The sequence below is a fragment of the Scyliorhinus torazame genome, unplaced genomic scaffold (genome assembly GCF_047496885.1).
Source record: "Scyliorhinus torazame isolate Kashiwa2021f unplaced genomic scaffold, sScyTor2.1 scaffold_1176, whole genome shotgun sequence".
Lineage (NCBI taxonomy): Eukaryota > Metazoa > Chordata > Chondrichthyes > Carcharhiniformes > Scyliorhinidae > Scyliorhinus > Scyliorhinus torazame.
In genome coordinates this window covers 296-62,568 of record NW_027308903.1, presented here as the reverse complement: position 1 = coordinate 62,568, position 62,273 = coordinate 296, and the positions used below count along the sequence as shown (strand labels likewise).

The following is a 62,273-nucleotide window of genomic DNA, read 5'->3' as shown; positions in this document are numbered from 1 at the left end:
GCCTATCAATTGGGTACTCGATTGAGACTGTTCAACTCATTCAACGCAGGATTCCTGGTGGTTAACAGACAAAAAATAATTAATTAGTTAGTACTTAATGTTGCTATATAATGTTGAATCATAGAAACATGCAGCACAGAAGAAGGTCATTCAGTCTATTGTGTCTGTTCCAGTCAAAATGTTAGCTCTTTTCTCTCCCTACAGATGCTGCCAGACCTGCTGAGATTTTGCAGCATTTTCTCTTTGGTTTCAGATTCCAGCATCCACAGTAATTTGATTTTATTTATGGTGTCTGTGCTGACACTTTGAAAGAACAATCGCACTCTTGCTTACTGCTTTTTTGATGATGGGTTCCTCATCATCAAACTGCCTGTCCACTTCCCTCTTGATGTTATCGAAGCAGCTTCCACTATCTTTGCAGTTAGAACATTCCTGATGCTGACAAATCTCTGCTTGCCTATTTTATGAGGGCTTGGGGGGAATTTTATGTCTGTTGAAGTCAGACCCATGCCTACCAAAGCATGCTTTATCTCAGGTTGTCACTTGTTGCGAGCCTCAGGTTATTGCTGCAGCACAGTTAGACCCAGGTAACGGTCCACTACACCTTGTTTAAACCCTGCACCAACTGCGGTTAACAATGTATCCCCTCTCGTGCAGACAATCCTGTTGGTCCCGTGAGATGGTTGACTTGAGCCAAATAAAACACAGCTTGTACTTCATCACAACATGATTGGACCAAAGTCAATTGGAACGAAAATCAGGACTAGCAGCGGAATCACTATTGCCCTTTTCACGCTGTCACCCAAATCAGTCATGTTCATTTTTTTCTGAATATGAAATCATTCTGCAAAGAATGTCATCAATTTTTTAGGGGAGATAGAGATCCGTATTTGAGGGTGGGTAAGGTGTTACAGTCCTTTGCATTTCATTTGTATTTCATGTTATTTATAATTTCGTGGTGTGCGGATCTGATTTCATAAAAACTCAGATTCCCCCCTCCCACATTTCCTCTCTGCCTCATAGGCTCTGGCGGCCCTGTGAACATTGGTGGGCAGTTTGACCAAGTTTAGTCCTGTCCTCTTGCACCCCATGTGGACTCTCTCGAGCAGTCCTGTGCTAAAATCATTATTTTTTTTTACCGCTCATGTACCTCCCTCACAGCCCAGAGGCTGTGGAAGAGCTTGTAGTAGCCCCAAACAGGCAGCACGGTGGCGCAGTGGTTAGTACTGCTGCCTCACGGCGCTGAGGTCCCAGGTTCGATCCCGGCCCTGGGGTCGGTGTAGAGTTTGCACATTCTCCCCGTGTTTGCGTGGGTTTCGCCCCCACGACCCAAAGATGCGCAGGGTATATGGAAATGCCACGCTAAATTGCCCCTTAATTGGAAAAATGAATTGGGTACTCTAAATTTAAAATTAAAAAAAAAAAAGTAGTAGCCCCAAACTGCTGTGATATCGGAGATTTAGTAATATCGCAGTGCCATTCGGGAGTGTGCACGTGTTTCAATCGTCAGCGCTTCACAATCTGAGAAGTTTACAGTGAAAGCCTTCAGTTGTGCGGAGACACCGGAGAAGTGACAATTGTTCATCTTAGCGCCGAGAAAGTCATGGCGAGATTTAAAAGCGATGTTGAAAATTTAGCGGATTGAGTAGCAGCAGAGTCAGTAACCAGAGGCCACAGATGTAAAGTAATAGGCAGACGCTCCAGAGGGGGATGTGAAGATTTTTGTTTTATGCAGGGATCTGCAGTGCAAAATCTGAACTGCCTTAAGTTTCATTAGAGAATTGGTTAAGTAATTGAATGGGGAGTCATTTTCAGGGCCATGCACAAAGAGCAAGGACATTAGGCGAATAACCCTTTCAAAGGCACAATGTATTGAATGGCCTCCTGCAGTGCTGTAGGATTCTATAGCTGTTAAATGTCTCCCTGGTTAAATGGCACTGAGCTTGTGTGAGAAAAAACTCATTCACACAGCGAGTGGTTGGGGTCTGGAATGCACTGCCTGGAGGTGTGGTGGACGCAGGTTCAATCGAAGCATACAAGAGGGCACTCGATGATTATCTGAATAGAAACAATGTGCAGGGGTACGGGGAAAGGCAGGGGTACGAGGAAAGGCAGGGGTACGGGGAAAGGCAGGGGTACGGGGAAAGGCAGGGGTACGGCACTAATTCATAATGCTTATTTGGGAACTGGTGCAGATATGATGCACCGTAACAGTTCTGTGTTTTTAAACAATTTGCACAGGTTTCATGTGATAGTTTAAGGCCTTTAAAGTAATGTTTTACAAGCAATAAAATATAATATATTCTTAATAAACCTGCATGCTGTCAACTGAAGTTTAGTTGAGTGTGTGTTCAAATGATTTATTTCAGCTTAGCTTTTCTGGACGATTCATAAAAATGGATATGTGAACTTCCCAAAAATGCCTCACTCTTCAATTGCTAAATAGCTTGCATTCTGAATTCTTTTCTAGGCCTATGAAGAGTACACAAGCAAGCTGGATGCACTGCAACAGCGCGAACAGCAATTGCTTGAGTCCATGGGGAATGGTACGGAGTTCCCAAACACTAATCCCACCCTGACGGAACTGATGGAGCCCTGCACACACCTTTCTGTCACTCAGAGCTCTCCAAGCCTGTTACAGAACCCAAGTGACAGTTCGAGAGCCAACCCCAAATCTCCTCAGAAACCCATTGTTCGAGTCTTCCTACCCAACAAACAGAGGACTGTGGTGAGTAAAAACAGTGAAGAGAGTGACATGAGATTCTGAGGAACAGCTGCAGGCCATCAAGTGGTCCTAAGTTCATGAAGACTGGAAATCCATAAGGTAATTTGTATTGTGGACCTTTATGGACATAATACAAATATATTTCCTCAACATCACCTACCTGCACCTGCTGGAATGTCTAACCACAGGGAGCTCTTTCTTCGAGGTTGTTTATTTTATTAATTTTCCTAAGTTGGCTTTATTAATAGAAACATAGAGTACATGAGCAAAGATGTTGAACTTGTTCAGCCTCAGCTGGGGTATTGCGTTGCATTCCTAGCATTACACTTTAGGAATGATGTGAAGGCATTGGAGAGACTACGGAAAAGATTCACGGGAATGGTTCCAGAAATAAGGATTTATGTTTTGAAGATAGATTTGAGAAGTTGGAACGGCTTTCCTTCGAGTGAAGAAGGCTGAGAGGAGATTCGATCGAGCGATTCAAAATCAGGAGGTATCTGGACGGGTTAGATAGGGAGAAACTGTTCCTACTCGTGAAAAGATCGGGAATAACAGGGAACAGATTCGAATCACTTGGTAAAAGAAGCAAAAGCATTATGAGAATTGTTTTTTCACAGAGCCGGTGGTTAGCGTCTGGAATGCGCTGGCTGAGAGTGTGGTGGAGGCAGATTCAATTAAAGCATTTGAAAGGGAATTAGACTGAAAAGGCTTACGGGGAGAAGGCAGGAGAATGGTACGAAGTGAATTGCTCCTTTGGAGAGCTGGTGCAGGCACAATGGGCCGACTAGTCGCCTCCTGTGCTTTAACAGTCCTGTGATTTTGTGTGGTTCATTTCATATGATCGTGACCCTGCTGTGTACTGTCAAATGTACTCAATTAAATGTTACACATTTAATGGGGAACACCCGGCATATGAGATGGGGACACTACTCGTGTACTCCATTAAATGTGCCCCCTACTCATGTACCTGGTGTATCCCATTAAATATGCCCCCTACTCATATTCCTGGTGTATCCCATTAAATGTGTCCCCATCTCATATGCCTGGTGTTCCCCATTAAATGTGTCCCCATCTCATATGTCTGGTGTTCCCCATTAAATGTGTCCCCATCTCATATGCTTGGTGTTCCCCATTAAATGTGTCCCCATCTCCTATGCCTGGTATCCCCCATTAAATGTGTCCCCATTTCATATGCCTGATGTTCCCCATTAAATGTGTCCCCATCTCATATGCCGGGTGTTCCCCATTAAATGTATCCCCATCTTATATGCCTGGTGTTCCCCATTAAATGTGTCCCATACTCATGTACCTGCTGCATCTGAGGAAGGGGCAGCGCTCCGAAAGCTAGTGACATCGAAACAAACCTGTTGGATTTTAACCTGGTGTTGTAAGACTGTGCTGTACTAAATTAAGGTATTTCCTTTAGTGGAGAGGTCAATAACTAAAGGGTGCATATGTAAAGTAAATTGGACAATGGATTAGATAATTGAAGATAATTTGTTTCACCCAGGGGGTTGTGTGGGTCTAGAACTCACTGCCTGAAAGAGTGGGAGAGGCAGAAACCATCATTGCACTGAAACAAAATACTCGCATATGCTTTAAATGAGTTGTAACCTACGTGGTCATGGACGAAGCCATAAACTACACTGGATAACTGATTTTCAACCCCCACAGATATGATGGGCTGAATGTCCTCACTGTGTGAAACAAATCTTCAGTGTTTCTGTGCAGCCTGCTGAGGATCACAGTTATATAGCAAGGATAGCACGGTAGCATAGTGATTAGCAAAATTGCTTTACTGCTCCAGGGTCCCATGTTCGATTCCTGGTTTGGATCACTGTCTGTGTGGAGTCTGCACGTTTTCCCCATGTGTGCGTGGGTTTCCTCCGGGTGCTCCAGTTTCCTCCCACAGTCCAAAGATGTGCAGGTTAGATGATTGGCCATGCTAAATTCCCCCTTAGTGTCCTTAGTTGGGTGGGGTTACTGGGTTATGGGGATAGGGTGGTGGTGTGCGGTTGGGTAGTGTGCTCTTTCCAAGAGCCGGTGCAGACTTGATGGGCCGAATGGCCTCCTTCTGCACTGTAAATTCTATGAAATTCTATGATACAATTAATAAAAAGCAAAGTTTAAAGTGTTGGGTAAATAAGGTCTGATGCAGTTATGGTTGGAATCGGCACATTCAAGATCACAAGCATTTCTTCCCTCTTCCAGACAACAGATGGTCAAAAACAACAATGTGTATTTATACAGCACTTTTAAGGTGGCAAAGAGTTCCAATCCACTTCACAGGAACAGAAACAATATGTGTAGCTGAGCCACATTAAAATGTATGAGGAAAGATGGCCAAAAGTTGATTTGAATAGGTGGGATTTAAGGAGCCTCTCAAAGAGGGGAGAAGATTAGAAAGGCTGAAGGTTTAGACCAAAGAATAAAGAAAATTACAGCACAGGAACAGGCCCTTAGACCCTCCCAGCCTGCGCCGATCCAGAGCCTTTATCTAAACCTGTCTTCTATTTTCCAAGGATCAACTTCCCTCTGTTCCCCGCCCGTTCATATATCTGTCTAGATGCATCTTAAATGATGCTATCGTGCCCGCCTCTACCACCTCCGCAGGCACCCACCACCCTCTGCGTAAAATTTTTTCCACGCACATCTCTCTTAAACTTTCCCTCTCATCTTAAAATCGTGACCCCTTGTAATTGACACCCCCACTCTTGGAAAAAGCTTGTTGCTATCCACCCTGTCCATACCTCTCATAATTTTGTAGACCTCAATCAGGACCCCCTCCGTCTTTCCAACGAAAACAATCCTAATCTACTCAACCTTTCTTCATAGCTAGCACCTCCATACCAGGCAACATCCTGGTGAACCTCCTCTGCACCCTCTCTAAAGCATCCACATCCTTCTGGTAATGTGGCCGACCAGAATAGCACGCAGTATTCCAAATGTGGCCTAACCAAAGTCCTATACAACTGTAAATGACCTGCCGACTCTTGTACTCAATACCCCATCCGATGAAGGCAAGCATGCTGTATGCCTTCTTGACCACTCTATCGACCTGCGTTGCCACCTTCAGGGTACAATGGACCTGAACTCCCAGATCTTTCTGTACATCAATTTTCCCAAGGACGCTTCCATTGACCGTATAATCTGCTCTTGAATTAGATCTTCCAAAATGCATCACCTCGCATTTGCCTGGATTTAACTCCATCTGCCATTTCTCTGCCCAACTCTCCAATCTATCTATATTTTGCTGTATTCTCTGACAGTCCTCCTCGCTATCTGCAACTCCACCAATCTTAGTATCATCTGCAAACTTGCTAATCAGACCACCTATGCCTTCGTCCAGATCATTTATGTATATTACAAACAACAGTGGTCCGAGCACGGATCCCTGTGGAACACCACGAGTCACCTTTCTCCATTTTGAGACACTCCCTTCCACCACTACTCTGTCTCCTGTTGCCCAGCCAGTTCTTTATACATCTATCTAGTACACCCTGAACCCCATACAACTTCACTTTTTCCATCAACCTGCCATGGGAAACTTTATCAAACGCCTTACTGAAGTCCATGTATATGACATCTACAGCCCTTCCCTCATCAATTAATTTTGTCACTTCCTCAAAGAATTCTGCTGAGCAGAAACTTATAGCCAAGTTCATAAGAACATAAGAACTAGGAACAGGAGTAGGCCATCTGGCCCCTCGAGTCTGCTCCGCCATTTAATGAGATCATGGCTGATCTTTGTGGACTCAGCTCCACTCTCCGGCCCGTACACCATATCCCCAAATCCCTTTATTCTTTAGAAAGGTATCTATCTTTTTTTAAAAAACGTTTAAAGAAGGAGCCTCAACTGCTTCACTGGGCAAGGAATTCCAGAGATTCACAACCCTTTGGATGAAGAAGTTCCTCCTACACTCCGTCCTAAATCTACTTCCCCTTATTTTGAGGCTTTCCCCGACCAGTGGAAACAACCTGCCAGCATCTATCCTCTCTATTCCCTTCATAATTTTATATGTTTCAATAAGATCCCCCCCGCATCCTTCTAAACTCCAATGAATACAGTCCCAGTCTACTCAACCTCTCGTCATAATCTAATCCCCTCAACTCTGGGATTAACCGAGTGAATCTCCTCTGCACTCCCTCCAGTGCCAATATGTCCTTTCTCAGTTAAGGAGACCAAGACTGAACACACTACTCCAGATGCGGCCTCACCAACACCCTATACAATTGCAGCATAACCTCCCTAGTCTTGAACTACATCCCTCTAGCAATGAAAGACAAAACTCGATTAGCCTTCTTAATCACCTGTTGCACCTACACACCAACCTTTTGCGACTCGTGCACCAGCACACCCAGGTCCCTCTGCACAGCAGCATGTTTTAACATCTTACCGTTTAAATAATAATCCATTCTGCTGTTATTCCTCCCAAAATGGATAGCCTCACACTTGGCAACATTGAATTCTATCTGCCAGACCCAAGCCCATTCACCTAACCTATCCAAATCCTTCTGCAGACTTCCGGTATCCTCTGCCCTTTTTGCTTTACCACTCATCTTAGTGTCATCTGCAAACTTTGACACATTGCACTTGGTCCCCAACTCCAAATCGTCTATGTAAATTGTGAACAACTGCGGGCCCAACACTGATCCTTGAGGGACCCCACTAGTTACAGGTTGCCAACCAGGGAAACACCCATTTATCCCCACTCTCTGCTTTCTGTTAGTTAACCAATCCTCTACCCATGCTACCACTTTACCCTCAATGCCATGCATCTTTAGTTTATGCAGCAACCTTTTGTGTGGCACCTTGTCAAAAGCTTTCTGGAAATCCAGATATACCACATCCATTGGCTCCCCGTTATCTACTGCACTGGTAACGTCCTCAAAAAATTCTACCAAATTAGTCAGACACGACCTACCCTTTGTGAACCCATGCTGCGTCTGCCCAATGGGACAATTTCCCTCCAGGTGCCCCGCTATTACAATCATCTCAAGGTCCTCACCTATCATATCTTTATTTCCATCAGTCACTGGCATGTTATTTGTGTCCTCCACTGTGAAGACTGACCCAAAAAACCTGTTCAGCTCCTCAGCCATTTCCCCGTCTCCTATTATTAAATCTCCCTTCTCATCTTCCAAAGGACCAATATTTACCTTAGCCACTCTTTTTTGTCTTATATATTTGTAGAAGCTTTTACTATCTGCTTTTATGTTCTGAGCCAGTTTACTTTCATAGTCTACCTTACTCTTCTTTATGGCTTTTTTAGTAGCTTTCTGTTGTCCCCTAAAGACTTCCCAGTCCTCTAGTCTCCCACTAATTTTTGCCAGTTTGTATGTTTTTTCCTTCAATTTGATATTCTCCCTCACCTCCTTAGATATCCACGGTCGATTTTTCCCCTTTCTACCGTCTTTTTTGTCGGTATGAACCTTTTCTGAACACTGTGAAAGATCGCTCGGAAGGTTCTCCACTGTTCCTCAACTGCTTCACCATGAAGTCTTTGCTTCCAGTCTACCTTAGCTAGTTCTTCTCTCATCCCATTGTAATCGCCTTTGTTTAAGCACAAAACACTAGTGTTTGATTTTACCTTGTCATCCTCCAACTGTATTTTAAATTCCACCATATTGTGGTCGCTCCTTCCAAGAGGATCCCGAACTATGAGACCATTAATCAATCCTGCCTCATTACACAGGACCAGATATAGGACTGCTTGTTCCCTTGTAGGTTCCATTACATACTGTTCCAGGAAATTATCCCGGGCACATTCTATAAACTCCTGCTCAAGGCTGCCTTTACCAACCTGGTTAAACCAATCGATATGCAGATTAAAATCTCCCATGCTAACCGCTGTACCATTTCTACATGCATCCGTTATTTCTTTGCTTATTGCCTGCCCTACCATCCTGTTACTATTTGGTGGCCTATAGACTACTCCTATCAGTGACCTTTTTCACCTTACTATTCCTGATTTCCACCCAAATTGATTCAACCTTGTCCTCCATAGCACCAATATCATCCCTTACTATTGCCCGGATGCCATCCTTAAACAACAAAGCTACACCACCGCCCTGACCGTCCATTCTATCCTTTCGTATAGTCTGATACCCTTGGATATTTAACTCCCAGTCGTGACCATCTTTTAACCATGTTTCAGTAATGGCCACTAAATCATAGTCATTCACGATGATTTGCGCCATCAACTCATTTACCTTATTTCGTATACTACGAGCATTGGTAAAGTACACTTCTGCTGTTTTTTATGTCTTTGTTATGAATCCTAACACCTTGATCAGTAACTTTTCGCAATTTATTTTTCCTCTTACCCTTTCTCCTAATTTTCCTTGTCTTTGAACCCATATCTCTACATAATGACCTGTCACGTAACCTGCTGCCTTGATCTCCATTAACCATTATACTGTCCATAGCTTTACACTTCCCTTCCCCCCAACTTGCTAGTTTAAAGTCCTTGTGACCAACCTATTTATCCTATTCACTAGAACACTGGTCCCAGAATGGTTCAGGTGAAGACCGTCCCAACGGTACAGGTCCCTCCTGCCCCAGTACTGATGCCAATGCCCCATGAAATGGAATCCCTCTTTGCCCTTAAATTGCCCTTAGTGTCCAAAATTGACCTTCGTGTTGGGTGGGGTTACTGGGTTATGGGGATAGGGTGGAGGTGTTGACCTTGGGTAGGGTGCTCTTTCCAAGAGCTGGTGCAGACTCGATGGGCCGAATGGCCTTCTTCTGCACTGTAAATTCTATGATTTCCCGCACCACTCCTTTAGCCACGTGTTAACTTTCCTAATTTTCTCAACCCTATGCCAATTGGCACGTGGCTCGGGTAGTAATCCAGAGATTATAACCCTGGAGGACCTGTTCTTTAATTTTGTCGCTAGTGTTCGATAATCCCCAAACAGGTCCTCTTTCCTAGTCTTACCTATGTTGTTAGTCCCAACGTGGACCACAACAACTGGATCCTCCCCCTCCCTCTCCAAAACCCTTTCAAGCCGATCAGAGATGTCCCTCACCCTGGCACTGGGCAGGCAACATACCATGCGGGACTCTCGATCTGGCTTACAAAGGATGCCATCAATCCCCCTAATTATAGAATCCCCTACAACTACCACTTGTCTTTTTGCTCCCCCCTCTTGAATGGCTTCCTGTACCACGGTGCAGTGGTCAGTCAACGCATCCTCCCTACAGCCCTCTTCCTCATCCACACAGGGAGCAAGTACCTCATACCTGTTGGACAAGGTCAAGGGCTGAGGCTCCTCAACTCCTAAACTCAAGATCCCCTTACCTGCCTCCCTTGCAGTCACACCACTCTGTCCCTGACCACTGTCCGAATTAACAGTACTTATTCTACCGGGTGTGACTGCCTCCTGAAACAAAGTGTCCAGGTAATTTTCCCCCTCCCTGATGTGCCGCAGTGTGTGCAGCTCGGTCTCCAGCTCATCAATTCTGAGCCGAAGTTCCTCGAGCAGCCAACACTTGCTGCAGATGTGGTCACTGACGGTCTCAATGGGATCCACCAGTTCCATCATCATACAGCAACAGCACATCACCTGTCCAGCCATATTCAACTAGTTAATTAATTAAAAATTTTTTTTATAGAACCTCAAGGATAAACCCGAACACCAACAAAAACACAGCCACTCACCCGAACTCAGTCATTCACCTAAACTCAGATGCACTCTGTTCCAATCAGCACTCCGTGTCTAAAGGCACTCCTGCCACACCTTTTGTGCACTCACCTCTCCCAGCACTGTCCCAGCTCTCTCCTCCCACGCTTTTAAAATCTCCCGGCTCTCTCCTCCCGCGCTGTTTTCGCTGTCCGGGCTCTCTCCTCCCGCGCTTTTTAAATCTCCCGCCTCTCTCCTCCCGCACTGTTTTCGCGCTGTTCCGCACACATGAGTGCGGCCTCAACTGGGACCTGGGATTCATGTCGCATTACATTCACCCCCCACCATCTGACCTGGGCTTACAAAATCTTACCAACTGTCCTGGCTTGAGACAATTCAGACCTCTTTAACCTGGGGTTACCCCATCTCTGGATATGTAAACACTTAATTAACTGCAAATGCTCGCATTCTAAGCATTGTCTTGCATATTTGAATTTGTTTATATATATATATGTTTCTGGAACATACCTCTTCATTTACCTGAGGAAGGAGCAGTGCTCCGATAGCTAGTGTTTGAAACAAACCTGTTGGACTTTAACCTGGTGTTGTAAGACATCTTACTGTGCTCACCCCAGTCCAACGCCGGCATTGCCACATCTATTAGGTTTGTAAGACATGACCTTCCCTGCACAAAACCATGTTGCCTATCACTGATGAGTCTATTTTCTTCCAAATATGTATAGATCCTATCCCTCAGTATCTTCTCCAACAGTTTGCCCACCACTGACGTCAAGCTCACAGGTCTATAATTCCCTGGATTATCCCTGCTACCCTTCTTAAACAAAGGGACAACATTAGCAATTCTCCAGTCCTCCAGGGCCTCACCCGTGCTCAAGGATGCTGCAAAGTTATCTGTTAAGGCCCCAGCTATTTCGTCCCTCGCTTCCCTCAGTAACCTGGGATAGATCCCATCTGGACCTGGGGACTTGTCCACCTTAATGTCTTTTAAAGTACCCAAGTTCCCGTAACAGCCTCCCCGAACAGGCGGCGGAATGTGGCGACTAGGGGCTTTTCACAGTAACTTCATTGAAGCCTACTTGTGACAATAAGCGATTTTCATTTTTCATTTTCATTTCAAAACTTCCCCATTCCTTATGCCGACTTGACTTAGAGTATTTAAACATCCATCCCTAGCCTCAACATCCGTCATGTCCCTCTCCTTGGTGAATACCGATGCAAAGTACTCATTAAGAATCTCACCCATTTCCTCTGACTCCACGCATAAATTCCCTCTTTTGTCTTTGAGTGGGCCAATCCTTATCTCTAGTTACCCTCTTATCATAGAATTTACCATGCAGAATCTTGCTCCTTATATACGAATAAAAGGCTTTGGGATTTTCCTTAACCCTGTTAGCCAAAGATATTTCATGACCCCTTTTAGCCCTCTTTATTGCGGTTTGAGATTTGTCCTACTTTCCTGATATTCCTCCAAAGCTTCATCAGTTTTAAATTGCCTCGATCTTATGTATGCTTCCTTTTTCATCTTAGCTAGTCTCACAATTCCACCCGTCATCCATGGTTCCCTAATCTTGCCATTTCTATCCCTCATTTTCACAGGGACATGTCTGTCCTGCACTCGAATCAACCTTTCCTTAAAAGACTCCCACATTTCAAATGTGGATTTACCCTTAAACAGCTGCTCCCAATCCACGTTCCCTAGCTCCTGCCGAATTTTGTTATACTTGGCCTTTCCCCAATTTAGCACTCTTACTTTTGGACCACTCTCCTCTTTCTCCATGAGTATTCTAAAACTTATGGAATTCTGATCGCTATTCCCAAAGTAATCACCGACTGATTACTGGGCAGGATTGGCAGCTAAACGTTCCAGGATTTAGATGTTTCAGGCGGGATAGAGGGGGATGTAAAAGGGGAGGCGGAGTTGCGCTACTTGTTCGGGAGAATATCACAGCTATACTGCGAGAGGACACCTCAGAGGGCAGTGAGGCTATATGGGTAGAGATCAGGAATAAGAAGGGTGCAGTCACAATGTTGGGGGTATACTACAGACCTCCCAACAGCCAGCGGGAGATAGAGGAGCAGATAGGTAGACAGATTTTGGAAAAGAGTAAAAACAACAGGGTTGTGGTGATGGGAGACTTCAACTTCCCCAATATTGACTGGGACTCACTTAGTGCCAGGGGCTTAGACGGGGCGGAGATTGTAAGGAGCATCCAGGAGGGCTTCTTAAAACAATATGTAAACAGTCCAACTAGGGAAGGGGCGGTACTGGACCTGGTATTGGGGAATGAGCCCGGCCAGATGGTAGATGTTTCAGTAGGGGAGCATTTCGGTAACAGTGACCACAATTCAGTAAGTTTTAAAGTACTGGTGGACAAGGATAAGAGTGGTCCTAGGATGAATGTGCTAAATTGGGGGAAGGCTAATTATAACAATATTAGGCGGGAACTGAAGAACATAGATTGGGGGCGGATGTTTGAGGGCAAATCAACATCTGACATGTGGGAGGCTTTCAAGTGTCAGTTGAAAGGAATACAGGACAGGCATGTTCCTGTGAGGAAGAAAGATAAATACGGCAATTTTCGGGAACCTTGGATGACGAGTGATATTGTAGGCCTCGTCAAAAAGAAAAAGGAGGCATTTGTCAGGGCTAAAAGGCTGGGAACAGACGAAGCCTGTGTGGCATATAAGGAAAGTAGGAAGGAACTTAAGCAAGGAGTCAGGAGGGCTAGAAGGGGTCATGAAAAGTCATTGGCAAATAGGGTTAAGGAAAATCCCAAGGCTTTTTACACGTACATAAAAAGCAAGAGGGTAGCCAGGGAAAGGGTTGGCCCACTGAAGGATAGGCAAGGGAATCTATGTGTGGAGCCAGAGGAAATGGGCGAGGTACTAAATGAATACTTTGCATCAGTATTCACCAAAGAGAAGGAATTGGTAGATGTTGAGTCTGGAGAAGGGGGTGTAGATAGCCTGGGTCACATTGTGATCCAAAAAGACGAGGTGTTGGGTGTCTTAAAAAATATTAAGGTAGATAAGTCCCCAGGGCCTGATGGGATCTACCCCAGAATACTGAAGGAGGCTGGAGAGGAAATTGCTGAGGCCTTGACAGAAATCTTTGGATCCTCGCTGTCTTCAGGGGATGTCCCGGAGGACTGGAGAATAGCCAATGTTGTTCCTCTGTTTAAGAAGGGTAGCAAGGATAATCCCGGGAACTACAGGCCGGTGAGCCTTACTTCAGTGGTAGGGAAATTACTGGAGAGAATTCTTCGAGACAGGATCTACTCCCATTTGGAAGCAAATGGACGTATTAGTGAGAGGCAGCACGGTTTTGTGAAGGGGAGGTCGTGTCTCACTAACTTGATAGAGTTTTTCGAGGAGGTCACTAAGATGATTGATGCAGGTAGGGCAGTAGATGTTGTCTATATGGACTTCAGTAAGGCCTTTGACAAGGTCCCTCATGGTAGACTAGTACAAAAGGTGAAGTCACACGGGATCAGGGGTGAACTGGCAAGGTGGATACAGAACTGGCTAGGCCATAGAAGGCAGAGGGTAGCAATGGAGGGATGCTTTTCTAATTGGAGGGCTGTGACCAGTGGTGTTCCACAGGGATCAGTGCTGGGACCTTTGCTCTTTGTAGTATATATAAATGATTTGGAGGAAAATGTAACTGGTCTGATTAGTAAGTTTGCAGACGACACAAAGGTTGGTGGAATTGCGGATAGCGATGAGGACTGTCTGAGGATACAGCAGGATTTAGATTGTCTGGAGACTTGGGTGGAGAGATGGCAGATGGCGTTTAATCCGGACAAATGTGAGGTAATGCATTTTGGAAGGGCTAATGCAGGTAGGGAATATACAGTGAATGGTAGAACCCTCAAGAGTATTGAAAGTCAAAGAGATCTAGGAGTACAGGTCCACAGGTCATTGAAAGCGGCAACACAGGTGGAGAAGGTAGTCAAGAAGGCATACGGCATGCTTGCCTTCATTGGCCGGGGCATTGAGTATAAGAATTGGCAAGTCATGTTGCAGCTGTATAGAACCTTAGTTAGGCCACACTTGGAGTATAGTGTTCAATTCTGGTCGCCACACTACCAGAAGGATGTGGAGGCTTTAGAGAGGGTGCAGAAGAGATTTACCAGAATGTTGCCTGGTATGGAGGGCATAAGCTATGAGGAGCGATTGAATAAACTCGGTTTGCTCTCACTGGAACGAAGGAGGTTGAGGGGCGACCTGATAGAGGTCTACAAAATTATGAGGGGCATAGACAGAGTGGATAGTCAGAGGCTTTTCCCCAGGGTAGAGGGGTCAATTACTAGGGGGCATAGGTTTAAGGTGAGAGGGGCAAGGTTTAGAGTAGATGTACGAGGCAAGTTTTTTACGCAGAGGGTAGTGGGTGCCTGGAACTCGCTACCGGAGGAGGTAGTGGAAGCAGGGACGATAGGGACATTTAAGGGGCATCTTGACAAATATATGAATAGGATGGGAATAGAAGGATACGGACCCAGGAAGTGTAGAAGATTGTAGTTTAGTCGGGCAGTATGGTCGGCACGGGCTTGGCGGGCCGAAGGGCCTGTTCCTGTGCTGTACATTTCTTTGTTCTTTGTTCTTTGAAACTTCAACCACCTGGCCGGGATCATTCCCCAATACCAGGTCCAGTATGGCCCCTACCCGAGTTGGACTATTTACATACTGCTCTAAAAAACTCTCCTGGATGCTCCTTACAAATTCTGCTCCATCTACGCCTCCAACACTACATGAGTCCCATTCAATGTTGGGGAAGTTAAAATCTCCCATCACGACCACCCTATTGCTCCTACATTTTTCTATAATCTGTCTACATATTTGTACCTCTACTTCACGCTCGCTTTTGGGAGGCCTGTAGTAAAGTCCCAACAATGTTACTGCACCCTTCCTATTTCTTAGCTTTACCCATATTGCCTCAGTGCTCGACTCCTCCATCGTGCCAAAGACAAAGAACAAAGACATGTACAGAACAGGAACAAACCCTTCGGCCCTGCAAACCCGTGCCGACCATGCTGCCCGACTAAACTACAATCTTCTACACTTCCTGGGTCCGTATCCCTCTATTCCCATCCTATTCATGTATTTGTCAAGATGCCCCTTAAATATCACTATCGTCCCTGCTTCCACCACCTCCTCCGGTAGCGAGTTCCAGGCACCCACTACCCTCTGTGTAAAAAAAACCTGCCTCGTACATCTACTCTAAACCTTGCCCCTCTCACCTTAAACCTATGCCCCCGTGTAATTGACCCCTCTACCCTGGGGAAAAGCCTCTGATTATCCCCTCTGTCTATGCCCCTCATAATTTTGTAGACCTCCATCAGGTTGCCCCTCAACCTCCGTCGTTCCAGTGAGAACAAACCGAGTTTATTCAACCGCTCCTCATAGCTAATGCCCTCCATACCAGGCAACATTCTGGTAAATCTCTTCTGCACCGTCTCTAAAGCCTCCACATTCTTCTGGTAGTGTGGCGACCAGAATTGAACACTATACTCCAAGTGTGGCCTAACTAAGGTTCTATGCAGCTGCAACATGATTTGCCAATTCTTATACTCAATGCCCCGGCCAATGAAGGCAAGCATGCCGTATGCCTTCTTGACTACCTTCTCCACCGGTGTTGCCCCTTTCAGTGACCTGTGGACCTGTACTCCTGGATCTCTCTGACTTTCAATACACTTGAGAGTTCTACTCCTTAATCAGAGCTGTGATAAAATCTCTGACCAGTAATCCAACTCCTCCACCCCTTTTACCTCCCTCCGTGTCCCTCCTGAATCATCTATATCCTCAGATATTTAGTTGCCAGTCTTGCCCTTCCCTCAACCATGTCTCAGTAATACCAATAACATCATATTCCCAGGTACTAATCCAAGCCCTAAGTTCATCTGCCTTACCTGCTACACTTCTCGCATTGAAACAAATGCACCTCAGACCACCTGTCCCTTTGCGTTCATCATCACTTCCCTGTCTACTCTTCCCCTTAGTCACATTGAGTTTATTATCTAATACCTTACTGGCTTTAGTTGCTGCCTCTTTACTGACCTCTAACTTCCTAATCTGGTTCCCATCCCCCTACCACATTAGTTCAAAACATCCCCAACAGTGTTAGCAAAAGCGCCTCCTAGGACATTGGTTCCAGTCCTGCCCAGGTGTAGACCATCCGATTTGTAATGGTCCCACCGCCTCCAGAACCGGTTCCAATGTCCCAAAAATCTGAGTAGCCACGTATTAATTCTGACTATTCTTGAATTTCTACTCTGACTGTCTCGTGGCACTGGTAGCAATCCTGAGATTACTACCTTTGATTACTACTTTTTAACTTATCTCCTAACTCCCTAAATTCTGATTGTAGGACCTCATCCCGTTTTTTACCTATATCGTTGGTGCCTATATGCACCATGACAACTGGCTGTTCACCCTCCCCCTTCAGTATGTCCTGCAGCCGATCCGAGACATCCCTGACCCGTGCACCCGGGAGGCAACATACCATTCGGGAGTATCGTTTTCGACCACAGAAACGCCTGTCTACTCCCTTTACGATTGAATCCCCAACGACTATAGCCCTGCCAGTCTTTTTCCCGCCCTTCTGCGCAGCAGAGCCAGCCACGGTGCCATGAGCCTGGCTACTACTGCCTTCCCCTGGTGAGTCATCTCCCCCAACAGTATCCAAAATGGAATACCTGTTTTGGAGGGAGATGACCGCAGGGGGCACCTGCACTTCCTTCCTGCTCTTTCTCTGCCTTTTGGTCACCCATTCCCTGTCTCCCTTTCCAATCCTAATCTGCTGTGTGACCAACTCACTGAACGTGCTATCCACGACCTCCTCAGCATCGCGGATGCTCCAAAGTGAGTCCATCCACAGCTCCAGAGCCATCATGCGGTCTAACAGGAGCTGCAGCTGGACACACTTCCCGCACATGAAGGAGTCAGGGGCATCGGCCGCGTCCCTGAACTCCCACATTGAGCACGAGGAGCAAAACACGGGTTTAGGGAGTAAGATAACCCAAGAGGATTAAAAGACAAATGCCCGGAGATAGTTAGGGAAATGACGAAAGGCGAATCGATCTGATAAAGGAGGCAGGTTTCAAATTGCAGGTTGATATTCACGGGTAGCATTGTGGTGTGAGGAAAAGAATAATTAACTGGGGAAGAGCGGACTTCAATGGCAAGAACAGAGCTCGGCCAGTTAAACTGGAACAAAAGATTAGCGGGAAAAACTGTCGTTGATCAATCGGCTACCTTTAAACATGAAATAGTTCGGACACAGTTACGGTACAATCCCTCGAAAGGCAAATAGGGCAAACAACTCCAGAGGTCCCTGGATAGAAAACGAGATAGAAATCAAGATAAGTAGAGGAAGTGTGAAAATGACAGGTGTTAAGTGGAAAATACATTCGAGAACCAAGAGAAGGTTCGGAGAGGAGGTGAAAAAGCATATTAAATCGGCAAAGAGGTATGATGGAAGAAGACTGGCAACCAACATAATGGGGAATTGCAGTCTTCTGTAGGCATATAAATAGTATAAAGGTGTTAAAAGGAGTAGGGCCGAGTAGGGACCAAAAATGGAATTTACACATGGAGACAGAGAGCATGGCTCAGATATAAAATAAATACTTTGCATCCATCTTTTACGAGACAATGCTAACCAGACGAGGAAACTCAAAATTGATAAGGAGGAAGTGTTGAACAGACTTCAGTATTTAAAGTTGACAAGGCAGCAGGGCCGGATGACTTGCATCCAAGGATATTGAAGGAAATGAGAGTGTAAATTGCAGGGACACTGGCCATAATCTTCCAGTCTTCTCTAATAATAATAATCTTTATCATTGTCACAAGTAGGGTTACATTAACACTGCAATGAAGTTACTGTGAAAATCCTCTAGTCGACATACTCCGGTGCCTGTTCGGGTACACTGATGGAGAATTCAGAATGTCCAATTCACCTAACAGCATGTCTTGTGAGAGGAAACTGGAGAACCCGGAGGAAACCCACACAGACACGGGGAGAACGTGCAGACTCCGCACAGACAGTGACCCAAGCCGGGAATCGAACCTGGGATCTTGGCGTTGTGAAGCAACAGTTCTATCCACTATGCTACCATGCCGCCATAGATTCAGGAGAGGTGCCAGAGGACTGGCAAATTGCAAATATTATGCCTTTGTTCAAAAAAGATTGTAAGGAGAAGCCCAGTCAATTTAACTGTGTCCAAAAAGGTTTGGTGGGGTTACTGGGTTACAGGGATAGGGTGGAGTTGTGGGCTTTAGTGGGTACACTTTACAGGTGCCAGTGCAGGCGTGATGTGCCAAAAGGCCTCTGAAGCAATTATTCAGGGTACAATTGGTAGTCACATGGAAAAATGCGGGTTGATTAGGAAGAGCCAGCATGAATTTCTACAGGGGAAACCGTGTTTAACTAACTCGCTGGAATTTTTTGAAGAGGTAACAGAAAGGGTCGATGGGGGTAATGCTGTTAATGTGGTGTCCATGGACTTTCAGAAGGCATTCAATACAGTACCACTTGACAGACTTGTGAGAAAAGTTGTAGCTCATGGAATAAAAGGGACAGTAGCAACATGGATATAAAATTGACTGAATAGGAGAAAACAGAGATTAATGGTCAATCGACATTCCTGAAGTACATTGATGATCTAGATCTTGATGTACAGGGAACAATTTCAAAGTTTGCGGATGGCATGAAACTTGGAAGCATTATAAACTGAGAAGACAGACAAGCTGATGGAGTGAGCAATTCAGTGGCAGATGAAATTCAATGCAGAGAGGTGAGTGGTGATGCATTTTGGTAGGATGAAAATCGACATTCAATACAAAATAAGGGTCCAATTCTTAAGGGGCTGGAGGAACAGAGGGACCTGGGTGTAGATGTGCATAGATCATTGAAGGTAGCAGGACAGGTGGAGAGAGCATACAGTATCCTGGGATTTATTAATAGGGGCATAGAGGACAAGAACAAGGAGGCTATAAAGGACAAGTTAGACATCAGCTGGTCTATTGTTTACACTTCTGGGTGCCACATCATAAGAAGGATGTGAACCATTTGAGAGAGTGCAGAAGAGGTTTACAGGAATGATTCCAGGGATGAGAAACATCAATTATGAGGATAGATTGGAGAGGTTGGGAGTGTTCTTGGAGAAAAGAAGACTGAGCGGAGGTTTGATAGAGATGCTGAAAATCATGGCGGGGCTGGACAGAGTAGATAGGGAAACGCTGTTACCGCTCGTAAAATGTTCAAGTGCGAGGGGGGACAGATTTAACATGATTTGCAAAAGAAGCAAATGCGTTGTGAGGAAAATCTTTTTCACACAATGAGTGGTTGGGGTCTGGAATGCACTGCCTGGAAGCGTGGTGAAGGCAGGTTCAGTCGAGGCATTCAAGAGGACATTGGATGATTATCTGAATAGAAACAATACGCAGGGTTATTTGGGAAAAGGCAGAGGAATGTAGTCAGTCACAATGCTCATTTGGAGAGCCGGTGCAGACATGAAGGGCCAAATGGCCTCCAATTGCGCCTTAACAATTGTGATTCTGGGAAGATGCCACTCAAAAGGTTGTTGCATAAGATAAAGATGCATGGCATTAAGGGGAAAGTAGTAGCATGGATAGAGGATTGGTTAATTAATAGAAAGCAAAGAGTGGGGATTAATGGGTGTTTCTCTGGTTGGCAATCAGTAGCTAGTGGTGTCCCTCAGGGATCAGTGTTGGGCCCACAACTGTTCACAATTTACATCGATGATTTGGAGTTGGGGACCAAGGGCAATGTGTCCAAGTTTGCAGACGACAATAAGATAAGTGGTAAAGCAAAAAGTACAGAGGATACTGGAAGTCTGCAGAGGGATTTGGATAGGCTAAGTGAGTGGGCTAGAGTCTGGCAGATGGAATACAATGTTGACAAATGCGAGGTTATCCATTTTGGTAGGAATAACAGCAAAAGGGATTATTATTTAAATGATAAAATATTAAAACATGCTGCTGTGCAGAGAGACCTGGGTGTGCTAGTGCATGAGTCGCAAAAAGTTGGTTTTCAGGTGCAACAGGTGATTAAGAAGGCAAATGGAATTTTGTCCTTCATTGCTAGATGGATGGAGTTTAAGACTCGGGAGGTTCTGCTGCAATTGTATAAGGTGTTAGTGAGGCCACACCTGGAGTATTGTGTTCAGTTTTGGTCTCCTTACTTGAGAAAGGACGTATTGGCACTGGAGGGTGTGCAGAGGAGATTCACTAGGTTAATCCCAGAGCTGAAGGGGTTGGATTACGAGGAGAGGTTGAGTAGACTGGGACTGTACTCGTTGGAATTTAGAAGGATGAGGTGGGATCTTATAGAAACATATAAGATTATGAAGGGAATAGATAGGATAGATGCGGGCAGGTTGTTTCCACTGGCGGGTGAAAGCAGAACTAGCGGGCATAGCCTCAAAATAAGGGGAAGTAGATTTAGGACTGAGTTTAGGAGGAACTTCTTCACCCAAAGGGTTGTGAATCTATGGAATTCCTTGCCCAGTGAGGCAGTAGAGGTTCCTTCATTAAATGTTTTTAAGATAAAGATAGATAGTTTTTTGAAGAATAAAGGGATTAAGGGTTATGGTGTTCGGGCCGGAAAGTGGAGCTGAGTCCACAAAAGATCAGCCATGATCTCATTGCATGGTGGAGCAGGCTCGAGGGGCCAGATGGCCTACACCTGCTCCTAGTTCTTATGTTATGTTCTTATGAAGGGGCAACTGTTGGTGATTGACGAGGCGCACACAACCTGATCGATACCCTTAATGCCATGCATCTTTATCTTATGCAACAACCTTTTGTGTGGCACCTTCCCAGACTCACAATTGTTAAGGCGCAATTGGAGGCCAATTGGCCCTTCATGTCTGCACCGGCTCTCCAAATGAGCATTGTGACTGACTACATTCCTCTGCCTTTTCCCAAATAACCCTGCGTATTGTTTCTATTCAGATAATCATCCAATGTCCTCTTGAATGCCTCGACTGAACCTGCCTTCACCACGCTTCCAGGCAGTGCATTCCAGACCCCAACCACTCATTGTGTGAAAAAGATTTTCCTCACAACGCATTTGCTTCTTTTGCAAATCACGTTAAATCTGTCCCCCCTCGCACTTGAACATTTTACGAGCGGTAACAGCGTTTCCCTATCTACTCTGTCCAGCCCCGCCATGATTTTCAGCATCTCTATCAAACCTCCGCTCAGTCTTCTATTCTCCAAGAACACTCCCAACCTCTCCAATCTATCCTCATAATTGAAGCTTCTCATCCCTGGAATCATTCCTGTAAACTTCTTCTGCAGTCTCTCAAATGGTTCACATCCTTCTTATGATGTGGCACCCAGAAGTGTAAACAATAGACCAGCTGATGTCTAACTTGTCCTTTATGGGGTACACCAGGCACATGAGTAGGGGACATTATTAAAAGAGTACACTGCGCACATGAGTCGGGGACATATTTAATGGGTACATCGGGCACATGAGTAGGGGACACATTTAATGGGGTAGACCAGGTACAAGAATAGGTGACATGAACGCCATCGTCAGTCTGTTCCCCAACACTTCTCAGTATCCTTTTTATTGTATAGTCCCTTGCCTGCTAGTCTTACCAAATGCATTACCTCGCACTCCTCTGGAATGAAAACTTGGCAGTCATTTCAGAGTGTTGATTGCCATGATAGAACATAGAACATAGAACAATACAGCGCAGTACAGGCCCTTCGGCCCACGATGTTGCACCGAAACAAAAGCTATCTAACCTACACCATGCCATTATCATCCATATGTTTATCCAATAAACTTTTAAATGCCCTCAATGTTGGCGAGTTCACTACTATAGCAGGTAGGGCATTCCACGGCCTTACTACTCTTTGCGTAAAGAACCTACCTCTGACCTCTGTCCTATATCTATTACCCCTCAGTTTAAAGTTATGTCCCCTCGTGCCAGCCATATCCATCCGCGGGAGAAGGCTCTCACTGTCCACCCTATCCAACCCCCTGATCATTTTGTATGCCTCTATTAAGTCTCCTCTTAACCTTCTTCTCTCCAACGAAAACAACCTCAAGTCCATCAGCCTTTCCTCATAAGATTTTCCCTCCATACCAGGCAACATCCTGGTAAATCTCCTCTGCACCCGCTCCAAAGCCTCCACGTCCTTCCTATGATGTTCCGATGATGTCTGATGGGCAGAGGGTTGGGAGGAGATGGGGATGAGTTTGGAAAAATGAGCATTAGAATATGGAGATGAAATTGGCTGGGTGACAGAAAAACAGGATAGTGATTAATGGATGCATTTTGAGCTAGAGGAAGGTTTGCAGTGGAGTTCCCCAGATGTTAGGGTTGGGATCCTTGCTTTTCCGGAAATATCTAATGACCTAGGCTACGGTGTACAAGACATAATTTAAAATTTACAAATGATATGGAACTTGGAAGCATTGTGAACTGTGAGGAGGGTAGTGAAGAACTTCAAAAGGACTTGGACAAGTTGATGGAATGTGCAGGCAGGTGAAGTTCCATGCAGGGAAGTGTGAAGTAATTCATTTTGGTCAGAAGAATGTGGAACAGGACAACATGGAATGCAGAAACCTGGGAGCCTTTTCAACGTTCAGTATCATGGTATGGGCTGGGTGTAGACAAATGAACATTAGACACAATAGCAAGAACAAGATAATGATGCAATTCTCACAGCATCACAGAATTGTTATAGTGTAGAAGGAGACCCATTTGGGCCATCGTGTCTGCACTGGATTTCCAAATCAATTCACTTATATTGGAGAGAAAATATAGGACACAATTCTAAAGGGAATGCAGAAGCAGGGGCACCTGATGTATATGTGCTTAAGTCATTAAATGTGGCAGGTCAGTTTGAGAGAATAGTTAATAAAAGTTACTTTTGTAGTAGCCTGGACTTTATTGAAAGGAGCACAGACTACATAGAAACATACATAGAAAATAGAAGCAGGAGGAGGCCATTTGACCCTTTGAGCCTGCTCTGATCATGACTGATCATCAAGTTCAATAACCTTATCCCTCCAACCTCTTCCCCACCCCCCATATCTCTTGATCCCTTTAGCCCCAAGAGCTATATCTAATTCCTTCTTGAGGCCAAAACATTTAATTTCAACAGATCATCATTCTTTAGGTGAAGAACTTTCTCCTCGCCTCAGTCCTGAAAGGTTCACTGCTCATCCTCAAACTATGACCCCTAGTTAGAACATAGAACATAACAGCGCAGTACAGGCCCTTCGGCCCTCGGTGTTGCGCCGACCTGTGAAACCACTCTAAAGCCCATCCACACTATTCCCTTATCGTCCATATGTCTATCCAATGACCATTTGAATGCCCTTAGTGTTGGCGAGTCCACTACTGTTGCAGGCAGGGCATTCCACGCCCTTACTACTGTCTGAGTAAAGAACCTACCTCTGACATCTGTCCTTTATCTATCTCCCCTCAATTTAAAGCTATGTCCCCTCGTGCTAGACATCACCATCCGAGGAAGAAGGCTCTCACTGTCCACCCTATCCAATCCTCTGATCATCTTGTATGCCTCAATTAAGTCACCTCTTAACCTTCTTCTCTCTAACGAAAACAGCCTCAAGACACTCAGCCTTTCCTCATAGGATATTCCCTCCATACCAGGCAACATTCTGGTAAATCTCCTCTGCACCTTTTCCAATGCTTCCACATTCTTCCTATAATGCGACGACCAGAATTGCATGCAATACTCCAAATGCGGCCGCACCAGAGTTTTGTACAGCTGCAACATGACCTCATGGCTCCGAAACTCCATCCCTCTACCAATAAAAGCTAACACACCGTACGCCTTCTTAACAACCCTCTCAACCTGGGTGGCAACTTTCAAGGATCTATGTACATGGACACCGAGATCTCTCTGCTCTTCCACACTGCCAAGAATCTTACCATTAGCCCAGTACTCTGTCTTCCTGTTATTCCTTCCAAAATGAATCACCTCACACTTTTCTGCATTAAACTCCATTTGCCACCTCTCAACCCAGCGCTGCAGCTTATCTATGTCCCTCTGTAACGTAACATCTGTCCGCACAGTCCACAACTCCACCGACTTTAGTGTGATCTGCAAATTTACTCGCCCATCCTTCTACGCCCTCCTCCAGGTCATTTGTAAAAATGACAAACAGCAGTGGCCCCAAAATAGATCCTTGTGGTACACCACTAGTAACTGGACTCCAGTCTGAATATTTCCCATCAACCACCACCCTTTGTCTTCTTCCAGCTAGCCAATTTCTGATCCAAACTGGTAAATCACCCTGAATCCCATGCCTCCGTATTTTCTGCAGTAGCCTACCGTGGGGAACCTTATCAAACGTTTTATTGAAATCCATATACACCACATCAACTGCTTTACCCTCATCCACCTGTTTGGTCACCTTCTCAAAGAACTCAATAAGGTTTGTGAGGCACGACCTACCCTTCACAAAACCGTGTTGACTATCTCTAATCAGATTATTCCTTTCCAGATGATTATACATCCTATCTCTTATAAACCTTTCCAAGATTTTGCCCACAACTGAAGTAAGGCTCACTGGTCTATAGTTACCGAAGTTGTCTCTACTCCTCTTCTTGAACAAAGGGACAACATTTGCTATCCTCCAGTCTTCTGGCACTATTCCTGTAGACAAAGATGACTTAAAGATCATAGCCAAAGGCTCAGCAATCTCCTCCCTAGCTTCCCAGAGAATCCTAGGATACATCCCATCCGGCACAGGGGACTTACCTATTTTCACACTTTCCCGAATTGCTAATACCTCCTCCTTATGAACCTCAAGCCCTTCTAGTCTAGTAGCCTGAAACTCCATATTCTCCTCGAGAACATTGTCTTTTTCCTGTGTGAATACTGACGAAAAATATTCATTTAGCCCCTCTCCTATCTCCTCGGACTCCAAGCACAACTTCCCACTACTGTCCTTGACTGGCCCTACTCTTACCCTAGTCATTCATTTATTCCTAACATATCTATAGAAAGCTTTAGAGTTATCCTTGATCCTACCTGCCAAAGACTTCTCATGTCCACTCCTGGTTCTTCTTATCTCTCTTTTAGATCCTTCCAAGCTAACTTGTAACCCTTGAGCGCCCTAACTGAACCTTCATGTCACATCTTTACATAAGCCTCCTTCTTCCTCTTGACAAGTGTTTCGACTGCTTTAGTAAACCACGGTTCCCTTGCTCGACCACTTCCTCCCTGCCTGACAGGTACATACTTATCAAGGACACACAGTAGCTGTTCCTTGAACAAGCTCCACATTTCCATTGTGCCCATCCCCTGCAGTTTTCCTCTCCATCCGATGCATCCTAAGTCTTGCCTCATCGCATCATAATTGCCTTTCCCCCAGATATAACTCTTGCCCTGCGGTATATAATTATCCCTTTCCATCACTAAAGTAAACGTATTCGAATTGTGGTCACTATCACCAAAGTGCTCACCTACCTCCAAATCTAACACCTGTCCTGGTCCATTACCCAGTACCAAATCCAATATGGCCTCTCCTCTCGTTGGCCTGTCTACATACTGTGTCAGGAAGCCCTCCTGCAGACATTGGACAAAAACGGACCCATCTAAAGTATTCGAACTATAGCTATACTATAGTACATAACTATGTTTCTATGAGATCCCCTCTCACTCTTCGAAACTCCAACTCCAGTCCCACCATCTCCGGAATCAGCCTGGTAAACCTTCTCCCCACTTCCTCCATAGCAAGAACATCCTTCCTCAGATAAAGACACCAAAACTGCACACAATACTCCAGGTGTGGCCTCACCGATGCCCTATACAATTGCAATAAAGCATCCCTATTCCTGTACTCAAATCCTTTCGCTGTAAAGGCCAACATATCATTTGCCTTCTTTATTGCCTGCTGTACCTGCACGCTTACTCTCAGTGACCGATGCATGAGGAGCCAAGGTCCACCTCTCCCAATTTATACCCATTCAAATAACAATTTGTCTTCCTATTTTTACTAACCGAGAGGATAACCTCATATTTATCCACGTTATACTGCCTCTGCCATGCATGTACCTACTCACTCAGCCTGTCCAAATCCGATTGAAGCATCTCTGCATCCTCCGCACAGCTCACCATCCCACCCAACTTTGTATCATTTGCAAATTTGGAGATAATAAATTTATTTCCCTCGTCCAAATCATTAATATATAATGTGAACAGTTGGGGTCCTAGCACCGATCCCTGTAGTACTCCACTAGTCACTGCCTGCCAATCCGAAAAAGACGCATTTATTCCAATATTTTGCTTCCTGTCTGCTAACCAGCTTTTTATCCATCTCAAGATTCTACCTGCAATCCCTTTACAATTACATAGTAGTCTGCTATGTGAAACCTTGTTGAAAACCTTCTGAAAGTCTAAATAAACCATAACCAACGGTTCTCCCTGGTCAACTCTACTAGTTACACCTTCATAGAATTCCAGTAGATTTGTCAAAGGATTTTCCCTTTTGTAAATCCATGCTGACTTTATCTGATTATACCACTGCTTTCCAAATGCAGTGCTATGAAATCCTTGATAATGGACTGTATCAACTTTCCTACATTAAGCTTACTGGTATATAGTTTCCTGTTTTCTCTCTACCTGCCTTTTTGAATAGCGGGGTTATATTAGCTACCCTCCAATCTGTAGGAACCATTCCAGAGTACAAAGAATTTTGGAAAATGACCGCCAATGGATCTACAATTTCTTGAGCCACTTCCTTAAATTCACTGGGATGAAGATTATCAGGCCCTGGAGATTTATTTGCCTTCAATCCTATTAATTTGCCCAAAGCCATTTCTTTACTAATACTTCAGCTTCTCACTGAAACTTGTGTTTCTGAGAACTTCCGGTACATTATTCATGTCTTCCTTTGTGAAGACAGAAGCAAAGTACGAATTAGTTCCTCAGCCATTCATTGTTCCCCGTTTTGAATTCCCCCGTTTCTGACAGTAAGGGGCCTACATTCATTTTTGTCAGTCTTTTTTTCTTTACTTATCCATGGAAACTTTTGCAGTCAGTTTTTATGTTTCCTGCTAGCTTACTTTCATATTGATTTTCCCCTTCTTAATCAATCCCTTGGTCCACCTTTGCTGAATTTTAAACTGTTCCCAATCCTCAAGTCTATTGCTTTTTCTTGCTAATTTGTATGTCTCTTCTTTGAATCTAATACCATCTCTAATTTCCCTTGTGGCTTGGCCACAGTTCCCTTTCTACTCTTTTGCCAAATAAGAATAAACAACTTTTGGAGTTCACCTATTCATTCCTGGAATGCCTGCAATTGCCTATTCTCTGACCTTCCTTTCAGTAATGTTTCTCAGTCCATCATAGCCAACTCGTGCCTCATACCATCATAGTTACCTTTATTGAGATTCAGGACCCTGGTCTCAGAATCAACTACTTCACTTTTCCATCTTAATAAAGAATTCTATCATATTGTGTTCACTCATCCCAAGGGTTCTCTCACAACTAGATTGCCAGTTAGTGCTTTCTCAATGCACAACACCCAGTCCAAGATGGCCTGTTCCCTACAAGAGCAGGGAGGTTAGGCTGAACTTGTATCGGATGCTAGTTGGGCCTTAGCTGAAGTTTTGCGTCCATTTGTGGGTACTGCACTTTAGGAAAGATGTGACGGCATTGGACAGAGAACTAAGAAAATATTCATGAGAATGGTTCCAGGGATAAGGAACTTCAGTTACGAAGATGGGTTGGAGAAATTAGGACTGTTTCTCTTGATGGAAAAGAAGGCTGAGAGGAGGTTTGATGGAAATATTCAAAATCATGAGGTGTCGGGACAGGGTAGATAGGGAGAAACTTGTGAAAGGACTGAAAAGGACATGGCACAGAATTAAGGTAATTAGTAAAAGACCCAAAGGAAACATGAAAATCTTTTTCACATAGTGAATGGTCTGGAATGCTCTGCCTGAGAGTGCGGTGGAGGCAGGTTCATTTGAAACATTAGAAAGGGAATCAGACTGTTAACTGAAAAGAAGGATGTGCAGGGTTATGGGGGAGAAGGCAGCGGAATGCTACTGAGAGGATTGCTCATTTGGGGAGCTGGTAGATACACGATGGGCAGAATGGCCTCCTGCACTGTATCAACACTGTCATCCTGTGAGAATAGCGTTATTATCCTGTTCTTGCAATTCTATCTAATGTTCATTAGTCAATGCCCATCCCACATCATGAACAGCATTCAGAAATGGATGCAAAACTTCAGCTAAGGCCCAGCTCTGACCCCCAAGGTTTTTGATTCCGCCGCTCCGCCCAGGAGTCTATCCTGCATATTGGTAACTCTTTATGATGGCCGGTGTCTCCATTATCGACTGGCAGCGTTTTGCCCGACATATTGCTTCAAATTAATCTTCCTTAAATCTTTTGAGTAGGGCTCCATCCAGTAACTGCTCACTCACCACTTTTCAAGATCCCTCATATCTGCATGTTTTACTCAAAACTCAGGACTCTGGCATTAGGCTGAGACTCGTGGCTCTCCTCTGCATTGCCCCGGAGTACAAGAGATGTGGTTAAACTGTGCACCTTTCCTAAAATGCTGTCTTCTCGGAATATTGCACTGGAAAAGCATGGCAAGCCCTGACATTCTGTACTGACATAGTCTGAGTTGGAAGTTTGTGGATTCCGGCTCCGCTCTCAAGACGTGAGCACAAAATCTAGGCCAACACTCCAGCACTGAAGAGATGCTAGCTGCACTGCCAGAGTTGTCATCTTCTGGATGAGATTTGACTTGAAACCCTGATCTGCCCTCTTAAGAAAATATGCAATGTTCCAGGGCACTATATGAAAATGAGCAGAGTTCCCCGTTCCGTGGCTAATATTTATCCCTCAACCAACATCATCAAAACAGGTTACCAGGTCATGTATTGAAATGCAGTTAGCCAGATCTGCTCTGTGTAAATTGGCAGCTGTATTTCCTAACATTGCAGCAATTACTCCACTCGAACGTGCTCCATTGGTTGTGAAGTGCTTTCAGATGCTATGTTATGAAAGACACATCACAAATGCTTGTGGTTTCCTGTCCTATAGTTCAATATTTTATTCCAGCACACATTGGGAAATATTGCATAATTGGCGCAGAGTTTCAGAGTATAATCCATCTATGAAAATCGCCGTTTCAGTAATAAATCTGCTCTCAGTGCGCCTGAGGAGGTGTACATTTTGATGAATGGCGAAGGTTATGCCAAAGGGATAAATATGTCACACCGTTCCTCAAAGCCATCTCTCCCAGTGACCCTTTGTGCAGGAGCCCTATTGGCAGCTTCAACTCAATGTCTTTAATCTATTGTGTGGGGTGTGAAATTTGTACCTGACCCTTGAGGTTAGTTGGTCAAACCCTTTGGTTGTCCATCCAATGTTACTGTTGTTATTTGCACTCCAATTAATGGGGCCTGGTTTTGGATTATTGAAGCAGAAAGGTGTTTGTTGGTTTCTTGGCAATCTAAACCCTTTTGTAAAAATGAAATGCCCCATTGATATAACTTTCAGGATCAACCATGGCATCTTTAGTGAAGGTTTCTCTGCAGGTTTATTTTGCCTTTTCCTCCCATGCCAAAAGCACGGATCCATTTTCTTTTGGTCAAAGTAAAATAGAGCCATTCCTCCACTAGCCAAACAATCCGCTTGTTGGAAGGCTAATAGTTACCAGTGTGACTCCACAGGTGGATGGACGTTCTGGTAAAGGCCGTGTGTAAGCAAACCATGCAGACTGAAAGGCTCCAGGTTGCACTGCTGATGTTTGCTAAATTAGTGGACCTTAGCTGAGTTGCGGTGCGTTTGTGAAGGGAGAAATTACCTTCAGTGCAGTAGAGTGTACGATAGAGTGCTCCATGCCCACACTATATGTACTGAGGTGCATGCTGACCTGACACGTGCCAGGGTATATACCTCCTCGACATGTTAGTGGGAACACTCCAATCCTTTTTGTTGAATAATTAATAATGACTGTGTACAACATGCTGCGTTTATGCGATAGGATTGACTATATGTTTAAGCCTTGAATGAACTTTGAGCTCCATTTTGCATGGGAACAGTGTTGTCACCATGTGCAGTCTAGTCTAACACAGCGATGGGGATAGACGCTCTGAAATGAGATCTTCCACTCAGGGCAGTGTTTGTGAGTGGAACAGCAGCCAGTGCTGAATGCTGGGTACTTAACCCCTTTTGCCTTTTCTAGGTGCCAGCACGATGTGGGGTGACTGTGAGAGACAGCCTGAAGAAAGCTCTGATGATGAGGGGGCTGACCGCAGACTGCTGTGCAGTCTACAGGACACAGGATGGGTGAGTAGTGTTTTGAGGAATTTACAGCTGCTGAGCTAACCTGCTGGCACCGGCCTGTGGGGCAGGAGCAATCTCAGTCGCTGAGTGACATTTTGAGGATATGGTGTAGCTGTGAGTCTTGATTGGCTGTTGGCTGCTATCCCACTTGTGTATGGGGTTATTTAAAATGTTTTACCAAGATGTGCAGATGAGAGGTTATCTGATTAACTTCATTCTGCCACTCTACCTCTATTTCCTCCTTTATGGCCCTCTTTAAAATAATAATAATAATTGCTTATTGTCACAAGTAGGCTTGTGACAATAACAATGAAGTTACTATGAAAAGCCCCTAGTCGCCACGTTCTGGCGCCTGTTCGGGGAGGCTGGTACAGGAAACCTGTGTCTTTTAAACTTTTGGCCAACTGCCCTAATATTTCCTCATGTGGCTCCGTATCAAAGTTTGCTTTGTAACACTCCTGTGAATCGTGTTGGGACATTTTGTTACATGGAAGGGGCTATATGAATGCACACTTCTCGTTAAGTTTTTCTTTGCTCTCTGGGGAAAGCGGACTCCTAGATTGTAACATTGAGGATTAAATTGCACTTCATTCGAAAGGGAAATTAAATGGGATTTTTGACAGCCGGCTGCCCGCCAGGAGTGTAAATGACCCTCATAAGGGTGTTATGCAAGCCATTCTAATCAGTACAAAGCGAGTGGAGCAAACAAAATTCACTCGAATGCGCATGTATAAATAGCAAGCAAATCATTGTGTGCCAATAGTGAGGAGCACAAACAAATCCTGTCAGTTAAGCACACCTGAAAATGAAGGTGGCTGAGAACCATCTGTTCCCTCAGCTGTTGTAGTGAGTTCATTCCCATGCTCCTTCAGTGGTGGTTCAGTGTGATCGTTACGTTGCATGACAAATCTGGCTGCTCAAACAAAGTTATGTCATTGCCCTCATTCAATCATTGGATCAGTAAGACATCACTAGATGAAACCTTCAGTTGCACAGGAGGGCATTTGGATAGATTTTGATTGTAAGGACTGCTGGTTACTGAGGGACAGATGGAAAGGGAATTCACTGTATCCTAGTAGGTAGCTGAAAGGAACATACTGTGTGGTGAAAGGACTCCACTGGAGAACGACACATTTTCTTTCTGATGTTGACTTCTTTTCTATATTTCTAGCGTGTTCTGCTGCTTAGGTGGATTGGCCATGATAAATTGCCCTTCGTGACCAAAAAAGGTTAGGAAGGGCTATTGGGTTACGGGGATAGGGTGGAAGTGAGGGCTTAAATGGGTCAGTGCAGACTCGATGGGCCGAATGGCCTCCTTCTGCACTGTATGTCCTATGTTCATTATTTGAAGCAAAAACTTGCTTATACTGTTGGCATTGCTGTGCCCCGACATGTGCAGCACCCGACCAGTCAGTTCTCAGCATCAGAACCCTCTCTGAGGCCCAGTATCTCTCGCTCCTGCTTCTGTTAGCTGATCAGCGGTTCTGGTAAAAGAAAAGGTCTTGATTTCACTTAGCGCTGTTAAGTATGACACAAACTTGTAAATACTGTGAGAAAGGGACCTCAAGAGTGGAACTGGCAGACATATGCAGCAAGATGAAATTTAATGCGGAGAAGTCTGAATTTACATTTTGGCAGGAAGAATGAGGCGAGACAATATAAAATAAAGGGTACGAATCTAAAGCGGATACAGGAAGATAGAGACTGGCGGGGATATTTCACAAATCTTTGAAGGTAGCAGGGTAGGTTTAGAAAGTGGTTAATAAGGCATAACGGGAGATGGTGGCGTAGGTGTAATTTCACTGGACTAGGAATGTGGGAGACACGGGTTCAGATCCCACCACGGCAGGTTAATAAATCTGGAATCGAGGGCTAATCTCCGCGATGATGACTGTGAAGCTATCATTGATTGTTGTAAATGTCCTTTTGGGAGGGCAATCAGCCATCCTTACCTGGCCTGGCCTACATGTGACTGCAGACCCACAGCAACGTGCTTGATTCTCGGATCGTGTTTTCGGGATACTTAAGGGGGAGCAGCCCCAAGTCGTGGTCCACATAGGTACCAATGACATAGGTAGGGATAGGGATGTAAGGCAGGAATTCAGGGAGCGAGGGTGGAAACTTAGATCTAGGACAAACAGAGTTATTATCTCTGGGTTGTTACCCGTGCCACGTGATAGCGAGACGAGGAATAGGGAGAGAAAGGAGTTGAACACGTGGCTACAGGGATGGTGCAGAAGGGAGGGTTTCAGATTTCTGGATAATTGGGGCTTATTCTGGAGTCGGTGGGACCTCTACAAACGGAGTGGTCTACACCTGGACCAGAGGGGTACCAATATGCTGGGGGGGAAATTTGCTAATGCTCTTCGGGAGGGTTTAAACTAGTTCAGCAGGGGCTTGGGAACCTGAATTGTAGCTCCAGTATACAGGATGTTGCGAGTAGTGAGGTCATGAGTAAGATTTCAAAGTTGCAGGAGTGTACCGGCAGGCAGGAAGGTGGTTTAAAGTGTGTCTTCTTCAATGCCAAGAGCATCCAGAATAAGGTGGGTGAACTTGTCTTCTTCAATGCCAGGTGGGTTGGTACCTGGGACTTCGATGTTGTGGCCATTTCGGAGACATGGATAGAGCAGGGACAGGAATGGTTGTTGCAGGTGCCGGGGTTTAGATATTTCAGTAAGATCAGGGAAGGTGGTAAAAGAGGGGGAGGGGTGGCATTGTTAGTCAAGGACAGTATTACGGTGGCAGAAAGGACGTTTGATAAGGACTCGTCTACTGAGGTAGTGTGGGCTGAGGTTAGAACCAGGAAAGGAGAGGTCACCCGGTTAGAGGTTTTATATAGGCCTCCGAAAAGTTCAAGAGATGTAGAGGAGGATTGCAAAAATGATTCTGGATAGGAGCGAAAGCAACAGGGTAATTGTTATGAGGGACTTTAACTATCCAAATATTGACTGGAAACGCTATAGTTCGAGTACTTTAGATGGGTCTGTTTTTTTCCAATGTGTGCAGGAGGGTTTCCTGACACAGTATGTAGATAGGTTTTGTAAGGGCCCCGAAGAATCCAGCACGAGTTTTAAGGATACAAATTAATAACGTTTATTTACTATAACAATATATACATAACAGTAGCAGTAACTTCCCTTGCTACCTTCTCCTTCCTCCTGGTTCCTGGACTGGCCAGCTTATTTATAGTAGGAGTTTCTCCACCCCCCTCATTGGGGAAGTTCATACTCCCATAGGATTGTGGGATAGTCATTAGTCCCCAGCCAATCGTCAGTAGGCAGGTTATAACATCCCTCCCCCCCAAAGCCCAAGGAATCCACCGTAGGCCCTGGCGAAGGAAGGCGTCGAACTCGTTTGGCCGCAGGCCGGACGCCATTTGCACGCGGCGCTGGATCAGGCGGCGTATAACGAGACGGAGACCGGCGCTTCCGTGATGAACGGCGCGGTTGTACATCCACGGCCTGTGGACCCGAGGATTCCCCCTCTGGTTCATCCTGTGTCTCCATCTCAGAGTCAGAGTCTGCTGCCTCCGTCATGTCAGCGTCTCTATCCCCATTCGGTCCCGTCACAACCTGCGCAGGCTTCGAGTGAGGCACCAGTGGAAGATTTGGAGGACTACCTTCCCTTGTTTCTGGTCTTTGCCGCTGTTGAACTGAGCTCCGGGGGCGGGGAATCTTTTGCGGGGATGATCTTCTGGACCGGACGTGGTCTACGTGTTTTCGCTGGAGACGACCCTGGGCTTGCACTTGGTACGATATAGGGCCCGTTTGGCGAAATATTACACCAGGAACCCATTGGGCACCACCAGCAAAATTCCGCACGAATACTGGGTCACCGAGCGCAAACTGCCGAATCGGACGATGCCGAGACAATCCCGGTCCCTGCCATTCTTGTGTGCGGCGTACTTTTGCGCCAATGTCCGGGAAGACCATACTAAGGCGGGTGCGAAGTCTCCGGCCCATTAGGAGTTCTGCGGGTGCTACCCCAGTCACTGTATGGGGGGTGGTCCTGTACGTAAACAAAAACCGAGCCAGTCTCGTGTCCATTGATCCGGAAGACTGCTTCTTTAGGCCTCTTTTGAATGTTTGCACTGCACGCTCTGCCAACCCATTTGAAGCCGGGTGGTAAGGGGCAGTGCGGATATGGCGGATGCCGTTCGTCTTTGTAAACCTAGCAAACTCCTCACTCGTGAATGGAGTGCCATTATCCGTGACCAGCACCTCGGGGAGGCCATGCGTGCTAAATGATAAACGCATTTTTTCAATTGTTGCGCAGGACGTTGTCCCCTGCATCTTATGCACCTCCAGCCATTTGGACTGGGCGTCAATTAGTAGAAGGAACATGGATCCCTGAAAAGGGCCTGCGAAATCTGCATGTAAGCGTGCCCAAGGCCGCCCTGGCCATTCCCAGTGATGTAGGGGCGCGGCCGGCGGAAGCTTCTGATGCTCCTGGCAAATGGAGCAGTTTTGGGCCACCTTCTCAATGTCGGTGTCGAGGCCTGGCTACCAGACATAACTCCGGGCCAACATTTTCGTCTTGGTCACGCCCGGATGCCCATTGTGCAAGTCTGATAAAATCAGCTCCTGGCCTTTTTCCGGGACAATCACACGCGTCCCCCACAAGAGGATGCCGTCTTCCACGCTGAACTCTGACAGCTTGGAGGAAAATGCCCGCAACTCGCCTGGGAGCTGTCTATGCTGCCCACCATACAGGACTATGTGCCGAACCTTTGACAGGACTGGCTCCGTCTGGGTCCACTCACGGATCTGTGATGCCGTGACAGGCAAGGTGTCCATAAAATTTAGGGTTGCGACCACCTCACCGGTCGTGGGGGTCGACATGGGGCCGGTTGATAAAGGCAATCGGCTCAGTGCGTCAGCATTTGCTATCTGCGTCCCTGGTTTGTGCTCCAGAGAATACTCATATGCAGCAAGCAACAAAGCCCAGCGCTGGATCCGTGCAGACGCAATGGGCGGTATTGGCTTATCCTCTCTGAAGAGTCCCAGCAGGGGCTTATGATCAGTCACGATAGTGAAATGGCGGCCGTACACATACTGGTGGAAGCGTTTCACCGCGAAAACCACTGCCAGGCCCTCCTTCTCGATCTGCGCGTACTTTTTCTCCGCTGCAGTCAATGTGCGGGAGGCGAAAGCTATCGGTCGCTCGGCCCCGTTCTCCATCTTGTGGGACAACACAGCCCCAATACCATACGGGGATGCATCACATGTGACGAGCAAAGGCTTTCCCGGATCATAGTGGGTTAGTAACCCAGACGGCGACAATTGTTGCTTTACCCGCCGGAAAGCGGTTTCTTGCGGCTGACCCCAATCCCAGGTGTGATTTTTCTTTAGCAGCAGGTGTAAGGGGGCCAGCGTAGTTGCCAGATTGGGGAGGAACTTCCCGTAATAGTTTACGAGACCGAGAAAAGAACGAAGATGCGAAGTGTCAGTCGGGGTGGGGGCATGTTGAATTGCACGCACCTTCTCTGCGACGGGGTGCAGACCCTCGCAGTCCACCCGATAACCTAGGTAGACTACTTCTTTTGCCTGAAATACGCACTTTGTGTGACGTAAACGGACTCCAGCCTCCGAAAGGCGTTTAAGGACAGCCTCCAGATTTTCCAAATGCTCTTGCTCCGACGTCCCTGTAATCAACACGTCATCTAGGTAGACAGCCACACGTGGTAAACCTCTCAAAATACCCTCCATAACACGTTGAAAAATTGCGCAGGCAGAGGATACTCCAAAGGGCAACCGTGTATATTCATACAGGCCCCGGTGTGTGTTAATTGTTACATATGGTCGGGAGGCAGGGTCCAGCTCCAACTGCAGGTAGGCGTGACTCATATCTAATTTTGTGAATTAGAGTCCGCCTGCAAGTTTCGCGTAGAGATCCTCTATGCGAGGCATTGGGTATCGGTCGAGACGGGAAACTGTATTCACTGTAAGTTTATAGTCGCCACACAAGCGAACTGTGGCTTGTGTGGTACACACAATTCATTACTGGTACAATTGGTGCTGCCCAGTCAGCAAAACGGACGGGCCTCATAATACCCAAACTCTCCAAACGAGTGAGCTCCCCTTCTACCTTCTCGAGCAAGGCGTAAGCCACCGGGCGCGCCCGGAAATAGCGCGGCGTGGCTCCTGGTTCAACTTGGATACGGGCTACGGCCCCTTTTATTTTCCCCAAACCAGGCTGGAATACCTCTGGGTATCGTCCTAGCACCTCAGTCAACCCTCCAGAAACTGTTTGGAGGATGTGCTGCCATTGCAACCGCAAATGGCGCAACCAGTCCCGACCCAACAGGCTGGGCCCATGGCCACGCACTACGATAAGTGGGAAACGCCCCTCCTGGCGTCCATAGACAACAGGGGTCATTGTAGTTCCTGCAATGTCCAGTGGTTCCCCCGTGTACGTGGCCAACCTGGCCTGTGAGTCAGTTAATGTAAGGGTCTGGATACCCTGCTTGATGCGGTCGAATGTCCTCTGGGCGATCACGGAGACCACTGCGCCAGTATCCAACTCCATCTCCAGTGGGTGGCCATTGACCCGTACTGTCACCTTAATGGGTGCCACACGGGGAGCTGCCACACAATGCAGCTGCAGGCAGTCGTCCTCCGTCCCCACGTCCTCAGGAGTGGTCGTCGCAGGTTCATCCACATGGAAGGTACGGCCTCTGGGCTGGTCCCAGTTACGGCCCCTGGGCTGGTCCCAGTTTCGGTCGGAACGACGGGGCCTCTGGCGTCCCCAGGACCGCCGTCCGCGACGGGGTCGGCGCCTACAAGTCTGACACGGACATGGCTCCTCATCCATTGGCTCTGGAGAAGGCTCCCTTCGGGGAGGAATGTCCGATGGCCACTGGCGTCGGTCTGGTCGTTGCCTCGCCCAATGTACCGCAGGAGTGCGGGGGGACGTTTTTGGGCGGAAAGGGTTGCGCCCCAAGGCATGCACTTCCATTCCCTGTAGCTCCTGTACTCCTCGCTCTCTTGGGACAAGACTATTTGTATTGCCTGTTGAAAAGTCAATGTTGGCTCCGCTAACCACTTTCTCTGGGTGGCCGCATTGTTAATACCGCAAACCAAACGGTCGCGTAACATTTCTGATAAGGTCTCACCATAGTCACAGTATTCCGCAATCCCGCGTAGCCTGGATAAAAAAATCGGCAAGGGATTCTCCAGGGGTCCTCTCAGCGGTATTAAACCGGTAACGCTGGACAATCGTGGACGGGGTTGGGTTAAAGTGTTGCCCCACTATATTCACAAGTTCGTCAAACGTTTTGGTGTCCGGCGCAGCTGGGTACGTAAGGCTCCTAATCACCCCAAACGTATGCGGCCCGCAGGCGGTGAGCAATATGACCACCTGGCCCTCGTTATTGGTGATATTGTTTGCCCGGAAATAGTAACGCATCCGTTGTGTGTACTGGTTCCAGCTTTCCAGCGCAGCATCAAAAACATCCAAACGTCCGTACAGAGGCATGGTATAATAGAAAACAACTTCCAACCTGTATCCAACAAAAATCCAGGGAGGTGGCTTCAGCAGTGTAGACAGCTATTCACTTTTACCCTCGTCGCCAGTTTTGTAAGGGCCCCGAAGAATCCAGCACGAGTTTTAAGGATACAAATTAATAATGTTTATTTACTATAACAATATATACATAACAGTAGCAGTAACTTCCCTTGCTACCTTCTCCTTCCTCCTGGTTCCTGGACTGGCCAGCTTATTTATAGTAGGAGTTTCTCCGCCCCCCTCATTGGGGAAGTTAATACTCCCATAGGATTGTGGGATAGTCATTAGTCCCCAGCCAATCGTCAGTAGGCAGGTGAGAACAATAGGCCAACGAGAGGCGAGGCCATATTGGATTTGGTACTGGGTAATGAACCAGGACAGGTGTTAGATTTGGAGGTAGGTGAGCACTTTGGTGATAGTGACCGCAATTCGATTACGGTTACTTTAGTGAAGGAAAGGGGTAGGTATATACCGCAGGGCAAGAGTTATATCTGGGGGAAAGGCAATTATGATGCGATGAGGCATGACTTAAGATGCATCGGATGGAGAGGAAAACTGCAGGGGTGGGCACAATGAAAACGTGGAGCTGGTTCAAGGAACAGCTACTGCGTGTCCTTGATAAGTATGTACCTGTCAGGCAGGGAGGAAGTGGTCGAGCAAGGGAACCGTGGTTTAATAAAGCAGTCAAAACACTTGTCAAGAGGAAAAAAGAGGCTTATGTAAACTCTCTCCCAGTGAGCCAGAGAAGACACTGCCAGAGTGAGACAGCAAAGAGTGAGTTTGGGAATTTGAATCTATGTGGGAATTCGAGGCTGGGTGGGGAGGAGGTGCTTTTTATCCCTGGTAAGTGACTGGTAAGTAGTTTTTCAGTTTTCTTTTCATTGGTATATTTATTTATTTTTTCTTCATTGTTTTTTTGGGGGAGAAATTGTAGTTGTTGAAGTTAACCGAAGGTTTAAGACATGGCAGGAGATCTCAAACCCGTGTCATGCTCCTCGTGTGCGATGTGGGAGATCAGGGACACGTCCACTATCCCTGGCTCCTTCACGTGCAAGACGTTTGTCCAGTTGCAGCTCCTGTTAGACCGCTTGACAGCTCTGGAGCTGCGGATGGACTCACTTTGGAGCGTCCGCGATGCTGAGGACGTTGTGGATAGTACGTTTAGCAAGTTGATCACACTGCAGGTGAAAGGTACTGAGGGAGATAGAAAATGGGTGACCAAAAGACAGAGCAAAAGTAGGAGGACAGTGCAGGTGTCCCCTGCAGTCATTTCCCTGCAAAACAGATATACCACTTTGGATACTATTGAGGGAGATGGCTCACCAGGGGAAGGCAGCAGCAGCCAGGTTCAAGGCACCGTGGCTGGCTCTGCTGCGCAGCTGGGCAGGAAGAAGAATGGCAGGGCTATAGTGATAGGGCACTCAATTGTAAGGGGAATAGACAGCCGGTTCTGCGGACGCAATCGAGACTCCAGGATGGTATGATGCCTCCCTGGTGCAAGGGTCTCGGAGCGGCTGCAGGACATTCTGGGGGGGGGGGGGGGGTGAACAGCCAGCTGTTGTGGTGCACATAGGCACCAACGATATAGGTAAAAAACGGGATGAGGTCCTACAAGCTGAATTCAGGGAGTTAGGAGTTAAACTAAAAAGTAGGACCTCAAAGGTAGTAATCTCAGGATTGCTACCAGTGCCATGAGCTAGTCAGAGTAGGAATGTCAGGATAGATAGGATGAATGTGTGGCTCGAGAGATGGTGCAAGAGGGAGGGATTCAAATTCCTGGGGCATTGGAACCGGTTCTGGGGGAGGTGGGACCAGTACAAACCGGATGGTCTGCTCCTGGGCAGGACTGGAACTGATGTCCTAGAGCTGTTGGGGAGAGTTTAAACTAATATGGCAGGGGGATGGGAACCGATGCAGGAAGTTGGAAGGTAGTAAAACAGGGACAGAAACAAAAGGCAGTAAGGGGTGAAGTGTAAGGCAGAGAAACCATAGTCAAAAATCAAAAAGGGCGACAGTACAAGGTACAGCGACTGAGGGGAGCTCAGTGAATAGGACCAGGAATACTAAAAGGAATAAAACTGGAAGTAAAAACATTAATGGTAAGCGACGCGGCAGGTTGTTACATGAAGATATGGGTTCAACGACAAGGAAAATTAGAAAAGTTAAGAGGAAATATAATTTAGGAGAGGTTACTGATCGAGATGTTAAGATTCAGAACAGAGGTCAAAAAAAAGAACATAAGTGTACTTTGCCTGAATGCCGTAGTATTCGGAATAAGGTAAATGAGTTGATGGCGCAAATCATCGTGAATGACTATGATTTAGTAGCCATTACTGAAACATGGTTAAAGGATGGTCATGACTGGGAGCTAAATATCCAAGGATATCAAACTATTCGGAAGGACAGAGTGGATGGTAAGGGAGGTGGTGTAGCTCTGTTAATTAAGGATGACATCCGGGCAATAGTAAGGGATGTCATCGGTGCTATGGAGGATAAGGTTGAATCCATTTGGGTGGAAATCAGGAATAGTAAGGCGAAAAAGTCACTGATAGGAGTAGTCTATAGGCCACCAAATAGTAACATTATGATGGGACAGGCAATAAACAAAGAAATAACTGTTGCATGTAGAAATGGTACAGCAGTTATCATGGGGGATTTTAATCTACATGTCGATTGGTTTAACCAGGTCGGTCAAGGCAGACTTGAGGAGGAGTTTATAGAATGTATCCGCGATAGTTTCCTAGAACAGTATGTAATGGAACCTACGAGGGAACAAGCGGTCCTAGATCTGATCCTGTGTAATGAGACAGGATTGATTCAGGATCTCATAGTTAGGGATCCTCTCGGAAGGAGCGATCACAATATGGTGGAATTTTAAAGGGTGAGAAGGTAAAATCAAACACTAGTGTTTTGTGCTTAAACAAAGGAGATTACAATGGGATGAGAGAAGAACTAGCTAAGATAGACTGGGAGCAAAAACGTTATGGTGAAACAGTTGAGGAACAATGGAGAATCTTCCAAGCGATTTTTCACAGTGCTCAGCAAAGGTTTATACCAACAAAAAAAGAAAGAGGGAAAATTGACTGTGGATATCTAAGGAAATAAGGGAAATTATCAAATTGAAGGAAAAAGCATACAAAGTAGCAAAGTTTAGTGGGAGACTAGAGGACTGGGAAATCTTTAGGGGGCAATAGAAAGCTACTAAAAAAGCTATAAAGAGCAAGATAGATTGTAGAGAGTAAACTTGCTCAGAATATAAAAACAGATAGTAAAAGTTTCTACAAATATATAAAACAAAAAAGAGTGGCTAAGGTAAATATTGGTCCTTTAGAGGATGTGAAGGGAGATTTAATAATGGGGGATGAGGAAATGGCTGAGGAACTGAACAGGTTTTTTGAGTCGGTCTTCACAGTGGAAGACACAAATAACATGCCAGTGACTGATGGAAATGAGGCTATGACAGGTGAGGACCTTGAGAGGATTGTTATCACTAAGGAGGTAGTGATGGGCAAGCTAATGGGGCTAAAGATAGACAAGTCTCCTGGCCCTGATGGAATGCATCCCAGAGTGCTAAAAGAGATGGCTAGGGAAATTGCAAATGCACTAGTGAGAATTTACCAAAATTCACTTGACTCTGGGATGGTCCCGGCGGATTGGAAATTAGCAAATTGTGACACCACTGTTTAAAAAAGGAGGTAGGCAGAAAGCGGATAATTATAGGCCAGTGAGCTTGACTTGGTAGTAGGGAAGATGCTGGAATCTATCATCAAGGAAGAAATAGCGAGGCATCTGGATCGAAATTGTCCGATTGGGCAGATGTAGCATGGGTTCTAAAGGGCAGGTAGTGCCTAACTAATTTAGTGGAATTTTTGAGAACATTACCAGTGTGGTAGATAACGGGGAGCCAATGGATGTGGTATATCTGGATTTCCAGAAAGCCTTTGACAAGGTGCCACACAAAAGGTTGCTGCATAAGATAAAGATGCATGGCATTAAGGGTAAAGTAGTAGCATGGATAGAGGATTGGTTAATTAATAGAAAGCAAAGAGTGGGGATTAATGGGTGTTTCTCTGGTTGGCAATCAGTAGCTAGTGGTGTCCCTCAGGGATCAGTGTTGGGCCCAGAATTGTTCATAATTTACATAGATGATTTGGAGTTGGGGACCAAGGGCAATGTGTCCAAGTTTGCAGACGACACTAAGATGAGTGGTAAAGCAAAAAGTGCAGAGGACACTGGAAGTCTGCAGAGGGATTTGGATATGCTAAGTGAATGGGCTATGGTCTGGCAGATGGAATAGAATGTTGACAAATGTGAGGTTATCCATTTTGGTAGGAATAACAGCAAAAGGGATTATTATTTAAATGATAAAATATTAAAACAGGCTGCTCTGAAGAGAGACCTGGGTGTGCTAGTGCATGAGTCGCAAAAAGTTGGTTTACAGGTGCAACAGGTGATTAAGAAGGCAAATGGAATTTTGTCCTTCATTGCTCGAGGGGTGGAGTTTAAGACTAGGGAGGTTATGCTGCAATTGTATAAGGTGTTAGTGCGGCCACACCTGGAGTATTGTGTTCAGTTTTGGTCTCCTTGAGAAAGGACGTACTGGCACTGGGGGGTGTGCAGGGAAGATTCACTAGGTTAATCCCAGAGCTGAAGGGGTTGGATTACGAGGAGATGTTGAGTAGACTGGGACTGTATGCGTTGGAATTTAGAAGGATGAGGGGGGTTCTTATAGAAACATATAAAATTATGAAGGGAATAGATAGGATAGTTGCGGGCAGGTTGTTTCCACTTTGGGTGAAAGCAGAACGAGGAGGCAGAGCCTCAAAATAAGGGGAAGTAGATTTAGGACTGTGTTTAGGAGGAACTTCTTTACCCAAAGTTTTGTGAATCCATGGAATTCCTTGCCCAGTGAAGCAGTAGAGGCTCCTTCATTAAATGTTTTTAAGATAAAGATAGATAATTTTTTGAAGAATAAAGGGATAAGGGTTATGGTGTTCGGGCCGGAAAGTGGAGCTGAGTCCACAAAAAATCAACCATGATCTCATTGCATGGTGGAGCAGGCTCGAGGGGCCAAATGGCCAATCCTGCTCCTAGTTCTTATGTTCTTATGTTCTTATGAGACATGAAGGTTTAGTTAGGGCACTCGAGAGTTACAAGTTAGCTAGGAAGGACCTAAAGAGAGAGCTAAGAAGAACCAGGAGGGGACATGAGAAGTCTTTGGCAGGTAGGATCAAGGATAACCCTAAAGCTTTCTATAGATATGTCAGGAATAAACGAATGACTAGGGTCAGAGTCGGGCCAGTCAAGGACAGTAGTGGGAAGTTGTGCTTGGAGTCCGAGGAGGTAGGAGAGGTGCTAAATGAATATTTGTCATCAGTATTCACACAGGAAAAAGACAATTTTGTCGAGGAGACCACTGAGATTCAGGCTACTAGACTAGAAGGGCTTAAGATTCATAAGGAGGAGTTGTTAGCAATTCTGGAAAGTGTGAAAATAGATAAGTCCCTTGTGCCGGATGGGATTTATCCTAGGATTCTCTGGGAAGCTAGGGAGGAGATTGCTGAGCCTTTGGCTTTGATCTTTAAGTCATCTTTGTCTACAGGAATAGTGCCAGAAGACTGGAGGATAGCAAATGTTGTCCCCTTGTTCAAGAACGGGAGTAGAGACAACCCCGGTAACTATAGACCAGTGAGTTGTGGGCAAAATCTTGGAAAGGTTTATAAGAGATAGGATGTATAATCATCTGTAAAGGAATAATTTAATTAGAGATAGTCAACACGGTTTTATGAAGGGTAGGTCGTGCCGCACAAACCTTATTGAGTTCTTTGAGAAGGTGACCAAACAGCTGGATGAGGGTAAAGCAGTTGATGTGGTGTATATGGATTTCAGAAAAGAGTTTGATAAGGTTCCCACGGTAGGCTACTGCAGAAAATACAGAGGCATGGGATTCAGGGTGATTTAGCAGTTTGGATCAGAAATTGGCTAGCTGGAAGAAGACAAAGGGTGGTGGTTGATGGGAAATGTTCAGACTGGAGTAACTACTAGTGGTGCACCACAAGGATCTTGTTTGGGGCCACTGCTGTTTGTCATTTTTATAAATGACCTGGAGGAGGGTGTAGAAGGATGGGTGAGTAAATTGGCAGATGACATTAAAGTTGGTGGAGTTGTGGACAGTGCGGAAGGATGTTACAAGTTGCAGAGGGACATAGATAAGTTGCAGTACTGGGCTGAGAGGTGGCAAATGGAGTTTAATGCAGAAAAGTGTGAGGTGATTCATTTTGGAAGGAATAACAGGAAGACAGAGTACTGGGCTAATGGTAAGATTCTTGGCAGTGTGGATGAGCAGAGAGATCTCGGTGTCCATGTACATAGAACCCTGAAAGTTGGCACCCAGGTTGAGAGGGTTGTTAAGAAGGCGTATGGTGTGTTAGCTTTTATTGGTAGAGGGATGGAGTTTTGGAGCCATGAGGTCATGTTGCAGCTGTACAAAACTCTGGTGCGGCCGCATTTGGAGTATTACGTGCAATTCCGGTCACCGCATTATAGGAAGGATGTGGAAGCATTGGAAAGGGTGCAGAGGAGATTTACCAGAATGTTGCCTGGTATGGAGGGAAGATCTTATGAGGGAAGGCTGAGGGACTTGAGGCTGTTTTCGTTAGAGAGAAGAAGGTTAAGAGGTGACTTAATTGAGGCATACAAGATGATCAGAGGATTGGATAGGGTGGACAGTGAGAGCCTTTTCCTCGGATGGTGATGTCTAGCATGAGGGGACATAGCTTTAAATTGAGGGAGATAGATATAAGACAGATGTCAGAGGTAGGTTCTTTACTCAGAGAGTAGTAAGGGTGTGGAATGCCCTGCCTGCAACAGTAGTGGACTCACCAACACTAAGGGCATTCAAATGGTCATTGGATAGACATATGGACGATAAGGGAATGGTGTAGATGGGCTTTAGAGTGTTTCACAGGTCGGCGCAACATCGAGGGGCGAAGGGCCTGGTCTGCGCTGTAATGTTCTATGTTCAACTACCCTCTGAAATGGCCCAGTGAGCTGCTTGGCTCAAGGACAGTTCTCTTCCAAGCCACGCGTCATCTTGACTTGGAAATATATCGCTGTTCCTTCAGGGTCGCTGAGTCAAAATCCAAGGACCTCCCAGCATTGTGGAGGCACCGACATCACATGGGCTGCAGCGGTTCACGGAGGCAGCTGACCAACACCTTCTCAAGTGCAATCGAAATGCTGCCTTAGCCAGCGACACCCACATCCTGTGAAAATACATTTGTAAAATTAAGAATGGGCAACAAATTCTGGCCTTGCCAATGATGCGCACATCTCATTTAAAGAATAAAACATGCACATCCTTGGCTATATAAATAGGGACACAGAGTACAAAAGCAATGAAGTTATGGTGAACCTTTATAAAAGATTGGTTTGGCCTCAGTTCTGGGCACCACACTTTAGGAAGGATGTGAAGAAAGGCTGTAGAAAAGATTTTTGTGAAAATGGTTCCGGGATGATACAGGAGTCAACGTTGTTCTAAGAGAAGAAATAGTTCAGTGGAAATTTGATAGCGGCATTCAAAATCATTAGGGGAGAAGGTGGCAGAAGGATTGAAAGCGAAAGACACTATTATAAGGTAATTTGCAACGAAGCAGTGGTGACATGGAAAGCTTTTTATGCAGCATGTGATTAAAGATCTGGAAAGCATGGCTGTTGGAGAGTGATTCACTCGTGGCTGTCAATGGGAAGTTGGGTAATTATCTGAAGATAAAGATGCGCATGGTTCTTGAATGAGGGTGAAGGATTATCTGAGTGCCCTTGCAGAAAGATGCATTGCCTCTTCTGTTGCACAAACATTGCATAATTTTATATATAACAGGTCACTTTGAAGAGTTTGTTATGTAGCAAACTCCTACAGCTATGTTGTGCGCAGTAGGATCTCAAACTACCAGCTGAGATATCAGTTCATCCTTTTTTGAGTATGTTCATTGAATCAGGAATGTTGGGCCAGAGCCAAGGGCAGCAGATGCCTGGGAATGCCATAAACTCACAAGTCACAAACCATCCTAATTTGGACATATAATGCTATTCCTTCATTAAATCTGGATCAACATCTCTACCTGACAGCATTGTGTGAGTGCCTTTGCTGCATAGTCTGCCATGTTTCAAGAAGGCAGCTCTCCACTAGCTTGCCAAGTGCAGTTAAAGATGGATGATATCTCTTGGCCTTGGCAGAGACACCCACATCCTCAAATGCTTCCAATTCACGTGTTTATTCAATTCCCTTTGCAAAGTTATTATTGAATCTACGTCTCCCATCCTCTCCGGGAGGGCATTCCAGGCCATAACTTGTTATAGTTCTTCTCTGGTTACTGACCCTTCTGTCACTGGAGCAGTTACTCCTTATAGACTCAGTCAAATTCCCTCATGTTTCTGAAAAGCTCTATCAAATGCCATCTTAAACATCACTGCTTTAAGGAGAATCCCAGCTCTAGTCTCCACAGCGCTAACGTCCCACATTCCTGATATAATTCCAATAAATGTCATCTGTACCCCCTGTACCCCCTTGATATCCATCTTAAAGTGTGGTGCCAGAAAAGGCCAAAATACCCCAGTTGGGGCTAAACCACAGCTTTTGTACTCTATCCCTCTATCAATAAAGGGAAGGATACTTGTATGCGTTTTTCAAAAGCCTTCTCAGCTGCTCCTGTCACCTTCAGAGATGTGTGTACTTACAGCACCACACCACATCCCACACCCTAGCACCCTCCACCCAAGCCTCTGCACCCATTTTAAAAGTTTACATTGCCGCTCTTGATTCTTCTTACTAATATGCGTCACTTTCCACATCTCTGTGTTATATTGCATCTGCCTTAAGTCAGCCTTTTGCACCAGTCTGTGTCCTGAAACCAGTTACTGTTCTCCTCACTGATCACTACATTTGCAAGTTCCATCTCCTCGGCAAACTTTTTAATTACGCGACTTATGCCCAAAGCTACTAATATGTATCAAATAGAGCCACGTCCCAATACCAACCTGTGGGGAATACAGCTGTATACCTGCCTCCAGCCTGATAAACAGTCATGCACCACCAATCTCTGCTTTTGCTCACTTCGTCAATTCCTTATCCACATTGCCACTGCCCCCTTGAATAACATGGTTTCAATTTTGCTAATAAGTCTATTATTTAGTACTCCATCAAATGCCTTTTCAAAGTCCATATACATTAATCATATTATCCCTTCTGTTGCTTTGACTTAATGCTGTAAAGCGGACTCTAGGTGTACAACCCATTACTCACTTTGCTGTCAGTTCAGAGGTGGCGAGAATCCATCTGGAAGACACTGCCTGCGAGGGTGGTGGAAACGGAGACGATGAGTGATTTCCAAAGTAAATTGGGTGGACGTTTGCGGGAAATTAGTTTGCAGGAATTCCGAAATAGAGTGGGAGAACAGGACTGACTGGATTGCTCTACAGAGAGCTTGCATGGATTTGGTGGGCTGAATGACCTCCTTCTGCGCCTGAATGATTCCTTGGCTAGTGTATATTTGAGAGACCAGCACTCTGCTCACTCACCGAGATGAAGTGTAGAAGGGCTGTGTATTGTACAATTGTGCTTTGAGCGAATGAGCCATGTGACAGTGACTTAAAAGTATGCGGCTTGGTCTGAAGTTTGCGATGGTCGTTTGCGAGCTATTGGTATAAAGCAGAGGTGTGAAATCTGAATGCAAATGACGTTACTGGGACAGGAAGCAATAAACCTTACTGAACTCTGCTCACTGTAGGGTGCCTGTGTTGTATATTTATCACTTTGAAGCAGAGAAGTGAGAAAATCCCCTAGTCGCCATACTCCGGTGCCTGCTCGGGTACACAGAAGGAGAATTCAGAATGTCCATTTCACCTAACAGGCTTGTCTTTCGTGACTTGTGGGCCGGAACCGGAGCACCCGCAGGAAACCCATGCAGACATGGGGAGAATGTGTAGACTCTGCACAGACAGTGACCCAAGCCAGGAATCGAACAGGGGTCCCTGGTGCTGTGAAGCAACAGTGCTAACCACTGTGCTACATATAAATCCTTTGTCAGTCATCAGATGTTCGGCGTGCCTTATTACTGCGATACACCGGCAGGTGGAAGTGTCACTGAGAGATTTCCATTAAAAATGCAGTTTTTCCTGGGTGGAGCCAGTGCTACTTCACCTGAGCTGCTGGGCTTGTGAAGCTGGATCTGTGCAGTCCTTAGATCTGAAGCCAAACAGCATTTGCAGGTATTTAGGTATTGCATCTGTGCAGTTTAGGAAGTTCAGCTGCCATGTGCACATGTCATAATAAGCGCTGGCACAGGAATGAGCCATTTAGTCCCTTGATCCTGTCTCACATTCAAACACAGCTTGGCTGATCTGTGACTGTACACCGTGTACCCAACATTGTCCCAAATCTCTTAATATTTTCACTAAAAATCTTTCAGTCACAGATTTAAAATTAATAGTTGATCCAACCTCTTTGCGTTGAGTTCCAACCTCTACCACTTTATGCATGAAGAAGTGTTTCCTAACTTTACCACTGAAAAGTCTGGCTCTGGGGGAACACAGTGGAGAAGGGGTAATATTAATCCAGAGGCCCAGACTAATTCTCTGGGGTCACGGGTTCAAATCCCACCACAGCAGCTGATAAAATTTAAAATCAATCAACAAGAATCTGCAATTAAAAGCTAGTCTCAGTTATGGTCACATCTACTCTTAAAACGTCTTATGGTTCACTATTTTCTTTAGGATAGGAAATCTGCCATACGTACCTGGTCTTAACTCTTAAATGCCGTCTACAAACTGTGACAAAGTCAAATAAAAGAATGAATCCAGATTCCCTATGGTGCAGAAGGAGGTCATTCGGTCCATCGAGCCTGCACTGACCCTCCGAAAGAGCACCTTACCTAGGCCTGTTCCCCCTTCCTAATCCCATAACCCCACGAACCTGTACATCTTTGGGCACTAAGGAGCAATTTAGCATGACCAATCCACCTAAACTGCACATCTTTGGACTGTGGGAGGAAAGTGGAGCACCCGGAGAAAACCCATGCAGACACGGGGAGAGTGTGCAAACTCCATATAGACAGTCGCTTAAGGCCGGAATAGAATCTGGGTCCCTGTCGCTGTGATGCAGCAGTGCTAACTGCTGTTCCACCGTCCTGCCTCTCTGGTGGACCACCCGGCATTGACCTCGACACGGACACAACAACAGCATGTCCAGCCCTGTAAACCTAGAAAAGGCCTCCATCTGGGGGCTTTTGCCAAAATTAGGAGAGCTGTTCCATACGAGCCTGACATGGTCATGCTTACAGAATCATACCTTACAGACAATGTGCTGGACACCTCCACCACCACCCCTATGTATGTCCTGTCCCATAGTCGGACCAGACCCACCATAGGTGGTAGACAGTCAGGAAGGAGTTTCCCTGGGAGTCCTCAGCATTGACTCAGGATCTCATGGAGAGTCCTGCTGGTTACCACCTACCATCCTCCCTCAGCTGAAGAGTCAGTACTGCTCAATGTTAAACACCACGTGGAGGAAGCGCTGTTTGTGATGGTGGACTTCAGTATGCACCACCTAGAGCGGCTCAGTGGCACCATGAGTGACGGAGCTGTCCAGGACCTGTAGGACATTGCTGCAGACTGGATTTGCTAGCAGGTGGTGAGAGAACCAAAGAGTGAAAAAACTACTTCTTCAGCTTGTCTCACCAATCTACCTGTTGCAGATGCATCTGTCTATGACAGTATTGGTAGGAGTGACCACCACACATTCCTTGTGGTGACAAAGTCCCGCCTTCACATTGAGAGTACCATCCATCATGTTGTGTGGCCTACCGCTGCTAAATGACATAGATTTTGAACAGATCAACTGCTCAAACATCCATGAGGCACAAAGGGCCATTAGCAGTAGCAGAATTGTCCTCAACCACAATCTGTAACCCCACGGACTGGCATATCCCCTACTCTACCATTATCACCAAGCCAGGGAGCATACCACCAAGCCAGGGGGACAACCCTGATTCAAGGAAGAATGCAGGAGAGCATGCCAGGGGCAACATCAGGCATACTGAAAAATGATGTGTCAACCTAGTGAAATTACACACACAAGTGAGTGACAGAGCTAAGAGATCCCACAACCAACGGATGAGATCCAATCTCTGCAGTCCCGCTACATCATGCCGTGAATGGTGGTGGACAATTAAATGACGAACTTGAGGAGAAGGCCCCACAAATATCCCCACCCTCAATGATGGAGGAAGCTCATCAGTCCAAAAGACAAGGCTGAAACATTTGCAACCATCTTCAGCCAAAGGTACCTCATTTGATCTGCATTGCACATGCCAGTCTTCAGACAATTCCATTCGCTCCAGGTGATATCAAGAAACAGCCGAAGGCACTGGATATTGCAAAGGCTATGGGCCCTGGCAACATTCCTGCAATATTATGGAAGACTTGTGTTCCAGAACTTTCCGCTCTCCTAGCCGAGCTGTTGCAATACAGCTACAACACTGGCACCTAACCAGCAAGGTGGAAAGTTGCCCTGGAATGTCCTGTACACAAAAAGCAGGACAAAACCATCAGTCAACTCAATCATCAGTTAAGGGATGGAAGGGATCATCAACTGTGCTATCAAGCGGTGATTACTCAGCAATAACCCGCTCACTGACTTTCACTGGGTTCTGCCAAGACCACTAAGTTCCTGGACTTATTGCAGCTTCATGTCAAACATCGACAAAAGAGCTGAACTCCAGAGATGAGGTGAAAGCGACTCCTTTTTTTAAAAAATGGGCGTGTTGGTGGAGGTCAGTTATCTCAGTCCCAGGACATTTCTGCAAGAATTCCTTAGTGTAATGTCCAAGGCCCAATCATCTTCAGCTACTTCGACATTTAAACATTTACGGGATGTGGGTGTTACTAGTTAAGTCAGCATTTATTGCCCATCCCGAGTTGCCCTTCAGAAAGTGGTGGTGAGCAACCGTCTTGAACCGCTGCAGTTCCTGACGTATAGGTACCCACAGTGTGGGTACCAGTGTCAGGGAGGGAGTTCCAGGATTTTGACCCAGCGACAGTGAAGGAACGGCGGTTATATTTCCAAGTCAGGATGGTGAGTTCCCTGGAGGAGAACCTCCAGGTGGTGGTGTCCCCAGGTGTCTGCTGCTCAAGTCCTTCCCTCCATCATAAGGTCAGAAGTTGGGATGTTTGCTCATGACTGCACAATGTCCAGTACCATTTTCAACTCCTCAGATACTAAAGCAATCCGTGTCTATATGCAACGAGACTTGTACAACATTCAGGCTTGGGCTGATGAATATCAAGTGGCAGCATTGTGGATAGCACAATTGCTTCACAGCTCCAGGGTCCCAGGTTTGATTCCGGCTTGGGTCACTGTCTGTGCGGAGTCTGCACATCCTCCCCGTGTGTTCGTGGGTTTCCTCCGGGTGCTCCAGTTTCCTCCCACAGTCCAAAGATGTGCAGGTTAGGTGGATTGGCCATGATAAATTGCCCTTAGTGTCCAAAATTGCCCTTCGTGTTGGGTGGGGTTACTGGGTTATGGGGATAGGGTGGACGTGTTGACCTTGGGTAGGGTGCTCTTTCCAAGAGCCGGTGCAGACTCGAGGGGCCGAATGGCCTCCTTCTGCACTGTAAATTCTATGATAACAAGTGCCAGGCAATGACCATCTCCAACAAAAGACAAATCTAACCCTCTTTTGACATTAAATGTCATTACGATTGCTGAATCCCCCACTACCAACACCTTGGGATTATCATTGATCAGAAACTGAACTGGACCAGACATTTAAACGATGTGGTCACAAGATGAGGTTGGGAATTCAGAGAGCTTGAATATCAGGGGTGGAAATTCTAGATGAGCAACTCGCCTCCCGACTTCCCAAAGCCATCTACAAGGCACAAGTCAGAAATATGATGGAATGCTGTCCATTTGTCTCAATGAGGGCAGCTCCAACAGCATTCAAGAAGGTCACCCCCAAGCAGGTCAAAACAACCTCCTTGATTGACACCCCAACCACCATGTTAAACATCCACCTCTTCCACTGCCAGCACACAATAGCAGCGTGTGTACCGTCTGCAAGATGCCCTGCAGCAACTCACCAAGGTTTTTCAACAACACCTCCCAAACCTGTGACCTCTACCACATAGAAGGACATAGGCAGGATGTGTGTGGGAATGCCACCACTCTCCAAGCCACACGCCAATCCTGACTTGCAGCTTTATCGCCATTCCTTCACTGTCGCTGGGTGAAAATCCTGCAACTCCCTCCCTAACAGCACAGCACGTACCTACATCTGTAGTTGTTCAAGAAGGCAGCTCACCACCAGCTTTTTGAGGGCAAATGGGATTCTAAATGACAGCAACCCTAGTTTCACGGTGGCAGGCCCCACCTGTGATCCTGTCACCTTGTAGCTGAGAATGCCAGCGCCGGTATCGATCAGGTTGTGTGCGCCTCGTCAATCACCAACAGTTGCCCCTTCATAAGAACATAAGAACTAGGAGCAGGAGTAGGCCATCTGGCCCCTCGAGCCTGCTCCACCATTCAATGAGATCATGGCTGATCTTTTGTGGACTCAGCTCCACGTTCCGGCCCGAACACCATAACCGGTAATCCTTTTATTCTTCAAAAAACTATCTATCTTTATCTTAAAAACATTTAATGAAGGAGCCTCTACTGCTTCACTGGGCAAGGAATTCCATAGATTCACAACCCTTTGGGTGAAGATGTTCCTCCTAAACTCAGTCCTAAATCTACTTCCCCTTATTTTGAGGCTATGCCCCCTAGTTCTGCTTTCACCCGTCAGTGGAGACAACCTGCCCGCATCTATCCTATCTATTCCCTTCATAATCTTATATGTTTCTATAAGATCCCCCCTCATCCTTCTAAGTTCCAACGAGTACAGTCCCAGTCTACTCAACCTCTCCTCGTAATCCAACCCCTTCAGCTCTGGGATTAACCTAGTGAATCTCCTCTGCACACCCTCCAGTGCCAGTACGTCCTTTCTCAAGTAAGGAGACCAAAACTGAACACAATACTCCAGGTGTGGCCTCACTAACACCTTATACAATTGCAGCAGAACCGCCCTAGTCTTAAACTCCATCCCTCTAGCAATGAAGGACACAATTCCATTTGCCTTCTTAATCACCTGTTGCACCTGTAAACCAACTTTTTGCAACTCATGCACTAGCACACCCAGGTCTCTCTGCACAGCAGCATGTTTTAATATTTTATCATTTAAATAATAATCCCTTTTGCTGTTATTCCTACCAAAATGGATAACCTCACATTTGTCAACATTGTATTCCATCTGCCAGATCCTAGCCCATTCACTTAGCCTATCCAAATCCCTCTGCAGACTTCCAGTATCCTCTGCACTTTTTGCTTTACCACTTATCTTAGTGTCGCCTGCAAACTTGGACACATTGCCCTTGGTCCCCAACTCCAAATCATCTGTGTAAATTGTGAACAATTCTGGGCCCAACACTGATCCCTGAGGGACACCACTAGCTACTGATTGCCAACCAGAGAAACACCCATTAATCCCCACTCTTTGCTTTCTATTAATTAACCAATCCTCTATCCATGCTACTACTTTCCCCTTAATGCCATGCATCTTTATCTTATGCAACAACCTTTTGTGTGGCACCTTGTCAGAGGCTTTCTGGAAATCCAGATATACCACATCCATTGGCTCCCCGTTATCTACCGCACTGTTAATGTCCTCAAAAAATTCCACTAAATTAGTTAGGCACGACCTGCCCTTTATGAACCCATGCTGCGTCTGCCCAATGGGACAATTTCCATCCAGATGCCTCGCTATTTCTTCCTTGATGATAGATTCCAGCATCTTCCCTACTACCGAAGTTAAGCTCACTGGCCTATAATTATCCGCTTTCTGCCTACCTCCTTTTTTAAACAGTGGTGTCACGTTTGCTAATTTCCAATCCGCCGGGACCACCCCAGAGTCAAGTGAATTTTGGTAAATTATCACTATTGCATTTGCAATTTCCCTAGCCATCTCTTTTAGCACTCTGGGATGCATTCCATCAGGTCCAGGAGACTTGTCTACCTTTAGCCCCATTAGCTTGCCCATCACTACCTCCTTGGTGATAACAATCCTCTCAAGGTCCTCACCTGTCATAGCCTCATTTCCATCAGTCATTGGCATGTTATTTGTGTCTTCCACTGTGAAGACCGACCCGAAAAACCTGTTCAGTTCCTCAGCCATTTCCTCATCTCCCATTATTAAATCTCCCTTCTCATCCTCTAAAGGACCAATATTTACCTTAGTCACTCTTTTTTGTTTTATGTATTTGTAGAAACTTTTACTATCTGTTTTTATATTCTGAGCAAGTTTACTCTCATAATCTATCTTACTCTTCTTTATAGCTTTTTTAGTAGCTTTCTGTTGTTCCCTAAAGATTTCCCAGTCCTCTAGTCTCCCACTGATCTTTGCTACTTTGTATGTTTTTTCCTTCAATTTGATACTCTCCCTTATTTCCGTAGATATCCACGGTCGATTTTCCCTCTTTTTACCGTCCTTCTTTTTTGTTGGTATAAACCTTTGCTGAGCACTGTGAAAAATCACTTGGAAGGTTCTCCACTGTTCCTCAACTGTTTCACTATAAAGTCTTTGCACCCAGTCTACCTTAGCTAGTTCTTCTCTCATCCCATTGTAATCTCCTTTGTTTAAGCACAAAACACTAGTGCTTGATTTTACCTTCTCACCCTCCATCTGTATTTTACCTAACAAGCTCTTCAGTTTGATACCAGCCTGGTCGAGCTGTGTAGCAGCATCTGGTATGGCATCATCACCAGCTGTCAGGAGTAGAGAAAACCAATGAAAATCGTGAGAGAGAGAGGCAATGTTCATTCAATACACACTTCAAAGTAACCGTCATCCAATAGTCATTTCACAACTTCATAAAACCCAAAAGAAACAATTGCTGACCCACAGTAACCAGTTATCACGTACAATTGGGTGGGAATGGTCCTGGGAGTGCTCAAAACTGAAGCCTCATGATTTTGGATACATCAAGGTTAGGAAATATCCTGATACCAACTATACCCCTCGCCCCATTAACTAATGACTTAATAATCTTTATTGTCACAAGTAGGCTTACATTAACACTGCAATGAAGTTACTGTGAAAAGCCCCTCGTCACCACACTCCTGCACCAGTTTGGGTACACTGAGGGAGAATTTAGAATGTCCAATTCACCTAACAAGCCCATCTTTCAGGACTTCTGGGAGGAAACTGGAGCACCCGGACGAAACTCCCGCAGATACGAGGAAAACGTGCAGATACTGCACAGAGAGTGACCCAAGCCGAGAATCAAACCTGGGGCCCTGATGCTGTGAAGCACCATGCTAACCACTGTGCTACCATGCCGCCAACTTGATACTTTTCAATATTGCACACTAGCTGGAGGAAGCACCGAGGGTGGCAGAGAATATCTTCGGGATGTGATATCTCAATGTATATCACCAAGAATAATTTGGTCGTACTACAACTGACCGAGCCAGCCAAGGTATAAGAATCGGGCAGACAAGGAGTATGGTAGATGATGTGGAACCAATGCAAGGAAGAACCCTTACTGAAGGGCTCTGAGTGAGTGTAAATACACCCATCATTGCACTGTCGGTATGTAGACCAGATTTCAGATTCAATTTCAGGCTATGTTAGCAGAACTTTACAAGTCCATCTAGGTAGCTCATTAACCACATCTGACAGAAGAATCTAGACTAACCACATTTTGTATCATCTCTACGACCGCCTCCCTCCACCTCTAACATCACCCGATTTCACCATTCTCCGCTCATCTGCTTCTGAAACCCTCATTCATGCATTGCTACCTCAAGACTTGACTATTCCAATGTGTTGGCTGGTCTCTCACATGCTACCCTCTGTAAACCTGACATCATCCAAATCTTTGCTGTTCATACAAAAGTGGCTTCACCTGCATCAGATTCCATCCAACTAGCATCGCTGTACTCAGTGACCTTCACTGGCACATGGTCAGCAATATCCGCATTTTAAAATTCTCATTCTTGTTTTCAAATCTTTCAATGCCTCATTCATCCCTACCTCTAAACGCCTCCCACCTACAACCCTCTTGTGCATTCCCAATCACAATTGCTCAACTATTGATAGCTGTGCTTTCCGTGGTCTGGGCCCGATGTCTGGAATTGCCTGTCGACACCTATCTGTCTCTACACCTTCTTCTTCTCCTTTAAGACATTCCTTAAAGCCTGAGCAAGCTTTTGGTCATCTGCCATAATGCATCTTTATGTAGCTTGGTCACCATTTGTTTTATAATGTCCTTGTGAAGTTCCTTTTAAAAAAAATTTAGAGTACCCAATTAATTTTTTCCAATTAACGGACAATTTAGTGTGGCCAATCCACCTAGCCTGCACATCTTTTGGGTTGTGGAGGCAAAACCCACGCACACACGGGGAGAATGCGTAAACTCCACACGGACAGTGACCCAGAGCTGGGATCGAACCTGGGACCTCGGCGCAGTGAGGCAGCAGGGCTAACCCACTGTGCTGCCCTTGTGAAGTGTCTTTTGACATTTTATTCCGCTAAAGTCGCTACATGAGTTATTAGTGCTATGGGATGTTTTTCACTATTGAGGGTGTTGTAAAAATGTAAGGAGTTGTCAAAGCAGAAAGACCCCTGAATCAATGCAAGGGGAGAATGTTTCTGTCACTTTGTAGCAGCAGTGAGTTATCTTTTGGGAGAGTTGACCTGGGTGGGGTTCCCACTCGGAGGCTTTGCACAGCGAGTAATGTCATCAACATGAATTCAGGTAGTTAATTACTGTCATGAAGCAGGACAAATTGAAGGGGATATTAGGGGGATTGTCAAATTCAACAGCTAATTGAATTGCGCTTTGGTATCCCATCTCCCCGTTCCCAGGCTGCACTTGCTTGCCAAGGAAGTCACTGATGTGAGTAATGTGTTGGTCCATTTGATCTTCTAATAAGCGATGAGCATAGGGACACCTCAGTTGGCACATCAGTCATTTTGGGCTCCTTCCCGAGAAATCAAGTATGGCCATTACAAGATGGCGACACATTAATCTCCCTGTGATCAGGGCTGGTATTAACAGGGATGGGTTGGCTTGTTGAACTTTGCACTAAAACGAGTAAAAAAGAAGCTTGTGTTTTTTCCCCCCCTAAATATATCTTTAAAAATAAATAGATTTAGGGTACCCAATTCTTTTTTTTCCAATTAAGGGGCAATTTAGCATGGCCAATTCACCTACCCCACAAACCTTTAGGGTTGTGGGGGTGAAATCCATGCAGACACGTTGAGAATGTGCAAACTCCACACGGACAGTGACCCGGGGCCAGGATTGAACCCGGGTCCTCGGCGCCATGAGGCAGCAGGGCTAACCCACTGTGCCACTAATTATGTGAGCATAATTAGGGAATGCTGCCCTTACCCTAATTATATCTAATTTCAGATCCATTTGGTGAGTCTTGCCAGTCTATCAAATTTCAGAATTTAGTTATAAATTGTAAGTGTCTGTGGTATAGTATGCTCCATGTGATTGATTTACAAAGTAGTAAAACTGAGTGATCTTGGGCGTCATTCTCCGACCCCCCGCCGGGTTGGAGAATCGCCGGGGGCTGCCGTGAATCCCGCCCCTGCCGGTTGCTGAAGTCTCTGGCACCGGATATTCGGCGGGGGCGGGAATCGGGCCGCGCCGGTTGGCGGGCCCCCCCGCTCGATTCTCCGGACCGGATGGGCCGAAGTCCCGCCGATAAATTGCCTGTCCCGCCGGCGTGGATTAAGCCACCTTTTGAACGGCGGGACAAGGCGGTGTGGGCGGGCTCCGGGGTCCTGTGGGGGGCGCGGGGCAATCTGGCCCCGGGGGGGTGCCCCCACGGTGGCCTGGCCCGCGATCGGGGCCCACCGCGGGCGGGCCTGTGCCGTGGGGGCACTCTTTCCCTTCCGCCTCCGCCACGGTCTCCGCCATGGCGGAGGCGGAAGAGACTCCCTCCACTGCGCATGCGTGGGAAACTCTCAGCGGCCGCTGACGCTCCCGCGCATGCGCCGCCCCGAGATGTCATTTCCGCGCCAACTGGCGGGGCAACAAAGGCCGTTTCCGCCAGCTGGCGGGGCGGAAATTCCTCCGGCGTCGGCCTAGCCCCTCAATGTTGGGGCTCGGCCCCCAAAGATGCGGAGCATTCCGCACCTTTGGGGCGGCGCGATGCCCGTCTGATTGGCGCCGTTTTGGGCGCCAGTCAGCGGACATCGTGCCGTTTCGGGAGAATTTTGCCCCTTATGTCTCATAAAAGCTGACCAATTCCTGGTGTTGATTCTGCAGTGTGTACCTATTCTCACACCAATGGCACAGGCTGCACTGACCTTTGATGTGAATGTTGGATGCAAAGCAAGACGGAATGAAAACTGTGTGTGCTCTTCTGCTTCTACACCAGGCATAATCCCGGAGCTGTGACCTATTACTTATGGCCCATTGATTTTTTTTCTTCTTCTTTGACCAGCCCCATTTTAGTGTGGGTTTAGAGTGAAGCGTATTGGGATTGAAATGTTTGTCTGGACCATTAAGTCTGACAAATTACAGTAAGCAAATTGCAGCCTGCTTTTCCCTACAGCCCGCTTGCTTTAAGGAGAGAGTGTGGTTTTGTCCAGTCCGGGTCTGGTTGCATGTTGATTTTGGTTCCACTCTTGACTTCCTCCGATTCAGTTTCGATCGGCACCAACTGAGTTTTGTATTCTTTCAGGGAGAAGAAGCCCATTGGCTGGGACACGGACATGTCTTGGTTAACGGGCGAAGAGCTGCAGGTGGAGGTGCTGGAACATGTTCCACTAACCACGCACAACTTTGTGAGTATTTGACAGCATTGCCAGCTAACCTGGCTCACCCAGCCCTTTCAAAGCTCAGTCTGATCCCTCACCCGTAGGTAGGCCGCCTACAAAAGCACCACTTCGGCCCTTAAATTCTTGGATCATATATTATCCACATTACTGCCTTAATCATTACCCCCAACTTCTTTGGTTTACCCATCAACATACACACTCCAATACAGAACAATAAACCCAGTTAACCAAATCGATATACAAAAATATTATCAGAACCCAAAAAGTCCTGTTGCATCAACACCCATTAAAGTCCAATTTAAACCCACTCGATTCAGACCAGGTCCTTGTTCTTTGTCGAAAGCTTCCGCCGTCTCGAAAAAGTGTCTTTGAGTGGTGCGTGACTCTCAACCTCGTCAGGTATAAACGTACTCCGCTCTTGTACAATGCTAACTTCACCTTATTAAAGTCTCACGCCTCCTTGCAAGCTCTGCCCCGATGTCCTGATACGTTCCCACCTCGATCCAGTTTTCTTTGGCCCATTTCAGGACCTTTAGAACATAGAACATTACAGCGCAGTACAGGCCCTTCAGCCCTCAATGTTGCGCCGACCTGTGAAACCACTCTAAAGCCCATCTACACTAGTCCCTTATCGTCCATATGTCTATCCAATGACCATTTGAATGCCCTTAGTATTGGTGAGTCCACTACTGTTGCAAGCAGGGCATTCCACGCCCTTACTACTCTCTGAGTAAAGAACCTACCTCTGGCATCTGTCCTATATCTATCTCCCCTCAATTTAAAGCTATGTCCCCTCATGCTAGACATCACCATCCGAGGAAAAAGGCTCTCACTGTCCACCCTATCTAATCCTCTGATCATCTTGTATGCCTCAACTAAGTCACCTCTTAACCTTCTTCTCTCTAACGAAAACAGCCTCAAGTCCCTCAACCTTCCCTCATAAGATCTTCCCTCCATACCAGGCAACATTCTGGTAAATCTCCTCTGCACCCTTTCCAATGCTTCCACATCCTTCCTATAATGCGGCGACCAGAATTGCACGCAATACTCCAAATGCGGCCGCACCAGAGTTTTGTACAGCTGCAACATGACCTCATGGCTCCGAAACTCAATCCCTTTACCAATAAAAGCTAACACACCGTACGCCTTCTTAACAACTCTCTCAACCTGGGTGGCAACTTTCAGGGATCTATGTACATGGACACCGAGATCTCTCTGCTCATCCACACTACCAAGAATCTTACCATTAGCCCAGTACTCTGTCTTCCTGTTATTCCTTCCAAAATGAATCACCTCACACTTTTCTGCATTAAACTCCATTTGCCACCTCTCAGCCCAGCTCTGCAGCTTATCTATGTCCCTCTGTAACTTGTAACATCCTTCCGCACTGTCCACAACTCCACCGACTTTAGTGTCATCTGCAAATTTACTCACCCATCCTTCTACGCCCTCCTCCCGGTCATTTATAAAAATGACAAACAGCAGTGGCCCCAAAACAGATCCTTGTGGTACACCACTAGTAACTGGACTCCAGTCTGAACATTTCCCATCAACCACCACCCTTTGTCTTCTTCCAGCTAGCCAATTTCTGATCCAAACTGCTAAATCACCCTGAAACCCATGCCTCTGTATTTTCTGCAGTAGCCTACCGTGGGGAATCTTTGTCCAGTAATGTGGAGACACACTATCACCGCCCATTGAGGGCTCATCCGCCTGTAGCCTCAACCGGAGTGTTCGGTGGGCCCTATCCAGCTCTGAAGGGGACATCGTTCATCATCCATATAAACCTCGCAAACATCTGGGCAAAGTACTAGGCCTCCGGCCCTCCACTCACTCCAGCAACCCGACAATCTTTTTTGATTTTTTTGATTTGATTTGATTTATTATTATCACATGTATTAGTAGTTTCTTGCATGCTGTACAAACAATGCATACCGTACATAGGGAAGGAAGGAGGGACTGCAGAATATAATGTTACAGTTATAGCAAGGTGTGGAGAAAAGATCAACTTAATACGAGGTAGGTCCATTCCAAAAGTCTGACAGCAGTAGGGAAGAAGCGAATCTTGAGTCGGTTGGTACGTGACCTCAAACTTTGATATCTTTTTCCTGACTGAAGAAGGTGGAAGAGAGTATGTCCGGGGTGTGTGGGGTCCTTAATTATGCTGACTGCCTTTCCGAGGCAGCGGGAATTGTAGACAGTTGATGGATGGGAGGCTGGTTTGCGTCATGGATTGGGTTACATTCATGACCTTTTGTAATTTCCTGGGTCTTGGGCAGAACAGGATCCATACCAAGGTGTGATACAACCAGAAAGAATGCTTTCTAGGGTGCATCTGTAGAAGTTGGTGAGAGTCGTAGGTGACATGCCAAATTTCCTTAGTCTTTTGAGAAAGTAGAGTCGTTGGTGGGCTTTCTTAACTATAGTGTCGGCATGGGGGGACCATGGGGTGATCTGGACACCTAAAAACCTGAAGCTCTCGACCCTTTCTACTTTGTTCCCATTGATGTAGACAGGGGCATGTTCTCCACTACGCTTCCTGAAGTTGATGACAATCTCCTTCGTTTTGTTGACATTGAGGGAGAGATTATTGTCGTCGCAGCAGTTCACCAGATTCTCTATCTCATTCCTGTACTCTGTCTCATCATTGTTTGAAATCCGGCCCACTACAGTAGTGTCATCAGCAAATTTGAAAATCGAGTTGGAGGGGAATTTGGCCACACAGTCATAGGTGTACACAGGCCAGATGACATGAATCCCAGGTCCCGGTTCATGTCACATTACATTCATCCCCCACCATCTGGCCTGCGAAATCCTACCAACTGTCCTGGCTTGAGACAATTCACACCTCTTTAACCTGGGGTTACCCCATCTCTGGATCTGTAAAGATTTAATCACCTGCTAATGCTCGCATTCCTAGCATTGTTTGGCATCTTTGAATTTGTCTATATATGTGTTTCTGGAACAGACCTCTTCATTCACCTGAGGAAGGAGCAGCGCTCCGAAAGCTAGTGACATCGAAACAAACCTGTTGGACTTTAACCTGGTGTTGTAAGACTTCGTACTGTGCTCACCCCAGTCCAACGCCGGCATCTCCACATCCTATATAGTTGTAGCAAGAGTTCCATCCTTTTATATTCAATCCCAGTTGCAATAAAGGCTAACGTTACACCTAC

At 46.0% G+C, this 62,273-nt stretch overlaps 1 protein-coding gene across 1 annotated transcript; it reads left to right on the top strand.

Moving 5' to 3' along the window:
- Positions 1-2,470: 2,470 nt before the first annotated feature.
- Positions 2,471-59,103, top strand: LOC140407111 (serine/threonine-protein kinase B-raf-like; the record flags this gene model as incomplete). The annotated part of the gene is made up of 3 exons (XM_072494828.1): positions 2,471-2,728; positions 30,600-30,703; positions 59,001-59,103. Coding segments are annotated over 3 exons (465 nt in total), but the record flags the coding sequence as incomplete, so codon positions are not given.
- Positions 59,104-62,273: the final 3,170 nt, after the last annotated feature.